This window comes from Pongo abelii, chromosome 6 (genome assembly GCF_028885655.2).
Source record: "Pongo abelii isolate AG06213 chromosome 6, NHGRI_mPonAbe1-v2.0_pri, whole genome shotgun sequence".
Classification (NCBI taxonomy): domain Eukaryota; kingdom Metazoa; phylum Chordata; class Mammalia; order Primates; family Hominidae; genus Pongo; species Pongo abelii.
Window position 1 is genome coordinate 72,965,235 of NC_071991.2, and position 72,089 is coordinate 73,037,323.

At 34.9% G+C, this 72,089-nt stretch overlaps 1 protein-coding gene across 1 annotated transcript; it reads right to left on the reverse strand.

The window, feature by feature from the left end:
* Positions 1-28,465: 28,465 nt before the first annotated feature.
* On the reverse strand, positions 28,466-54,659 carry TMEM106B (transmembrane protein 106B). Its single transcript, XM_002818196.6, has 8 exons — positions 54,391-54,659; positions 50,786-51,004; positions 47,292-47,355; positions 41,352-41,511; positions 35,923-36,063; positions 35,312-35,361; positions 34,634-34,687; positions 28,466-33,915 (listed from the first exon to the last, which is right to left on the reverse strand). The coding sequence occupies exons 2-8, from the start codon at positions 51,000-51,002 to the stop codon at positions 33,777-33,779; spliced, it is 825 nt and encodes a 274-aa protein (XP_002818242.1). The 5' UTR covers positions 51,003-51,004; positions 54,391-54,659; the 3' UTR covers positions 28,466-33,776.
* Between the last annotated feature and the right edge of the window lie 17,430 nt (positions 54,660-72,089).

The following is a 72,089-nucleotide window of genomic DNA, read 5'->3' on the forward strand; positions in this document are numbered from 1 at the left end:
AAATCAAAGATCAGAGTTTAGAATTACATAGAAAACATTACTGACAGAGGTTAAAGACCTAATAAGCAGAGATACAGATGATATCCTGGATAGGAAGAAAATATTTTAACAGGTGAATCTTCCCTAAATTGGTCTATAGATTCAATATCATTTAAAAATTCTTCATTTTTTTAGTGGAAATCAAGATTATTCTAAAATGTGTGTGAAGAGTAAAATGTATGCAGGGGAATAAGAAGAGTCCAGTAATGTTGAAGAAGAACACAGCTGTAAAACTCAACACTAACAGATACAAAGACCTATTATAAAGAGACAGTAATTAAGACTGTAATATTGGTGCAAGGAGAGTGAAATAAACCAATGAAAAGAATACATAGTTCAAGCCCGGTGTGGTGGCTCATGCCTGTAATCCCAGCACTTTGGGAGGCTGAGTTAGGAGTTCGAGACTAGCCTGGCCAACATGGTGAAACCCATCTCTACTAAAAATATAAAAATTAGCCAGGAATGGTGGTGGGCACCTGTAATCTCAGCTACTTGGGAGGCTGAGGCAGGAGAATTGCTTGAACTCGGGCGGTGGAGGTTGCAGTGAGCCAAGATGGTGCCACTGCACTCCAGCCTGGGTGACAAGAGTGAGACTCTGCCTCAAAAAAAAAAAAAGAGTAGGTAGTCCAAAAATAGACCAATATAATAACATGGGCACCTGATTTATTTAGTCCAAAAATAGACCAATATAATAACATGGGCACTCAATTGCAATTCAAGGGAGACATAACCATCTTCTCAGTAATGGTGTTGGGTCATTTGTATTATGCATTTTTTTTTAAAGAACATGGGCCTTTATACCACGTACAAAACTACTTTGAAGATGGGGCAAAGACTTATATTTGAAAGCTAAAATAGTCAAAGTTCTCCAAGAAAATGATAAAACATATCTATATAATAACCATTAAACTATTGACTTTTATTAACATAAGACATTTTGTTCATTAAATTATTCAGACAATGAAAAGTGAGCGCAAACTGAGAGAAAATATTTGCAATACATATGTACCCAATAATGGGTTTATAGAGAACATATAATGAAGTACTTATATTAAATAAATTCATTTAAAAGGGGGTAAAAGATTTAAACACTTTCCAAAAGAAAATAGAAAAATAGCCAATGAATATATAAAAAGATCCTCAGAATATTAGTTATCAGAAAAATGCCAGTTAAAGTCACTCCTTATCCATCGGAATGGCTAAAATGAAAATGACCAAAAGTATTAAGAATGAGTGAGGATGTGGAATAACTAGAACTTTTACTTTTTTTATTAATTTAGAAAAATATTTGATATTCTTTACTAATGCTAAACCTACTTATACACGTCAACCTACCAATTCCTGCATAGCAGTGAGAAAGAACTGATTATTGATACACACAACAACATGCATGAATCTTACAGAGTTAATGTTGAGTGAAATAAGTGAGACACAAAATAGTACCTGATGTAAGACTCTATTTACAGGAGGTTCCGAAAGAAACAAGACTAATATGGTGATATTGTTTGGCTCCATGTCCCCACCCAAATCTCACTTGAATTGTAATCCCCATAAGGGTGGGGCCAGGTGGAGGTAATTGGATCATGGTTGGTAGTTCCCCCCATGCTGTTTTCATGACAGTGAGTCTCACAAGATCTGATGGTTTTGTAAGCATCTGGCATTTCCCCAGCTTGCACTCACTGTCTCTCCTGCCACCCTGTGAAAGGCGCCTTCCAACATAATTGTAAGTTTCCTGAGGCACCCCTAGCCATGCGGAATTGTGAGTCAATTAAACCTCTTTTCTTTATAAATTACCCAGTCTCAGGTATTTCTTCATAGCAGCGTGAGAATGGACCAACACATATGGTGACCAAAGTCAGAATAGTGTGGTGGGGTGGAGAGTATTGTCTGGATAAGGGCACAAGGGAATCTTCAAGGAAGCGGTCTGGAATGCCTTATACCTTGATTTGGGAAGTGGTTACATGAGTAAGTCAACATGTAAAAAATTATCAAGATATATTTTTAAGATTTAAACACTTTATGTAAGTTACATTTGAATTTTTGAAAAGATACCTTTCTCATTCAAATAAAATCAATGTAGGTTTGATTTTCTCTAACATAATCCACTTTTAGTTGTGTTGCACAGACAAAATAGAAACATATCAAAATATAATTTGTATTTATTTAAAATATAATTGTTAATGTAATTTTTATAACCATTTTTTCATTGTTCACATTTTTAAAAACTGAATCAGACTTCTGCCGTGCATATACAAGACCATTTATACTCTAATGTTTTAGTCAAACACTGAGAAGTGGTGTTTTGATTGGTGATCCTGATCACAGATCTAAAACATCCATAATTTTAGGGTTGAATGAAGACTTCTGATGAATATTTCCCTCAAATGAAATGTGTTATTCGGTGGTCCTTTCATTGTTTAGCCAAAGAGTCCTTAAATTAAGAGCTAAGGACAATAACTATTCAGTTAACCATTTATACATAGTTTTCCCTAGGTTTGCAGAATATTGGCTTAGTTAGTCAATTCCAGGTAGGCCATTAAGCAATAATCAAATAGCAAGCAATAATTAGCAATTCTTACATAACAAACCAGGAATGTAGAGAAGTGGGACTGGGGAATGTTTACATTAGTTCAACAGAAATAGTTGGAGAGCCATAGGTATTATTAAGTAGCTTTTTGGGTACTTTGTCTTAATGATGGGTCAATTATTTGTGACAGACTACAGCAAAAACTCCTTAAATTAGAAATCTAGTGCCATGCTAATTAATTATGGGGCCTTGGCTGAGGCTGTGGGTCTCAACTTTCTTACACGTATAAAATGAATGGTTATTTCTAAAATTCTTCCATTCTATTGCCTAAGATAAATTTCTACAATTATTTTTTTAATATACTTTAATATAGGTTTCTACATAATAGCCACTTATCTATTCATACTTTTGATTACAAATTTAATCATTTTTCCATTTTATATATAGATCAGTGGTTTGCTCACAATGGGAAAAAGAATCACGTTAATATATGTTTCTTAAAGTATGATTTCAAGAAAACTTCATAGTCTGCATAATATTCCTCCATCTCTCATTCCCCTTTTGCATGGTAGCATGAAAATAAAAATATACTCATTATAATCAGTAATTTTCTCTCACCCTTATACCAAATCTTATACCCAGGAAAGCCATGAGTGCTTCTTACATAATCAGATCCAGCCTGTCTAAATATAAAAAAGGAATAAAAAAGATAAACTGTTAAATAAAAGTTTCTACATTTATACAAATGAATACAGCTTTATAAGAAAAAAGTTTTTAAAATATGTGTAAAGGAACAGTAACATGAATAGCATAATTTCTGAATTTATTTTCTGCCATAAACAGTGTGGGGGCAAGGCAGCTCAGTCAGGGAAGGGGAGAAATTTCTTGGTGGCTTTGAGGTTTGTCTTTACCTCTCCCAGTCCATGCCTGGAATCCTCTGTCCACTTAGTGACCTCAGGCCCTATGTCCCAGGCTTTTCTTTAAACATCTTAGAAGGAGGCCAAGGCTAGGCTGGAAGGCAAGATTCTCATTTAGAATTTTCAGACCCTTTGGTCTGCAACTGAATGTGGTGGTGGAAGCTGGTCCCCTGCCTCTAGCTGTCTTCACTCCACCATCCACTTTTCTTCTGCTTCTCCTGACCATCCCAGCAGCATCCTGCATTTGAGGGGCTTCCAGTGCCCTCAGGACACCCTCACAACAAAGAACCATGGACATCTCTGCTAATGGCTGTTTCTTTTTTTTTTTTAATTATACTTTAAATTTTAGGGTACATGTGCACAACGTGCAGGTTAGTTACATATGTATACGTGTATATGTGCCATGTTGATGTGCTGCACCCATTAACTCATCATTTAACATTAGGTATATCTCCTAATGCTATCCCTCCCCCCTCCCCCCACAGGATTATAAATCATGCTGCTATAAAGACACATGCACACGTATGTTTATTGCGGCACTATTCACAATAGCAAAGACTTGGAACCAAGCCAAATGTCCAACAATCATAGACTGGATTAAGAAAATGTGGCACACATACCCCATGGAATACTATGCAGCCATAAAAAATGATGAGTTCATGTCCTTTGTAGGGACATGGATGAAGCTGGAAACTGTCATTCTCAGCAAACTATCACAAGGACAAAAAACCAAACACCGCATGTTCTCACTCATAGGTGGGAATTGAACAATGAGAACACACGGCTGTTTCTTGACACCATTGTGGTTCACTCTGGACACACCCTGCCGGCAAGTCAGCAGAAAGAGATACTTCAGGAAAGAGCCCCACAGAGCTGGGAAGTGGGCTTGCGGCTTTTGGAACTGCCATCCAGAGTCCCAGGTACCCATGTCATGGTCTACAAGGTGGAGCACAGGCTCTGAGTGGCCACATGTCCTTGGCCCTGTGGGGAGTATGTGGTGAAAGGCAGCTTTAGCAGCTGCTGAGGCAGAGCCCCTTCTTGTCCAGGTCTGAGTTCTATTGATAACAATGCTACTGGAGGGACAAAATTTAGGGTGTTTGACACATAAAATATAATTAACTGTGCATGAAAGTTCTGGACCTTGACCCAGAATACTGAGAATAATATTCAGTAAATGGAAAATATGATCTTGGTACTGGAGGCATGTGACTCTGCTGCTTATTGCCAATCTCGTCTGCTCCTAGGAAGAATGGGAAGCATGTGGATTTAGTATTGATGTCTTCCCACCTCCCAACATCCCCTGTCCTGTCTCAGGAAGTGAAATCTGCTCAAAACTTGGTACAGAATTGTCACATCCAGAATTACTCTCCTCATGAAGAGATGACTGATTATTTTTTTCTCTCCTCTCACTCTTACAAACTCCCTTTGTCTTGAGGAAAATAATGTCAGCTAGGTAGAAGAAAAAAGGCAAGGGTGAGAAGAGCAGTCTCCTCAGTAGAATTCTCTCAGAGGATTTTCCATTTTAAAGGTTGATATTTTCTGACAAAAATGACTCTTTCATTGATGGAGATCCAGGTATTACACCAAAGTTTGTTGAAGAGATTACTTGTGTCATTGTATCCTATGTTTAGCTACCTCAGTTGAAATTCAGGACAGTATAACAATTACAGTTGTGTGTTTTGGAAAATATGATAAACATATATACGGTTGTGAGGATTTGTTTTTAAACTAGGACATTAAAGTACTATCATAGCACAGAGATGCTATGGAGGAGAGGATAGAAAGGCAGGATGAAAGATACATAAAAATGTATAAAATTTTTATGAAGTTATAACTTAAACAGTGAAAGAATCATTAAAATTTCTTCAGTGTAAAAAATGCATCTAAAAACTTAGATGTCTCTTCCATAGGAAAAAAAGATAGCAAGTGTTTTTTCAAACTCTTTATAGACATTTATATCTTAAGTATCTATTCCAGATTCTCATTTGCCTTCTTTACAATTGAGGAATGACTTTTTAGAGGTGCAATTAATGACCCCATTCTCTTTCACTAATATAAGAGTATAATTATTTCATTGGAAAGCACTACTATATATTATATTTTATTTCTTTCATATCTTTGTTCATGTATTAGTCTCATACAGTGCCTACCTTATAAGATATTGTAAGAAATTATCAAGATAAATTTAATGCAGAAATAACAGTGGTATATAATGTCCCTACTTATTCATTTATGCTTACATAACATTGGAGGTGCTCAAAGGGTTCCATGAGTATTGAGTCATTAAAGCTTAGTACCCCTGTGAAGTATACTTGGTTATTATCATTATAGTTTATTAGACAGATCAAGCTTCCCCTGGAGTCCTGAAAGCTCTTACAGAAAGTGTTGGCTTTTTAATATTCTGCATCTGAGAATTACAACTCAGGTTTATGAAATTAACTCATTTTTCTTAGGATTGTCTCTTTTGAGTTATATGGTTTCACCTTCTTGTAGCATAGCAGAAATAGTGCACACCCAGCTTTTAGAAAACCTATAGTTGAAAGGCTATTTCATCTCCTTCCAGAGATATAAAGAAGAGGCAAAATATTTGAGGGATTGTAAGTAACCAGTGTGTGACATGAAAATTATTGATATATTTGCTAATATTTATTGAAAAATATACAATATGCCAAGATTGTGCTAAATCCATTCCAGAGACCAGAGGCTTTGAAAGTCTGCATATTTTGCAAGTGTACCGCTCCCTAAGTGGAAGAGCTGGTCCAGAACTCTAGCCTTTTGACTTCTAGCCCAATGCCATAGCCTCCATCCCTGAATTTCCCCAAATTTGATATGCTTGCTACCAGTGAGATAGAACTTGATTTTTCTCTGTACACAAGTATACTTTAATAGTTATATATTTCACTGCATTTTAAAATAATATTATTTCCCCACTAAACTGTAGTATGATAGATATCGCTCCCTAGGAGAAAGCTAAATCAGGTAGAATTTGGGTCTAGGAAGTAAGTAGAAATGACAAAAATCACAAAGGTGGAACATTAAACTTTAGAGTCTGGAAGACCTACTGTGTATCATGTCACAGATTGAAGTGTATGAGGTAGTGTGAAGTGAGTGTGGTTTGAATAACAAGAAGAAAGAAATAGGCTTTTAGCTCTAGCTCTAGTTTCTATTTATTTTTGAGGAGATGAAACAGTTGAAAAATGTTTTCTTGCTTTTGCTTCTGGATATGTAAAAACTATTAAGGAAAAAAAAACTTTAAAATAAGCAGCTTATCCATCATAGGACCTTTAGATTCAAACTGATTGGTTCTGAAACCACAGTACATCCACTTACTAGTTGTGTGACCTTAGGAAAGTGAATTAACCTCTCTGAACTTCAGATTCTTTATTTGTGAATGGTGATGAATGGTGTGAATGGTGATGTTATTTGTGAACGAACAAACACAATGTCTACGGAATGCTTAACTTGTATTAGAAGGCATTCAACAAAAGGTATCTACTGTTGTAATTTCTACCACATTATTACCTCTTCTCTTTGAAACTTGCATCTTTGAAAGTATCATCAGTTACATCAGTCACTATAACTTTTAGCCCCTGACTCACTGTCATTCTCTTCTTTATTTCAGGTTTTGATGAGAACATGAATAGTCCTTGTAAAATGTGGGCGCCTCTGTTTCTTGAACTCCTCTCTTCCCCAAAGCTTGTCTTCCACCCTAATTCAACCACTCATTCCCATGGTCACATCCTAGACCTTGACATTGTCAATACCTGGCATCCTCCCCAACTATAATCTCATTATCTAGTCTCCTTATCACAAAAAAGTCGACATCACCATTTTCACGAATCTGTTTTTACTGACCCTTACCTTCTTGTTGTTCCATCTCCTTTGTTACTAGTCAGCTTAAGCTGCCATAACAAAGTGCAGTGGCTTAAATAACAGAAATGTATTTTCTCATGGTCCCAGTGGCTGGGAAGTCCAAGATCAAGAGTGCCAGCCAATTCAGGTTTTGGTGACAGCTCTCTCTTCCTGGGTTGCAGGCAGCTGCCTTCTTGCTGTGTCCTCAAGTGATCTTTCCTCAGTGCAAAGATCTTTTCTGGGTGCACGGAGATTTTTGTTTTTGTTTTTGTTTTGTTTTTTTTGGTTTTTTTTTTTTTTTTTTTGGTAAAGAGAGGAGAGGTCTCTCTGATACTCTATTTATAAGGCCACTAATCTCATCATGAGGGACCCACTTACATGTCCCCATCTAGCTCTAATTATCTCCCTTAGGCCTTACCTCTAGATTCCATTGCACTGGGGGTTAGAGCTTCAACAAATGAATTGGGGCAGGATATATTCACTCTATAACACTTCTCCCTCCTAACCCAGCTTAAATATACCAATTATAACCTCTCCAGTGCACACACCCTTGACTCATATCTCTCTTCCTTCATCATTTTCACTTTACAAAACCAAATTTATGATTAAATCTATTTTCCAACTACTCTGGGCTTAAATGAGGCCAAATGTGGCTGGAACAAAACACACAAATATTCTGATTAGTTTCATTTTTAGTTAACAACAATGAACTCCAGTGCGTAATGCTGTTACGCACTCAGTACTTTCCTGATTCACTCGACTTCCTCATTTCTCATAGAACTTTGCTACTCCATGTGTAGCCCATGGGCCAACACTATTGATATTACCTAGATATTCTGAGAAATACAGATCTCAGATCCCATCCTAGACCTACTGAATACGAACCTGAGTTGTATCAAGATACTAGGAGATTCTTCCGCATAGTGTATTTAAGTTTGAGAAGCATCCCCTTAAAAGACTCTCTTCTCAAATCTCCAAATCTCCTCCATCATCACTCTTAGCCAATGGCCTTGCTTCCTATATTTCTTAAAAACTGTGGCAATACATAAGTGGCATAGTCTTCCACCACGACTTGTACTGACTTACCATCCTCACTCACAAGCTTTGCCTTCCCACTTGGGCCTATAAATGAGCCATCCATGTTCCCATTTGAAGTGATTGCTCCTCTGGGCTCTATATCACATCCCTCCCAGTTGGTCTAGGCTCTGCATTAGCAATATTTCCTTCTCTTCCTTGATCATACCTACGGTCATGCAACAATGCTTTTATTTTTTCTTTTAAAATACCTTCTAATCACATTTCCTCTGCTGCTTTCTCCTTTTATTTATCACTTTTGCAACAAAATTGTTTAAATGACTTGTGTAGATCCTCTTCTCCAAATCCTTTCTTCCCATTCTCTGTTAAACCTACTTCAAATGTGTTTTGGCTCCTTTCATGTCTCCTTTTTTTGTCAATAGTTATTCAAAACTGTTCTTTTCAAAGCAAGCAATGATCTTCACATTACTAGATCCAGTGGTTGGTTCTCAGTATTCATTGTACTTGATACCAGCAACTACATTAGAATAAGTTGATCACTTCCTCCTCTTTGACATGCTGCCAGTATCAGATATATATTGAGCACATGTGTATTTTAAAAATTATTAATCTTCTTTGAAAGAAAATTTAGGATTCTATCAGATTCAGCTGCATATAACAGAAATGTCAAACATAATATTTGCTTAAATGTGATAGAAGTTTCTCTTTCTTAAAAATGTCTGAAGCTAAGAAATCTAAAACCAGTAGAGAGACTTCACTGTGTCACAAAGACTAGGAATTCTATCATGTGCTTCATCACTTTCAGTGTTGTTTCCAAGTTTATAATTACTTCATAGTCTGAAAAACCTATTAGAGATCCTATCATTAAGTCTGGGTTTGAGGCAACAGAAAAGATGATTGACATAAGAGCAGGCCCTTTTTCTTTCATCACTACTCATGAGTCTCATATTATGCTTCTGCCTGCATATTATTGACCTAGATTTAATCATATGCCATATCTAGCCACAAGATGAGCTGCTAAAGGTAATCTTTAACTGATTGGCAATAGGCCCACCTAAAACACAGGGTTCTAAGAAAAGGAGAATAGATGTTGTGAGACAACTAGAAGTTTCCATCCAAGGGAGTCATGACATTACCTTTGTGAGGAAATATGCTATTAGAATTATAAGAGAGTCACAAATAGAGAGATGACTAATACATAAAGAAGCCATCACACAAAGGGCAGCTGATTTGTTAGTCATATAGCTGCTTTGTTCTTTGAGATCACATAAATCCAAACACTATATTTACCTTTAGAGTGTCAGTACAATTCACCTACATTACATTGTTTGTATATAATTCACAAATGATATATTTGTTTGAATGAGCATACTTCATGTAAAGATTAACAAAGCAATATCAACTTGATTTCCATAATCGTCAATCGTCTAGCCAATATATATAAGACTCTTATTCCATAAAAATGATTTACTACTATGGAGAATAAAATATTAAACTGTCTTCATATTAAAAATAGATTTCATAATAGGAATGTTGTATTATTATATTGCATTGAATAAAAGAAAACTGTGGGACCTAACCTTTAAATGACTTATTAAATATCTCTATGCAAAACAAACATACACTGCTTACATGATAAATATAGAAGTGAACATCACCAAGGCCTAAGCTGACACTGGGGTTAAGTTTTGAATTCTGAATATTGAAATTTTGATTTAAACTCAGATGAGATTTTATACCTGAAAAGATTGTTTTTAAAAATGAAAGGGCTTTTCACTTACTGATTTTTCAGTTTTAAAGAATACAACTCTTTGTCACATATGTTGCTAGTATTTTTTTCTTAGTTATTATTGCTGCTTGATGTAATTTCACTTATGATACAGGTGAAATAACACGTGCAAGCAATAGAAACAAAGTGCAAAGCAAAAAGCAAGGATGGGGGTGGTAAGTATAGGCACAGCTGACTTCTGATAAGGCTGAAACCAGAGAAGTGAGCATTACCAGGACTACTTTTCCCCATATAACTCATGCTTGAATGAAGCCTTTCAAGCACGTATATTTTCTCTTAAGGCATAGCACAGTCTTGTACTTAGGAACACTAGAGAGCACTTGAGTATCATGCCTAGGGGTCATTTTTTAAATTATACTTTAAGTTCTGGGATACATGTGCAGAAGGTGCAGATTTGTTACCTAGGTATATATGTGTCATGGTGGTTTGCTGCACTCATCAACCTGTCATCTACATTAGGTATTTCTACTAATGCTATCCCTCCCCTAGCACCCCATTCCCGACAGGCCCCAGTGTGTGATGTTCCCCTCCCTGTGTCCATGTGTTCTCATTGTTCAACTCCCTCTTATGAGTGAGAACATGCACTGTTTGGTTTTCTGTTCCTGTGTTAGTTTGCTGAGAATGATGGTTTCCAGCCTCATCCATGTCCCTGCAAAGGACATGAACTCATCCTTTTTTATGGCTGCATAGTACTCCATAGTGTATATGTGTCACATTTTCTTTATCCAGTCTATCATTGATGGGCATTAGGGTTTGTTCCAAGTCTTTCCTATTGTGAATAGTGCTTCAGTAAACATACGTGTGCATGTATCTTTATAGTAGAATGATTTATAATCCTTTGGGTATACACTCAGTAATGGGATTGCTGAGTCAAATGGTATTTCTCTGGTTCTAGATCCTTGAGGAATCACCACACTGTCTTCCACAATGGTTGAACTAATTTACACTCCCACCAACAGTGTAAAAGCGTTCCTGTTTCTCCACATCCTCTCCAGCATCTGTTGTCTCCTGATTTTTTAGTGATCACCATTCTAACTGGTGTGAGATGGTATCTCTTGTGGTTTTGACTTGCATTTCTCTAATGGCCAGTGATGATGGGATTTTTTTCATATGTTTGTTGGCCGCATAAATGTCTTCTTTTGAGAAGTGTCTGTTCATATCCTTCATCACCTTTTTGATGGTTTTTTTCCTTGTAAATTTGTTTAAGTTCATTATAGATTCTGGATATTAGCCCTTTGTCAGATGGATAGATTGCAAAAGTTTTCTCCCATTCTGCAGGTTGCCTGTTCACTCTGATGATAGTTTCTTTTGCTGTGCAGTAGCTATTTAGTTTAATTAGATCCCATTTGTCAATTTTGGCTTTTGTTGCCATTGCTTTGAGTGTTTTAGTCATGAAGTCTTTGCCCATGCCTATGTCCTGAATGGTATTGCCTAGGTTTTCTTCTAGGATTTTTATGGTTTTAGGTCTTACATTTAAGTCTTTAATCCATCTTGAGTTAATTTTTGTATAAGGTGTAAGGAAGGGGCCCAGTTTCAGTTTTCTGCATGTGGCTAGCCACTTTTCCCAACACCATATATTAAACAGATAATCCTTTCTCCATTGCTTGTTTTTGTCAGGTTTGTCAAAGATCAGATGGTTGTAGATGTGTGGCATTATTTCTGAGGCCTCTGTTCTGTTCCATTGGTCTATATATCTGTTTAGGTACCAGCACCATGCTGTTTTGGTTACTGTAGCTTCGTAGTACAGTTTGAAGTCAGGTAGCATGATGCCTCCAGCTTTGTTCTTTTTGCTAAGCATTGTCTTGGCTATATGGGCTCTTTTTTGGTTCTATATGAAATTTAAATTGGTTTTTTCCAATTCTGTAAAGAAAGTCAATGGTAGTTTAATGGGGATAGCATTGAATCTATAAATTACTTTGGGCAGTATGGCCACTTTCATGATATTGATTCTTCCTATCCATGAGTATGGAATGTTTTTCCATTTGTTTATGTCCTATCTTACTCCCTTGAGTAGCGGTTTGTAGTTCTTCTTGAAGGGGTCCTTCACATCCCTTGTAAGTTGTATTCCTAGGTATTGTATTCTCTTGTAGCAATTGTGAATGGGAGTTCACTCATGATTTGGCTCTCTTTTTGTCTATTATTGGTGTATAGGAACACTTGTGATTTTTGCACATTGATTTTGTATCCTGAGACTTTGCTGAAGTTGCTTATCAGCTTAAGGAGATTTGGGGCTGAGATGATGGGGTTTTCTAAATATACAATCATGTCATCTGCAAACAGAGACAATTTGTCTCCCTCTCTTCCTACTTGAGTACTCTTTCTTTCTTTCTCTTGCCTGATTGCCCTGGCCAGAACTTCCAATACTATTTTGAATAGGAATGGTGAGAGAGGGCATCGTTGTCTTGTGCCAGTTTTCAAAGGGAATGCTTCCAGCATTTGCCCATTCAGTATGATATTGGGTGTGGGTTTGTCATGAATAGGTCTGGTTATTTTGAGATACGTTCCATCAATACCTAGTTTATTGAGAATTTTCAGCATGAAGGGGTGTTTATTTTATCGAAGGCCTTTTCTGCATCTATTGAGATAATCATGTGGTTTTTGTCATTGGTTCTGTTTACGTGATGGGTTACATTTACTGATTTGCATATGTTGAACCAGCCTTGTATCCCAGGGATGAGGCTGACTTGATTGTGGTAGATAAGCTTTTTGATGTGCTGCTGGATTTGGTTTGCCAGAATTTTATTGAGGATTTTCACATCGATGTTCATCAGGGATATTGGCCTAAAATTTTCTTTTTTTGTTGTGTCTCTGCTAGGTTTTGGAATCAGGATGATGCTGACCTCATAAAATGAGTTAGGGAGGAGTCCCTATTTTTCTATTGTTTGGAATACTTTCAGAAGGAATGGTACCAACTCCTCTTTGAATCTCTAGTAGAATTCAGCTGTGAATTTGTCTAGTCCTGGGCTTTTTTTAGTTGGTAGGCTATTAATTACTGCCTCAATGTCAGAACTTGTTATTGGTCTATTCAGACACTCGACTTCTTCCTGGTTTAGTCTTGAGAGGGTGTATGTGTCCAGGAATTTATCCATTTCTTCTAGATTTTCTAGTTTATTTGAGTAGAGGTGTTTATAATATTCTCTGATGGTAGTTTGTATTTCCATGGAATCAGTGGTGATATCCCCTTTATCATTTTTTATTGTGGCTATTTGATTCTTCTCTGTTTTCTTCTTTATTATTCTGGCTAGTGGTCTATCTATTTTGTTAATCTTTTCAAAAAACAGCTTCTTCATTCATTGATTTTTTTGAAGTGTTTTTCGTGTCTCTATATGTTTCAGTTCTGCTCTGATCTTAGTTATTTCTTCTACCAGTTTTTGAATTTGTTTGCTCTTGCTTCTCTGGTTCTTTCAATTGTGATGTTGTGGTGTCAATTTTAGATCTTTCCTGCTTTCTCCTGTGGGCATTTAGTGCTATAAATTTCCCTCTAAACATTGCTTTAGCTGTGTCCCGGAGATTCTGGTATGCTGTGTCTTTGTTCTCATTGGTTTCAAAGAACTTATTTATTTCTGCCTTAAGTTTGTTATTTACCCAGAAGTCATTCAGGAGCAGGTTGTTCAGTTTCCATGTAGTTGTGTGGTTTTGAGTCAGTTTCTTAATCCTGAGTTCTAATTTGATCGCACTGTGGTCTGAGAGACGATTTGTTACAAGTTCTGTTCTTTTGCATTTGCTAAGTAGTGTTTTACTTCCAATTATGTTTAGAATAAGTGCAATGTGGTGCTGAGAAGAATGTATCTTCTGTTGATTTGGGGTGGAGAGTTCTGTAGATGTCTATTAGGTCTGCTTGGTGCAGAGCTGAGTTCAAGTCCTGAATATCCTTGTTAATTTTCTGTCTCGTTGATCTAATATTGACAGTGGGGTGTTAAAGTCTCCCACTATTATTGTGTGGGAGTCTAAGTCAATTTGTAGGTCTCTAAGAACTTACTCTATGAATCTGAGTTCTCCTGTATTGATTGCATATATATTTAGGATATTTAGCTCTTCTTGTTGCATTGATCCCTTTACCATTATGTAATGCCCTTCTTTGTCTTTTTTTGATCTTTGTTGGTTTAAAGTCTGTTTTATCAGAGACTAGGATTGCAAGCCCTGTGGTTTTTTTTTTTTTTTTTTTTTTTTGCTTTCCATTTGCTTGGTAAATATTCCTCCATCCCTTTATTTTGAGCCTATGTGTGTCTTTGCATGTGAGATGGGTCTCCTGAATACAGCACACCAATGAGTCTTGACTCTTTATCCAATCTGCTGGTCTGTGACTTTATTGGGGCATCTAGCCCATTTATATTTAAGGTTAATATTGTTATGTGTGAATTTGATCCTGTCATTATGATGCTAGCTGGTTATTTTGCCCATTAGTTGATGCAGTTTCTTCATAGTATTGATAGTCTTTACTATTTGGTATGTTTTTGCAGTGGTTGGTACTGGGTTTTCCTTTCCATATTTAGTGCTTCCTTCAGGAATCCTTGTAGGGCGGGCCTGGTGGTGACGAAATCTCTCAGCATTTTCTTGTCTGTAAAGGATTTTATTTCTCCTTTGCTTATGAAGCTTAGTTTGGCTAGATATGAAATTCTGAGTTGAAAATTCTTTTCTTTAAAAATGTTAAATATTGGCCCACTTAGGGTCATCTTAAACAGCAAAATCACCCCCCAAAAAGAACAAACGTGATACTAAATAGACTGTGTAAAAAATGACACTTGCTTATGGATGAAGGCTGAAATGAGAAGGAAGAGCATTGCCTTTTTCCACTTTAGTTGGAAACCTGCACATCTATTGGGTGCACATTTTGCAGCCAATTTGGGTGCAAATTGTGTTTCACTGTGCTTATATTCAAAATGACTCAAGAAGCAATGCAAGTCTTGATTTGAGGATAGCAAATAAATATTAGTAAAGAAACTAATTCTCAAATTTTCCCTCCACAAATAATGAGGATAGACTTCGTGTGGATGTGTGTATCACGTATTTTTTTCTTTCCTATGTTGTCTTCTTATCATCTAACAGAAGACGTGTTAATAATTAAATTTGTGTCTCAGGAATTAAGTTATAGAATAGGAGAAGTTGTCTATCATGTCATGTGGAAGTTTAATTTTAATATGATATATATTTAGAGATTAAATATGGTTTAAGGAGGTATAAATGGGTACCAAATTGACAATTTATAGATTGTGATGGTTTCATTGCTGGATCAACTTGACTAGGCTACAGTCCCCGGTTATTTAATTAAACACTAATTTAGGTATTACATGAAGGTGTATGAAAAATGTAACTAAAGCCCCAAATCAGTTGATTTTAAGGAAGAAACATAATACTGGATAATCTTGGTGGGCCTGACTGAATCTGTTAAAAGGTCTTAAAAGCTGGGCCAAGATTTTCTCAGGAGCAGAAACTCCAGCTATAAACAGCAGTTCAATCTGTGCCTGTTGAGTTCAAGTCATTTATGGTTGTCCTTTCCTCATTGTCTCTTTTATGGACCTGCTTATACAATCATGTAAGCCAAGTCCTTGAAATACTTACATACATACACACATAGTCAATCAATCTTACCGGTTCTGTAATACTTTTCTTGATCTCATTCCTCCTTCCTGGGTTTCAAACAAAAACTGCTGTTCATGTTCGGTAATGGGAAGGAAAACTGGAAAAAGAAGAATGGAAAAACTGGATAAAAATGTGGTTGAGGATTTATCCACATTAATGGACATCTATTGCTCATAATCTTCCCTTATAAACCTCCTCCTAGGAAAGACTTGGAAAAAGTGGTTTTTGTTGTTTGTTTGTTTTTAATATTTTCTGATACTCTGGGTCCTTTCAATTTGAGAACCTTCTCCTGCTTAGGAAAAATTCGGGCTATTATTATTTCAGATATTTTATCTGTTCCTTCTCTCTGCCACTGATTTACTCCTAATCTTTTTTCATGTCCTAACTAGTACTTGGATCACATTGTGCCCATCTGACACTTCATTCTGGCATGGACCTGTGGTCTTGTTGTTTCTTCAGCCGTGCACATCGTTGAGCTTGTCAGTGGCTAGCCACTACAATTCTAGCAGTTGGTCCTAAGATTAGCTGTATATGGAGCAGAGTTCTTGGCTCCATTATGTGATTACCTTCCTAGCTTTTTAGGTAGTTTGCTGGAGGTCTTTGACTGAGTTTTTTCCAGTGGAATGTGGGCAGAAATGGTGTGTGCTAGTCTGGAAATGGAACCTAAAAATCCTCCCGCAAGATCCTTCGTGCTCTCAAGCAGAGGAGGTAGGCCAGGACTTCATGGTCTTAAGAAATGGTAAAATCTTGCACCCCTAAGAGACTATGATGCAACAGAACAATCAGCTTAGGGTGAGGACACAAGTGAGAAGTAAACTTTTACTGTGATAAACCACCGATGCCAGGATTACTTGATACAGTAGTTAGCCTACCATAACTAATAACAACTAGTATATTCACAAGTCATAAAAAATTCCTTGTTATTTTCTCTACCCAATTTAAAATGCCGTATGGTAATTATTTAATGCGTACATCAAGTGTCGGACAAGTTTTTTTCTTAAAGTGCCACAGAGTAAATACTTCAGGATTTTCAGTACATATGATCTTCATTGTGTTACAATTCAGCTCTGCTGCTGTTGCATGAAAGGTGAAATAGACAATACATAAACAAATGGGGGTGGTTGTGTTTACTAAAACTTTATTTACAAAAATGGGCAGCCAGCCCATTAGTCAAAGTGTCTGACTCCTAATTTAGATAATTAATCTCTCTGGATTTGTTTTCATTAAAAATGTGAGGCAGCATAAATTTAACTTTTTCTGCCAAATGAATAGTGAATTCTGATACCATTTATTAAATAGTATGTCTTTTTAAAGGTATAGACTGAATATATGCCTCCAAAATTCTTATGGAGGGATTTATGCCAGTTTTAAAGGCCAGTTTTAAAGTAATGAGATGGTTTATAAATCTGTATTCAGTCCCTAAAAACTACTTTTCTATTTCTTGGTCAATAGTGGGCTGTTTTGATTTCTATAGCTTTAAAATATGATCTAGTACCTTGTATTGCAAAACTATAATTTTGGCTTATTTTTCAAAAATTTCTTGGCTAGTCTTGTACTTTATTCTTCAAAGTTTTAGAATCAGCTTGTAAAATTTCCATAAAATTTTTTTGTTAGAATTTTTATTGGGATACCACTGAATGTATAAGTCTGTTTTGGAAAGAGACTTTACTGTATTGAATCTTCTCATTTATAATCCAGGTATATGTCTTAGCTTGGGCTGTGATAATAAAATACCATAAACTGAATGGTTTATAACACAACAAACATTTATTTCTCACAATTCTGGAGGCTGAGAAGTCCCACATCAAAGAACTGGCAGATCTAGTGTCTAGTGAAGACATGCTTCCTGGTTCATAGCCCGCCATCTTCTTGTTGAGTCCTCACATGTTAGAAGGGATGAGGGAGCTCTCTGCAGTCTCTTTTATAAGAGCACTAATCCCATTTCAGAGAGCTCTGACCTTATGATCTAATTACCCGTCAAGGGCCCCACATCCTAATGTATCACTTTAGGGTTAGGGTTTCAACATAGGAATTTTGGAGAGATATATTCAGTCTATACCAGTCTATTTCTCTATTTATTCACATCTTTATATTTCACAGTTGACTGTTATTGATTTCTCTATAAGTTATATACATTTATATGCATTTTTTTTTTCTCGAGATGGAGTCTCGCTCTGTCACCCAGGCTGGAGTGCAGTGGCGTGATGTCAGCTCACTGCAAGCTCTGCCTCCCAGGTTCATGCCATTCTCCTGCCTCAGCCTCCCCAGTAGCTGGGATTACAGGCGCCCACCACCACACCTGGCTAATTTTTTGTATTTTTTTAGTAGAGACGGGGTTTCACTGTGTTAGCCAGGATGGTCTCGATCTCCTGACCTTGTGGTCCACTTGCCTCAGCCTCCCAAAGTGCTGAGATTACAGGCGTGAGCCACCACGCCCGGCCATTTATATGCATTTCTTATTTATTTTGAAATACTTTACTACTGCTACTATAGTGAACTTTTTGGTATTTTATTATAATTGGTTATTAATGTAATATCAGAAAGTTACTTTTGTGTGCTAATATTTAATTCAGATACTTTATGAACTGTTCGAATAGTTTCTCAGTTGTTTCTCTTGAAATACTATATGGGTAAACAAAGGAGGCACCCTTTCTTCCTTCCCATTCTTTATCCTTATAATCCATATCTGTGGCCACCCATTCCCTACCCAGAAATCCTCTCAGATGGGACTGTGGAGAACAATAAAGTGAGACTTTCTCAGAGAGTAGAACTAGAACTGTCAACTTGACTAAATAAAGAACACAATTCACTTCTAGGGTAAGGATTCCATGTAGTTCTGGCCCAGTAAAATACTTGACATGTGCCATGCAGTAGTAATTTTGTGTAATTCCCATCTCTCCCCTGTTACATGGTGCATTATTGCAGCCATCTTTATTTGCTTGTGTTGAGAGAAAATAATTGTTCATTAGCATATAGGTCACAAGAAAATGAGAAGCTAATTCTGGACCTCATGGAAAGGACTCCCTAATCCCTAAACAGCCTACGCTTTAAACTGCATGCTGAAATTGAATGAGGCTTTGGAACTGCCTGGGGTTTATTTAATTTTATTCTCACCTATTCATTCCCCCACCTTCACCATTTTTGTGAAAGTATGAATAATTTATTTTTTGTGTTTGTGGTCTTTTGGCTGTGATACATGACATACTTTCTTTGATATGTAACCTTCTTGGTCATTTGAATGTAAGTGATATACGGTCTTCAAAGGTTTCTCTCTCACCAGCCTAGCTGTATGTGTATATTGAATTCTTTTTCTAGTGTTTTTAGGGTTTCTATGCTGAGAAGATCTTTCTAGATATCTACTCCACCACAATGCTAGAAAAAGAAGTCCTGATTTTTGGAATCAAATTTTAGTAATCTTTGCTTTATTATCATAGGCTTTTCTCTATTGTCAGATTTTGCTGTGGGACAATTTTCTTTTTTGTGGGACAATTTTGTTGCTTTTTAAAATTTTTCTAGTTTTGTGAGTTGAAATATAGATTAGATATTTTCAATCTCTCTCATTTTCTAACTAATGCATTTTAGGCTATATTTTTTCCTGTCTGTCACTTGGCTGTATCTGAAGTTTCTGAAATGTAATGACCTGAATTAGTTCTAAATGAACTATTTTAATGTCTTCTTTGTCTTGAGTTACAAACCTTTTAAATTTTCTAGCTTTATGCAATGTTATTATTATTCCTAGTTGTATTGCATTCAAGTGAGTGGAAGTTACTTATGCAATAGTATACAGTAATATAGTTTATATTGTATATATATTAACATATGTTAGCAAGATATAGTAATATAACAGTATACAGCAATGGTCTGACAAAATTTATGTGTATTTGAAAAGAATGTGCACTCTCTGGTTTGGGTTAAACATCTCCATACATAACTAATGGATCAAAGATCATTAAATTTTTTACCTAAATCTTCAATATTCTGACCTTTTTGTTTCAGAGGAACAAGTAAATCTCCTCTTAACATGGCTTACTTATCATTTTCTGTTTGTAATATCACTTTTTGCTTTCCATATTTTAGAGTTATTTTGTTTGCTATAGCTCCTATTGTTTTGCCCAGAGATGATCCCACTGTGGCATTTCCCATGGGCTCTCTCCTCCTCCCAGCCCCCCCCTTACAGGCCTGTAGCCTCTTGTTTCCATCTTTTAGAATACTGTTGTCCAATGTATTACCTTCTCCCCTTAATATAATCCTGTCTTTTTCTTTTTTCAGTTGCTAGTCAATTGGAAATTCCTCTTGTTGTTTTAGGGTAGAGGTATTCCTTTTTAAAGAAAAATAATTTGAGTAAAGAATATATACTGTAGTATATGTTCAATCTAATATGTTAAAATTTGAAATGCCTACTTATTTATTCAAATATTTCAGATAAAAAATTCCTAATAAAAGAGTTGTTTGGTCGAGGCATGTATATTTGAAATTGAGAGATAATGAAAAATTATTCTCCAGTGAGGGTATAGTCAGCCTTCTACCAAAAGAGTACACAATTGAGACCATTTCCACACATTTGTCATTAGTGATTGATATAAATCTTTTACATATTTTCTAATCTCAAAAAAATTGCATTTTATTTGCATTAATTTTGAGTTCAAGTATAAATTCCTACTTGTACACTTTGATTAAAAGTGATATCTGGTTGGGCACAGTGGCTAATGCCTATAATCCGAGCACTTTAGGAGGCTGAGGCAGGAGGACCACTGGAGCCCTGCAGCTTAAGCTGCGGTGACATAGTGAAACCCCATCTATACAAAAAATTAAAAAAAAAATTAGCTAGGAATGGTGGCATGCACCTGTAGTCCCAGCTACTTGGGAAACTGAAGTGGGAGGACTGCTTGAGTCTGGGAGTTTGAGGTTGCAGTAAGCTGTGATTGTGTCACTGTACTCCAGTCTAGATGACAGAGCAAGATCCTGTCTCAAAAATAAAAGTTTAAAAATTGATCTCTAAAATAAATGGATTTAATTACAAAGGGTGAGTTTGTGTTAGTCTTTTCCTTGAAAAAACTTAATCATAAGATCATAAAGTTATGAGTAAGCTAAAAATCAAGTGGGCCAAATAATCAGATTATATTACCTATGACATGAAATAGAAAATACTGCTCATAAAAAGAATAAACAGAAATGTTTACTGGGCTGCCTTAATGTTTCAACTTTTCAGCCACAAAATAACTTAGACTTTCAAAATAAAGAAAGATATATCTGTTATATTTACACTAGTCTGAGTCCCAGTTAATTCTAGATACAGCCAACCGGACTGGGTAAATGTCTCTTCAACTCAACTGGAATACTCTTAGAATGAACTGTCTAAACATTTAAATTGGTAGTTTGTAAAAAAATTTAAAGTGGCAGGTTGCTGCCAGTATTTTATCTACAGCTTTAGATAAAGTAAATAAAAATGCTTACCACTGACAGCAAGTGTCCTTGAATACTGTACTGCTACAATTGAGAAGTGAAAAGAGGATTTGAACAATGCTTCCAGCACCTAAAATCATGCTTCTTTAAAAATGCACCCTATCTAAAGTCATTTTGGCTTTCCTGTAAATCAGTATGCCTGTATACTCATAACTGGTATATAAGATGGCTGTTCAGGCAAGTCAGTTTTATCTTACTATTGTTTGAATTGAGATAAATGTTTATGTTTTAAAAATTATATACCTTCAATAAGTCATAAAAGGATAAAAGCAGATCTAAGTTAAAATCCGGATTTGACTTGAAAAATTAAGTAAATAATAGTATAGTCCATTCCAATCAAAGCTTGGGAAATATGTCATAAAGTACTTTCTGTCAGAGTTAATAGGATTAACAAAGAGAAATTATTTTATCATCTCCTTAGAGTACAGGGCTTCCCAACATTTGTCCTCATGCCATTCACAGAAAACATTTGCTCAGCCCATTAGGACAAACCAACGAGGAAGCTTCCAGTCTGAGATGACCAGCCACTCCAGGACTCGCGTGGCCACCAGAGGGCTGGCATGCCTGCAACCCATTGTAGTACAATGACTGGAAAGCTTTGCTTAGACACCTCATGATCTTCCTTACCCTGTATCCCGTTCTCCCAGCCCCTCAAAATGCTATAGTTGTACTGTAGCTCTGTTCTCCATTGTAGTACTGAAATAGATAATGAAGAATAGAAGAGGGTAATGTGTAGGGGAGATAAAGGGGATGAAACAGTGTATTTTTGGCCAGTAAACTGTCTTATTTTGAGTTTGAGACTGTATACTTTCATCATTGTATCCCCTACAATCAAACACAATGCCGTGTGTATAGTTGTTGCTTATAGTTGACTGGATTGAAACTTTGGGTACCCATCACCACACCAGTTTGAGTTCTTGCAATTCTAAGTGTCATAATTAGATCTTTAAATGTCCTTGGAAAAAGATGATAATAATTTCATAAAGGGAGATTGTGGTACTACTTACATAATACTTTTGCCTTTAATAAGTCTTATGATGATAAAAGCCAGCCTAAGTTAAAACCTAAGTAGTGTGGATCAAAAATAAAACAATGTACGATTTTCCCAACATTGTTAATGAGTTAGTTTTTAGATTGAAAGAGCAAGTCAAAGTTTAAACCCCAAGTTGAACTAAGCCTCAGTTTTTAAACTGTAAAAAGGAAAATAGCAACAATAGTACAATAGTACATACCTCATAAGGCTGTACATATTACACAAAATAACGACTAAAGAATGCTTGTTACAGTGCCTGACATGAAGAAAGCTCTTAACATTTTATCTATTACTTAGTACATCGACTTTATTCCATTGAACACATTAGCTCCTGAAATAACTTTTCAGTTTGTTATATCTCTTAACAGGTATTAAATAAGTTCAAAGATTATAGAGTACTACAAAGTTTTTAAAAAATATGTCAATGTATGGCTTTGTGTGAGCTGAACAAATTTTCCCTGATATAAATAGCATAACATGCTTTTCAAATTATCTTTTATTTCCAAAAGAATGATACATTTCTTCTTAAAAATTAGTATCAAAATACATACTATTTAAATGAATTAATGTGATCATTCATACAACCTTCTTCATACATTAAAATGTGAGGTTGACTTATAGTAGTCATATATATTAAGCCTGAACTGACTTTTTAATACAACAGTAATGTAATGGCCTCCTCTTCTTGAATCGTGACAATGCCACTTTTGAAATCACTAGTGGTAAAGTAACAATATTTATATAAATAAAAAACCTTGAAAATATTAAAGCTTTTTTAAAGATTCTGTAAAAATCTAATGATGTTATATGAAGTTCTTTTCAAGAACAAATGTTTGAGTGATAAGTAGTTGAGTGCTGCAGGAATTAATAACCAAGATTCCCTGTTCTCATGTTTACTATGTTCTAGTATAGGTACGTAGACAATAAACAAATAAATCAGTAGATATGTATAATATTTTACATAGTGATAGGTCCTATGGAAAAGTTAAAAGTTATGAAAAGAATACAGAATTCTATGGTTCATAAGTATTGAAAATATTCATTTCTTTTTTTTAACCAGATAACAGGCTTACAAAATAGCCAGCTATTAACAGTATTTTAGGAAGGAAAAGAAGATACTCATTGAAGAAGGTTATGTTTTGAAAGTATGTGTGACAAATGACATAAATATTCAAATAAGCATTTTTAGGAAATCCTTTAACTTGAAAAATACACAAGTTATCCAGTAAGGACAAAATTAGATAATATCAGATACATAAAAGTTTATATTTCAGTAAAACACTCTCTGTGAAAAATGTGATTTAACCTTAATCTTAACTTTACATAGATTGTTACAGATATCAGTGTGGTCTCTGTTTAGATTTATTCTAAAATAAAAAAATGTTAACAAGTTATCAACAAGGCAGAAAATTTGAAACTTGATTTTGTTAGTTTGAAAAGGGTATTTTTTTAAATTTAAGAATTAAGTACCTTACACTTCTCAAAAGAAGACATGCAGCCAACAAACATGAAAAAAAACTCATCATCACTGGTCATTAGAGAAATGCAAATCAAAACCACAATGAGAAACCATCTCATGCCAGTTAGAATGGCGATCATTAAGTCAGGAAACAACAGATGCTGGAGAGAATGTAGAGAAATAGGAAGCTTTTACACACTGTTGGTGGGAGCATAAATTAGTTCAACCATTGTGGAAGACAGTGTGGTGATTCCTCAAGGATCTAGAACCAGAAATACCATTTGACCCAGCAATCCCATTACTGGGTGTATACCCAAAAGATTATACATCATTCTACTGTAAAGATACATGCACATGTATGTTTATTGCAGCACTGTTCACAATAGTAAAGACTTGGAACCAACCCAGATGTCCATCAATGATAGACTGGATAAAGAAAATGTGGCACATATACACCATGGAATACTATGCAGCCATAAAAAAGATGAGTTCATGTCCTTTTCAGGGATATGGATGCAGCTGGATACCATCATTCTCAGCAAACGCACACAGGAATAGAAAACCAAACAGCACGTGTTCTCACTCCTAAGTGGGAGTTGAACAATGAGAAAACATGGACACAGGGAGAGGAATATCACACACTGGGGCCTTTCGTAGGGTGGGGGGTTGTAGAAATACCTAATGTAGGTGACCGGTTGATGGGTGCAGCAAACCAACATGGCATGTGTATACCTATGTAACAAACCTGCACGTTCTGCACATGTATCCTAGAACTCAAAGTATAAAAAACTAAAAAAAGAGTTAAGTGTCTGAAATAGATTTGGGATTAAAATTATTTGTATTTCATCTTTTTGGGGCAACTTAAAAAAATGCTATTATCAATATATTCCATTCATGAATCTGAAATTCATGAAATGAAAATAAGAAATCAATGGTTTCCAATATATCTTTTTTAAGGATTCCTTTTGAAGACAAAACATTTAAAATGTATGTTAAAATGGAAAATCATTTCTTAAAAATCAGAAATTACATTTGCCTATCGTAATTTTCAGTGCTATTTAGAAAATATAAATTTAAGCCTACATTTGCCTAGTTATAAATTATGTTTCACCCATAAACCAAAGCAGTTTTGTTGAATCACACTCAGTAAGTTCTCACTGAAGAAGTGACTGTACACTACCCTCTAGGCCAATGTTCAGGGGTCCCTGGAAAGGTGAGCAGTCAGGGGCTGCAGGGCTTCTGCTCTCAAATCAAAGCAGCTGTTTCGTCACATATCAAGGTTCCTCATAAGATGCTATTTACAAATATGTACTTCACAAGCTTTAAAAAATTCTGAAAAACCACTGATCAAGGAAACAGAAATATACCAGAAAAAAAAAAAAAGCCTCACAAACTTATTAATGATTCTTCTCCCTTGAGAAACTGGCTAGGAGGAGCACATTCAGGTAATACATCTTTTCATTTTCGTTTTTCCATATTATTCTACAGAGATAATTTTGGGCACATTCCATCTAATTTCAAATCATACTACCTGATACAAGATTTTAAAAATAGTAATTAAAACACAACCTCTAAGCTGACAAAAATTGTTTGAAAAAAGAAGTTGATGAAAACAAAAGTTTAAAACAAGTTTAAAACAAAAAACTTAAACTTTGTGACTGGGCCAACTCCTTTAAGAGTAAACATTCAGAAAAAACATTCAGAAAAAGTTCACCAAGTGTTTGAGTAAGTTTAGAGGGAGACAAGTAGAGAAGGGTTGGACACGAAGTGGGCATTGAAAAAGACAGAATTGGGGGATAAAAAACATGGGCAAATAATTTTTCTAAGAAAAAAGGAACAGAATGAGCAAAGGGATAAAGGAATGAACTGTTTCCAATGAGAAAGAACTCTATTTGGTCAGGACATAGTTGAAGGGCAATAAGAAATGATTGTGAACTGAGATTGTAGCCAGCTAATGAAAGGTTCTCAACACCAGAGTAAAAACTTGGGCTTTTTTCAGTAAAAAAGAAGGAAGTGCAGATATACCTCCTTTTATTGTGCATCACCTTATTGTGTTTTGCAGATATTGTGGTTTTGATAAATTGGTTTCTTTCAATCCTGTGTCCAGCAAGTCTATGAGCGCCATTTTTTTCAACAGCATGTTCTCATTTCATGTCTCTGTCGCATTTTGGTAATTTTTGCAATATTTCAAATGTTTCCATTATTATTAAACCTATTTTAATGATCTGTAATCAGTGATCTTTGATGTTTTTGTAAGTATTTGGAGGCAGCATGAACCATACCCATGTAAGGCAGTGAACGTAATAAAAGTATGTGTTCGGACTGCTCTACTAACAAGCTGTTCCCACATCCCTCTCTCCTTGAGACAAAATAACATTGAAATTAGGCCAACTAATAATCCTACAATGGCCTCTAACTGTTCAAGTAAAAGGAAGAGTCACATATCTCTCACTTTCAATCAAAAGCTAGAAATAATTATACCTAGTCATCAAGCATTTCTCACCAAGGACAATCTTGGAAAGTCAAGATAGACTGAAAGCTAGGTCTCTTGCACAAGTTGTGAATGCAAAGGAAAAGTTCTTGAAGGAAATTAAAAGTGCTATTTCCTTACTGTAAGTATTGAAAAGTGTTCCAGAAAACATGAATGAAAAGAAAATGAAACAGCCTTATTGCCGATATGGGAATGTTTTAGTGGTCTGGATAGATCAAACTAGCCACAACATTGCCTTAAGCGAAAGCCTAATCCTGAGCAAAGCCCTAACATGCTTCAATTCTATGAAGGCTGAGAGAGATGAGGAAGCTATTGAAGAAAAGTTGCAAGCTACCAAGAGGTTGGTTAATGATGTTTAAGGAGATAGGTTGTTTCCATAATATAAAAGTGCAAGGTGAAGCAGTAAGTGCTGATGGAGAACCTGCAGTAAGTTATCCAGAATATCTAGCTAAGATCATTGATGAAAGTGGTTACACTAAACAACATATTTTCAATGTAGATAAAACAACCTTCTTTTACAAAAAGGTGCCATCTAAAACTTTCATAGTTAAAGAGAAGTCAATGCTTGCCTTTAAAGCTTTAAAGGACAGGCTGACTCTCTGTAGTGGTGAATGTAGCTGATGACTTTAATTTGAAGCCAATGCTCCTTTGCCATCCTGAAAATCCTAGGACCCTTAAAACTTTTACCTACTCTGCCTGTGTTCAATAAATGGAACAGTCTGGATAATAGGACATCTGTTTACAACACAGTTCACTGAATATTTTAAGCCCATTGTTGAGACCTGCTTGGAAAAAAAAATTCCTTTCAAAGTATTACTACTCATTGACAATATACCTGGTCACCCAACAGCTCTGATGATGTACAAATAGATTAATGTTGTTTTCATGCCTCTTAACACAACATGCATTCTGCAGCCATGGATCAGGGAGTAAATTTGACTTTTGAATCTTACTATATAAGAAGTACATTTTGTAAGACCATAGCTGTCATAGGTAGTGATTCCTCTGATGGATCTGGGCAAAGTAAATTGAAACCTTCCAGAAAGGATTTGCCATTCCAGATGCCATTAAGAACATTTGTGATTCAGGGGAAGAGGTCTAAATATGAACATTAACAGGAATTTGAAAGAAGTTGATTTCAACTCTCATGGATAATTTTGAGGGTTTCATGACTTCAGTGAAGGAAGTCACAGCAGATGTGGAAATAGCAAGAGAACTAAAATTTAGCAATGGAGTCTGTAGATGTGACTGAATTGCTACAACTTGACGCCAAAACTTGAACAGATGAGGAATTGTTTCTTATGAATGAGCTAAGAAAGTGGTTTCTTGAGTTGGAATCTACTCCTGGTGAAGATGCTGAGACCATTGCTGAAATGACAATAAAGAATTTAGAAAATTATTTAAACATGGTTGAAAAAGCAGAGGCAGAGACTGAGAGGACTGGCTCCAATTTTGAAAAAAGATCTACCATTGGTAAAATGCTATCAAAACAGCATCACATGCTAGAGAAATCTTTCATGAAAGGACAAGGCAATAGATGTGATAAACTTCATTGTTTTCTCAAGAAATTGCCATAGCCACCCCAACTTTAGTAACCACTACATAGATCTATCAGCAAACAACATCCAGACAAGATCCTCTGTCAGCAAAAGGAGTACAAACTTCTGAACATTCAGATGATTGTTAACATTTTTTAGCAATTGTGTGTGTGTGTGTGTATATGTATGTATGTATGTATTTTATATGGGGTCTCGCCATGTTGACCAATTTGGTCTTGAACTTCTGGGCTCAGGTGATCCTCCCACCTTGGCCTCCGAAAGTGCTGGGATTACAGGTGTGAGCCACTGCACACAGCCTATTTTTTATTAAGGCATGTATATTGTGTTTTTCGACATAATGCTATTGCACACTTAAAAGACTACAGTATGATGTAAACATAACTTTCATATGCACTGGGAAACCAAAAAAAGGTGTGTAACTTGCTTTACTATATCACTTTATCGATATGGTGTGGAACCAAACCTGCAATATATCCAAGGTATGTCTATAATAGCAAGGGAAATTTCACGTACAAGATAAATTCCAGAGACATTACAGAGGTAGAATGGATAAAGCTTGAGTACTGACTGGAAGTTAAGTGAATGAAAAAAAGAAATCAAAGATAATGCTAAAGTAGAGTTCAGGTAAGGACTATAAGGATTAAAAGGATTAAAGGTAAAAGATTTTCAATATCTACACTGATTTGTTTATGTCAAGGAAATTTCAAAAGCATAGCCAAAATACATGAGTGATACAAATTTTATTTTTCATGCTGAAATTTTTTTACAAATTTTATTGCATCATACACAACTACAAGAGTAACAGTTACAACTGAATTAAAAAAATAGCATTTTGGGGGCATTTCTATTTGTTTGCTACTATCACGAGCATGTTTTGTTACATGAACAGCAATAATAATTACAATTACAGAACTGCTCAATTCATAAATGTAGTAAGTGTGTCATGATGGAGGCTACTACATAATATAAACAGTAAATGCCCAAACATATTTTCATATTCTATATTATTTATTATATAACTAGAATCAAGGATTAGAATCTAGGTAATACCATCATTCAAATATCTGACCAAGTGAATCAAGTGAGCAAGCACGTCAAATCATTTTCCAAAATCTGTTATAGTTTAGTTCTAAAGAAAAATATAAGATGAAACATATAAGGCATGGCTTGTTAATAATTTATGCCTAAAACCATTATATAATAAAAATCTGCATATTTTGCAACTTGGCATTTGTTTCATCTGACACAATAATAAAAAAGATGAATAGTACCATCAGCACTTGGAATTACCCAACTACAGCTGATATGGTACCTCCCAGACTTCTAGTTTCTAAAATTCTGGGGGAAGTGGGACAATTTGAACTATAACAGTCTACATGGTAGTAATATTACCTTTTGGCCATTGGCTCAATACTAAACCTTTTTTGTTTTTTAATATACAAAATATGCTGAAATCGTATCTCTTAAAACACATTTCAATTAATGTAATTAAAAACAGAAGGGTAACAGCTTCCTTTTAGAAGACTTAGATTTAGTTATGAAAAATTTGCCATATTAAATTAATGGAACATTTTTAGGGTCAAATATAGATCATACTATATTTTTCAATTTAGAGTCTGTGATAAATACTTGTACAAATAACTAAACACAACCAAATTAGTTTTAAAAATGGAAATTACCATTTTTATCTCTTTAGTAACTTTAATCACTTGATTTTATCCAATTTAAGGACAAACTTCAAAAATCCACTGTGAAATTTGTATTCTGACTAAGCACAAAAAAACACAAATGTTAGTTCTAGTCAGAAATTTAAGCTGACAAGTGAAAATCTCACTTTGAAAGTAGATCTGGGACACAGAAGTTAAATTTTTGATCTAAACACATCATAAATACATTGTTGTAATGTAAAAATAAATTTTTTAAAGAAATGTTTAACAGTCTTTTTACTCCACCATCTCAAACATGTAAAATTCTTCCCTAAAAGAAAATAGTCTAAGATAAACATCTCATCTGAAACCCGATCTTATAAAAAACAGAGAATAAAACTAATTACTCTTATATGTACTTGAGCCAAGTAGTTGCTGCTTCCAGATGTGAGCTAAAAATCATGACCTAATGACATTATGGTAAGCAACCTTTTGCTTATAACCCTAGTAACTTGAAATTCAATTCCTATTGCTTATCAAAGACCCATATGTATTTGTAAATTTAAAAATTTACATATTTTAAAAAGTACCTATTTTCTTAAATAAAATATAATTATTATATAAAGAACTGTTTATTCTAAGAACTTTAAAAGACAAACAAAATGGGGGGCGGGAGAGCTGGGCACATGCCCTCCAAGAAAATATCTAGAATTACATCACAATAATAAGGCTAAGAACCATGAAGGATTTATTAGGTTAAAGTTTCAAGTCTCCTAATATGTTACTTTAATTGTTTTTGATGGTCTCCTACCTATTTGAACATTGCAGTGTCCTTTCCAAACTGTAAATCAGACAATCTGAAGTGTGCTATATTGTCATTTTCTTAGAGAAAATAATTGCTTCACTGGCCTAACAAAAAAGGCACAGAAAAACTGTACACAAATAAAATATAGCCATTTAAATGTTCCATACTTAAGATGGTTATTCAGTAATTTCAAACAATTTATGTGGTATCTAATATTTTCATACTATTATTATTTCAAATCTCAAATACATTAATCTCTATTACTTATAATTTCCTTAGACAATGGATCAGTCTTTACTGGAATGATGAAGGGGTACTAAATTTTAACAGAAAATTAAGCTAAAGATTATGTTCCAAAGCATTTTATAAGTGTTCATTCTCCAGTTAAAATATTTTAGAAAACAATGCTATCAAAATCTTAGTCCAGCAGTATTAGTTTGATTGTCACTACTAACTATTTGAACTTTCCTCTCATTTTTAATCATACCAATCTGAGTCAGCAGGGATTTCCAATACATATTTTAAACGATAGAACACAGATATGGGAGACAGAGAAACTTGGTCTGGCTCCAATTGTACTACTTAGTAAGTATGTGATCTTCAGCCAGTCCCTCAACTTCTTCATGCCTTTCCTTCCTCTTCTGAAAGATAAGGAGCCTATCACTTTCCTTTGTTGGACTCATGGAACTGTGGGAAATCACGTAAGAAAAACATAGGAAAGAACTCTATAAAGGGCCAATGTGCTATACCAACATACAGAGGTTTGTTACAGTACTGAATTTTATTAGAATGACCAGTCTACTAGGGTGTAACTTAAAGTTATTCCAGGAAGTATCAGAAAAATTTCTGTAACATATCTTTACCATGTCCTCTGGATAAGGTTTGAGAGCAGTTTAGAAAAGCGTATTAATACCTATCCTATTCCCATGGAAAAAAGCACATTGGACATTGACCTAAGAAAAGCTAAAAGCCTCATTCACTCCTTCTAGATGTTTTATGGCTATACTTCTGCTTCACCTGAATGTGTGTTTGTAGTTTTATTAGTTTACAGCCTGTTTTATTCCAGGCTTATTCTGACAGTTACTTAACTCTCTCTGAAAGTAGTCACATGCCATCTTTATTTCTCTTCTATCTTTTTACTTGTTTAAATTCTTGTTTTTTTCTGACTCAAACTCCACTAAAACTAGATATAGTTAAAAAAAAAATTAATTCAAAAGATGAAGAAAAAAAGATTCAAAATTAAGTGACTAAAAGCAAATGTTTCTTCTACTTTCCATCCTTTTCAGGAGATACCATGCATGCACTCTAATAGTATATAAGAAGCACAGATCATCAGAAAAATCTGTTTAATTTACACAATGTAATTTTCCAAGGTTAAAAGACATAAGCAAGAAATTTTCCAAGGTTAAAAGACACAAGCAAGAAAACAAGGATTGATTTTTGTATGAGCGTATCTAAAAGATAATTTTGAAGAAATGAATGGTGATAATGAAGTAAATGGGACATGAGGACAAGATGCGAACATAATAGAAAGGATATGATAAAATGTCATTAACTTTTTTTGATTTTACACAGTCACTAAATGTGTAAAATTTACACATTTTAGTAAATGTGTAGTTCACTAGCTAAATGTGAAAGCAGACAGGTGACTGGTCACATACGGAGAAGCAGATTTGGAAGCCCTACTAGAGATATACATGATTTTTGAAGTCACATAATTAAAAATTTTGAGACAAAAGGGGACCTATATCATATATAGACATAGATCATGTCAAATGAGAATATAAAAAATACAAACAGAATCTGTATCAGAGAAGTATGCAGTAGTAGTCAGAAAATACAGCAGAAGAAAAATGAAAATGAAGTTTTTTTAAAATTTTTTTTTTTTTTACTAGAAAGGCCATAATGAACTTAGAGGACTGATTTGGGTTTAATAGTAAGGATGGCTTGAGTTAGCAATGAATTAAGGGAAGACTAGTGTTTTAAAAAAAAAAATAAAAAAGCTTATTCAACGAATTTAAGATACTCAGGAAAACTTGGAGAAAATAATATGAAAATTAAGGGGAAACCTAAGTGTGTTTAAAGGCAGAATTAAATAAAGCTTATGTTTTATGGTTGAGAGAGTCAGACTAATAAACAGGCTGTTTCAGACCTAAGTTAGGCACTTAGGGATGGGGAAAGGGAAACCTGATTTCTGTCACGAGAAAACAGAACGAAATTAATCTCAACCCACCTACATTTTTTGGTATCATAACCACTCCTACACTTAGCACATATTTTAAATGTCCTTAGAACTTGGTAAGTGAAAAGACAAAAAAAAAATCAAATGAAAAATGATACTGAAAATATAAAACAGCAAAGTTGAATAAGTCAATAATCTATATTTGAAAACAATTTTAAATAAAATTAAAACCAAAAGTAGAAAACTATAAAAAAGTAACTACTAGAGGCATCATATTCCAAGTGATGTGCAAAGTGATGAAATTTCTAAATAGGTTTTATTTTAGCCACCATCATTTAATGATAGGATTTCCTGAACAATTTCTATCAAAAAAATAATTTCCTCCTCTAAAACATTGATAAAATTGATAACTGGGTACCTAACAGTTGCAAAACATGTCTACACCATTCTTTAGTATGAAAAGCAACATAAAAAAAATGGAGCATCAAAATATTTTATTTCAAATTTATTTTATGCCAGATCCAACATGTAATTGGAACCTATTCCCAGTCTATGGGTTTCTGAATTTCATTTTCCTATTTATTGTATTTTTATGAGAAACTTGTTGTAATGAATCTGTACCCACTTTATTTGACATTTACTAAAGCTGTATAAAAGCCATGCACATTTTATTTACAGTATTGTACATTAAATGATAATGTCTGAAGATCACACAAAGATTTCACAAAACTATAATACAGAAAGATGTGTGAAAATATTAGGGGCTTTCAAAATTTTAGGTATGGAATTTTGCAAAGATTATTTTGGCTTATAAGTGTTAGGCAATCACTAACCTGAAATAAGTGACAAAAACATGCAGATGATTACCGTTCCAACAAATGAAAAGCTATAAATGTCTAGCTAAAAGCTAAAATATTGTGTAGCTGAAATACTACCATATAACAATGGGAATTTATAAAACAGGAAAAAAGGTTATTCTTTAAAAGTCTTCCATGAATAATAGACTTTCAGTAATTTTCTATAAAAACATTCAGAAATTAAGTTTCTCAAATTATGTTTATCACCAAAATTATGTTTTCAGTAGTGACTGGAGCTATGACTTTTAATAATTATTTATTGTACTATAGGGGAAGTATCAGCTTTTCCCTGTAGGGGAAAGGCTGGAGAAGGAAATCAACCAGTAAATTTAGATTCAAGTAAAAGATCCTAGTACAAATATATCATTAACACAGAGTGGAGAGTTACAAGAACTGCAGGTCCACATACTTTTAACTGTACTCTTAGAAGTGTAAACTTTAGGTTTGTTCAATTTAAGGTCTCCTATTAAGAAATACCTCTTCATTGAGAGTATAGGAAATATCAACAGATATATCTTCTTTAAATCCATCTCTTCCAGTTTTTACTGTTGTGGCTGAAGTACATTTAAATATTCAGACTGCCCCAACTGATAAGTTGTGTTTCTTCCACAGTCGACATACTGATACCTCTCCTGGGATATCTGTTCAGAGTGGCCAAAGTATGTTGTCGTCACAGTAACTCTAAAAATAATGTAAGTGAGGAGAGACATTTAATAGTTATATTAGAAGTTTTTCCATAGTGAGACTACTTTTACACATAAAAATTATCTCCCAGAAGAGAATATTTGATTAATGGTAACTTAATATGGTGCACACAATCCTCTTAAGGAATATCTTCCCAACAGACAACAAAAATGGATAGCTGAGTGAGCCCTGTCGATATAATTACACATAATAAGTGTAATATTTTAAAACAATTATCTTCTGTTAAAAATATAAAAGTTCATTATATGCCTAAAAGTGACTATGGTTCTCTTACCATAGAAAAAATGGTTAATCAAATGGCAGCTAATGGTCAAAACACCAAACCTATAATCAACAATGTTTTATTGGCTTAGATAACACCCAATTTACAAACCAATAATATTCTTATTACTGTTAATGACTATTTGTCAAGGGAGTAAGGAATTGGATGTGGGGCTCAGTTCACTGTATCCTTTGCATTTTCCTGAACTCTTGTGACATCCAGATTCACTATTTAGCAGTCATGTAGTCTTTCACTACTTCTCTGAGCAACCATTTCATAATTTTTAAAGTGGGTGATATTTACTCATAGCACTCTTGTAAGTCTTAAAACCCAACTGAGGTGGCATTTATAAAGATGTTGTGTATATTATAAGCCAATGTTATAAATCTAAAATGTTAAGCAATATCTCTTTCAAAAAAGATTTGTACTTACTGCATCATGAGTACTATGTTATGCACTTTGATGGATAGCAGAGTACAGAAATCACTGTTAAAGAAATTAAAATGTGAAGAAACGCAAGTTACTACATTATAAATTAAAAATTCTCTTTCCTATATTAAAGCTAACAGAGATGCTAAGAATATATAATAAGCATTTATTGGTTGAGAATTTTCTATGCTTCAAACAATGACTGATATATTCATGACTTCTTACTCAAAAAACATGTATGTATTCACACCACTGCAGTTGCAGGGTTGTTTAAATGCAGGCTATAAATTACTTATATATTTTGCTCATCTTCTGAAATTTTGATAACTAGGTTGTTATTTACCCTAAAAGTCTGTATCTACGCTTATTCAAAAGATAATGAAAATTTATAATTATTTTAAGATAGTAACTAAGTTTAACACAGTAACATAGTAATGAAAAATAAAGTGACATGGTATAACCCTAATTCTGAAAAATAAATAAAAAATAAATTTTATGTGTATATATACATTAATATTATATATGTTGAAAAAGAGGAACAGAGAGGACCAGAAGCCAGAATACTACATAATGTACTCTTTTTGACTGATAACGGAAATTAAAAAGTATGTATACTCTTTATACTTTATTTTACACACTTCATTATTTGATAATAAAAAGTTATTATAAATCAGAACTTACTACATATAACTCATTTCCTCTGCTATAACGGTAGGTACTGTGTAATCAATCTGAAAGGCAAAAGGAGAAAATCGATAGAGAATAGGATCAAAACATCAAATATTTCAGATATCCTTCATAACTTCAAAGAATCAGAAATTTTTCTCCCTTTACAAGCTTGAGATTCTCAAAGATTTCATCTTGTATGTGTATAAGACACATTTTTTTTTCTTTTTTGAGACAGGATCTCACTGTGTCACCCAGTTTGGAGTACAGCGGTGTGATCATGGCTTGCGAGCCTCGACCTACTGGGCTCAAGTGATCCTCCCACCTCAGCCTCCCCAGTAGGTGGGATGAGAGGTGCACACTACCACACTCTGCACATTTTTGTATTTTTTGTAGAGATGAGGTTTCCCCATGTTGCCTAGGCTGGTCTCGAATTCCTGGGCTCAAGCAGTTCACCGAGCTCAGCCTCCCAAGGTGCTGGGATCACAGGCATGAGCCACTGTACCCAGCGGAGACACATTTCTAAATCAAGTTTTTGAGGAAATCTCCCACCTCCTTCAAGTGATATGATATACAAAGTTGACATTCATTTAACTCTTACAAAGTATTTCATGATTCAGTCTTACTTGTTTCATATCAAGTGGCCCAATATTGGTTATGTTGTTTAAGCGTGCCTTTCCAATAACTGTTTTTGAAAATTGAACCTGGGCAGTGATGTTTTCAACTTCGACAGAATAATAGTTATTGTTTGTTATATTTAGTGTGTTCTACAAAAAAAGGAGACAGAAAATGTACAAGTTAGCTAAAAATAAACATACAAATATGTATTTAAAATTAAAGTAACTTCAGCTGTGGCTATGCTTCATTTATTAAGAAAAAGAAAGTAACACCAAAATGTCAAAGAAAATTAAACTAATTATTTGGTTTTATGCATGAGTACTATGTATGTAATATGCCAAGAATAAAAACATAATTCAACATTTAAAAAAACAAAATGTATAGCTTCAGAATATGGACATTAGTAAGCTGTTTCCTATTCTATTAAATACAAAGATGATCATTTAAAATGTTCAACAGTACCTAAAATAATCTTTTTTGTTTAAAAGAAATTGCTATTTCAACTTATACATTAGTAGAAATTTACAACAGCTCACTATGAAGAAGAAATGGGCTAGATTCAAGTCTGGTTGGTTGGGGAGAAATGTGGTTGCATCATTCACACGCTTAAGTAACAACTAATAGCTGGGATCACCTTCTACATTTCTAATTTACAACTATCATCTCAAATTACTGTAGAAAACAGTCATTAAAAAATTTAAAAATGTTAAATAAAAAATAACAGATATATAAAAGATCTAAAACAGTCATACCAAAAGGTATCATAAGCAAAATCTGTAGACACTAAATGATAAAAGAAATATTTGTAAGCACCGGTTATAATCTATAACATGCAAAGAGCCCTTACAACTTGAAAAAACTCTAACAGGAAATGAAAAAAGAACAAAGGATATACATAAACAAATCAAAAAGGTACAAAGCTAAATGGCCAAAAATATTTTACAATGCTCAAATTCATTTATAGTTAGGAAAAAGTTAATTTAAGTAAAAATGGAATATTGCTTTAAATTCCTCAACTAGTACAATTTATAGAAAGCACCAAATTCTATTCCTGGCACAGACATGGGAAAAGGGTGTATTTTCATACTGCTAGCAAATATGTGAAGTGTTACAGCCATTTCATCAGTAATTTACTTATATACATTAGAATTATGTATAGACTTTGATCTAGCAATCCTACTTCTGAGCACCTATTCCACAGAAATAAAAACATTAGGATGCTAATGACAGTGTTATCTGGAATGGGAAAAAAATCCTGACAATAAAATGAATTCTGTTCATAAAAAGAATGAATAAATTATATTAAGTCCTTATATGGAATATTATGAAGCCATCAAAAAGAATCAACTGTCAGATAATTAGGAAAGATTTTTACAAGGTATTAACAAATGTGAAAACCAAGATGCACATAAATAAGTACTAAATATTTTTTTAAAATACTGATTTTTATAAAGCTGAATATGTGAGTGTATATATAAATGTTAATAGGAATATGGAGAAAGATATGAAAAGATGCAATATGGGATGAGTTGAAGGAGAGAAAATAGTTTTAGTAAAAAAGGATGAAAGAATATGCTAGAGTCAGCAATTATGAGATTACATTTATGGAGTCATTTACATTGGTAGAGTCACAAATGTAAAGAAATTTCAAAAAAGTTCTCAAACACAGTAAAAATAATCTTTAAATATATAAACATTTTATCTATTTGGCTCTTAATGTTCATGTCAATTTCATTTCTAGACATGATAGGGAAGAGATAGTTAATTTGAGGTCAATGGATCTTCTGATAAGACCAAGGATTGAAATTTAGAGGAATCTTGGAAGTCTCCGTATATGCAAAATTATGCTGGTACATGTCTTTTTCTGTACTGTCCATAAGTTTCATTAGAATATTTAAGGGATCAATGATGTAATACAGGTTGAGAATACAAATGCTTATGAGAATTAAGACAAAGAAAAAATAAGACAGAATAAATAAAAATTTAGTAATAAAGGTTAGACATTTGTTGCTCAGAGTAGTGAGAATCCATTTAATTTAAAAGATGAAAAGAGATCACCATAATTATTAACAAAGATCCTAAACTACCTATGATCTTTAATTGGCAAATGTACTTTCACGAATTTATCCTGAAGAAATAACCTGAAATGGAAACAAAGTTTAAGCACAAAGATGTTTTCTGAATATATGTAATAGTAAAATTAAACATCCATTAAGAAAATGGTTGAATTAATTATAATATGATCATGTAAAAGACTACACAAGACCATTTAACACGGGAAAATGTACTGTGACCTCAGTTGAAATGTGCATTTGTATATTTGTGAATGAATGTGTGTATCCTTTACACATGAGAATGATGACATTTGTAAATGTATATGCATTGTTCGTAAATATGGTAATAGTTCGACCTAGGTAGTAGAAGTAAAAATCTTTATACATTATAGTTTTCAAATGTCTTATAATGACAAATATTTTCATAAGTAGAAAGACAAATGTTACTAAAAAGTAGTACTACTAATATATACTACTCATTTTAAGAAAGCAAAGCAGTTCCATTTTCAAAATACTGATAGATAATGTACAGAAAATTCAGCCTCTTATCTCATTGTCATCTAGTTAAACTTAATGTTCATCCAAATAATCTTATTTTTCATTTAATGTTCAGTCTGTCTCAGTTTAAGTGGCAGTATTCCAAAATGTGAGAATTTCTGCATAATTATTTAAAATAGAGTATGATATTCACATTTAAATATACTTGCTGGTACTTAAAACATCACATGGCTTTTTATTATTTATTAGTACATATTTATGTTATTTGACATGAAAAAAGACTTTGGAGGTAGGCCAAAAAAAGTCTGGCCAATGTTTTAAACAGTGTACAAAAAAGAAAATATGTTCCTTGTTCCAAAGGACTAAGTGAGAAAATACCCAACAATTCCCCAGTTGTATAAAACAATTTACAATTAGCATTGTGTTACAAATGTTTTATTCACATATATATATATTTTCCTATATTGTTGTTTTTAAAGAAAAAGCCCTTAAACCAGCAACTTTTGACAGAAAGCAATAAGGGTAAATGGATCCACAGGATCCATTTTTTCTCTGCAATTAAGTAGTGATTCCACTTTAACATACCATTCCATTTCACTCACTGTCCCGACAAACCTCCCTCTTTCCAACCACCACCACAGACATCTCTACCTCAACCTTAACCATACCATTCACCTCTGCAAGAAAAAACAACTATCATTCTTCCTGGCAGATCACTGTCACTCAGATATATCTCATGGCTGGCCAATAAATATCATCCCTTTTCCTAATTCAATAGTTAGCAAACCGTGCTCTTTTCAAACAAACGTTAACATGTAAGGTTTTTGTTTGTTTTGTTTTCATGAGTGGCAAGGCTACACAGTCCTTTCAAAAACAATGTCCTAAGAAACACACAGTTTGCAAAAAGAACAAAGCTGGAGGCATCACTTCAAACTATACTACAAGGCTACAGTAACCAAAACAGCATGGTACTGGTACCAAAACAGAGATACAGACCAATGGAACAGAACACAGCCCTCAGAAATAATACCACACATCTACAACCATCTGATCTTTGACAAACCTGACAAAAACAAGAAATGGGGAAACGATTCCCTATTTAATAAATGGTCCTGGGAAAACTGGGTTGTCATATGTAGAAAGCTGAAATTGGATCCCTTCCTTACACCTTGTACAAAAATTAACTCAAGATGGATTAAAGACTTAAATGTTAGACCTAATATTTAAAAAACCTAAAACCATAAAAACCCTAGAAGAAAACCTAGGCAATACCATTCAGGATGTAGGCATGGGCAAGGACTTCATGACTAAAACACCAAAAGCAATGGCAACAAAAGCCAAAATTGACAAATGGGATCTAATTAAAGTGAAAAGCTTCTGCACAGCAAAAGAAACTATCATCACAGTGAACAGGCAACCTAAAGAATGGGAGAAAATTTTTGCTATCTACCCATCTGACAAATGGCTAATATCCAGGATCTACAAAGAACTTAAACAAATCAAACAACCCCATCAAAAAGTGGGCGAAGGATATGAACAGACACTTCTCAAAAGAAGACATTTATGCAGCCAACAGACACATGAAAAAATGCTCATCATCACTGGCCATCAGAAAAATGCAAATCAAAACCACAATGAGATATCATCTCACACCAGTTAGAATGGCGATCATTAAAAAGTTCAGGAAACAACAGATGGTGGAGAGGATGTGGAGAAATAGGAACACTTTTACACTGTTGGTGGGACTGTAAACTAGTTCAACCATTGTGGAAGACAGTGTGGTGATTCCTCAAGGATCTAGAACTAGAAATACCATTTGACCCAGCCATCCCATTACTGGGTATATACCCAAAGGATTATAAATCATGCTACTACAAAGACACATGAACACGTTACGTTTATTGCTGCACTATTCACAATAGTAAAGACTTGGAAACAAGCGAAATGTCCATCAATTATAGACTGGATTAAGAAAATGTGGCACATATACACCATGGAATACTATGCAGCCATAAAAAAGGATGAGTTCATGTCCTTTGTATGGATGTGGATGAAGCTGGAAACCATCATTCTAAGCAAACTATCACAAGGACAGAAAACCAAACACCACATGTTCTCACTCATAGGTGGGGATTGAACAATGAGAACACTTGGATACAGGGAAGAGAACATCACACACCGGGGCCTGTCATGAGGTGGAGAAATACCTAATGTAATTAGGTGGAGGAATACCTAATGTAATTAAGTGGAGGAATACCTAATGTCATGAGGTGGAGAAATACCTATTGTAAATGACGAGTTAATGGGTGCAGCACACCAACATGGCACCTGTATACATATGTAACAAACCTGCATGTTGCGCACATGTACTCTAGAACTTAATAATAATTAAAAAAAAAAAACACAGAGGGAATTTTCACATATGCTAATTTACAAAAGAGAAACCAGTCACTTGTATTTCATCTTTAAAGCTGATAAAGGAATGGTCTATTAAAGGTGGCAAAAACTGTATTTCCCAAATACAATGAAATGAAAATGTTACATTTATAAAATCTATCAAATCAACTATGTCAACACTTTGCTAGAAGTTATTCAGTCATATGTTGAAAAGTAAATTGTAATACCTTTTTTCTTTTTTTAATTTTACCCTCCTAAAGACATTTTCAAATGCTAAATGATTCTGTATATACAGAATTGCCAGTATTTACTATTGCTATTTTTAGCAGAACCAGAAATGGTAGAGAAGGTCAATACAGAAAAGACATACAGAAAGCACACTGACCAGTGTCACATTTAACAAACATCTCTTCTCAATGGGGACAAAGGTGCTGCTTAATAGGATAAAAGGATGAAGTTAAACATTTTTCATATAAATTTATACTCACTGTGATATTTAAATAAATTGTACGCTTCTGAACATCATAACTGACATAGGCTGATTTTACACCAATGTATTTCACGTCGATAGAGCGAGGGAAAAGGAAAAACACAGCCAATCCAGAAAGGAGTAGACAGACAAACACAGAAGCCATCACATACAGCTTTCTGAAAAGGAAAAGAGGGTATTTAAGTACATGTGCATCAGAAATTATATAATGCAACATTAGAGAAGGTATGTTCAATTTCCCCCATATATCAGCAGCAACATATATAAGATACTAAATGTTACCAAATTTTCACATCTGAAAGTATTGGGTATGGTTGAGTCTGGTCTATTAAGTGTTAAGATGTTCTCTTTAAAAGATGAAATCGGCGGGATGCAGTGGCTCACACCTGTAATCCCAGCACTTTGAGAGGCTGAGGTGGGCGTATCACGAGGTCAGGAGTTCGAGACCAGCCTGACCAACACGGTGAAACCCCATCTGTACTAAAAACACAAAAATTAGCCAGGTGTGGTGGTGCACGCCTGTAATCCCAGCTACTCAGGAGGCTGAGGCAGGAGAATAGCTTGAAACCGGGAGGCAGAGGTTGGAGTGAACCGAGATCGCACCACCGCACTCCTGCCTGGACGAGAGAGCGAGACTCCGTATCAAAAAAAAAAAGGAATCACATTTTTGGACACTGAGATTTTGGGCTTAAAAACAATAGAACATTTACTTTCGTGACTGCCAGAGCAGTTTTCACATTAGATTCAAGCTGAGGAGCTTCATACAAACACACATTTCAAAACTCCCTCTGAATTCACTGAAGCAGAATTTTCACATGCGAGTTTTGCCATTACATGATCCCCTAAAGTGACTGCTGATCACAACCATCTTAGAAATAATAATGATGGGGAAGGGAAAGCATTAGGAAAAATAGCTAATCATGCTGGGCTTAATACCTAGGGGATGGGTTGATAGGTACAACAAACCACCATGGCACACATTTACCTATGTAACAAACCTGCACATCCTCCATATTTTTAAAATTAAAAAAAAATGACACAACCACATGCCTCATCAATGATTCTTACTATAATTAGTCTTTTTTTGAGTATTCTCAAAGTACTTATATACTCAGTTTTTAAGATATTTTTTACATTGATCAACTCTACTTTGAAGGTGTTGTTACATTTCTTTTTCTAATCAAGAAAAGATATATTATGCAGGTATAAGACAAGGAAAAAACTAAAACTTACATGCCTTTGATATTCTTCTAACTCTCCTGAAATGTATTTCTTCCATTTCTTGCTCTTTCCAATATTTGTAGGTAAAAATTTCCTCTTTTCAAGGTTAACCTCAAAACCAGAGTTTCAAATAACTATTTTCTGTTCTCTCTAATATACAAGTCCTCTATTGGATGCCCACAACATCCTTTTTTGTTTCTGAGTCTTGCATGACAATTACTTATTTTCCTTACATTCTAGTTATACAAAAATTTTCCATTTTGTTTCTTCCACTCTCTCTTCGCCACCATTTCCTTTCTAAATGCTCTGATGGATTTAATCTTTATATGTATTACAAGAGCAATTAAAGTGCCTCCTGCAGATATTTTATAAATATTTCTTAGTGTTTTAAGTTGCCCAAGTTAAGAACAGAGCAAACTGGTTTATTAAAAAACAAAATAATACAAGCAAACACAAATTTGCTAAGTCGCTGCTACTAAGTCCACGCTGTTGTCTTGAGCAAACAAAGCAGTTCCCACTCACTCATTTTGGACTCTCTCAACCTGAGTAGGGTAGTGATCCCCACTGGATTACCTAATAGGAAATTTAAACATGTTTATAGTATCTACAATACACCAAAATACATAAAAAGGCATAAGAAGAGTTTAACATCATCATAATAAAATCTGAACTTTGTTGGATTTTCTACACTTGAGCGTTTTATTTTTAATTACTTATGGGCGGGTGAATCCATCATAATCTATTTAGTCCTTAGGGCTTATAAGTCAGTCCTAGTTGTGAATAAATGAATCATGTTCTGAATCATGTTCTAAATTACTCTGTATACCAAGGTTGTAGCCATAACGAACATTATTGAACCTGGTGGGACAATAAAACAACATTCCATCTAGTATTTCATTCCAAATTGAAAAGTTGGCTAGTTTACTGACAAAATATATGTCTCCATTACAAAATTAATTAGTAATGATTTTTCTTATGGCTCTAGTGATAGCAACCAAATCCTGGGAGTTATAAGGTGCTGATGAAGTTATGAAAGTTGTGTGGTATATCTGCAATCAAGTTAGAATTCCATTTTTGCCATTTCCTACCTGCAGTATTTAATACAATTTACTTTTCTTCTGCTTTAAAATCCATGTTTGAGGATTAAATGACATAGCTAAAGTATACAGACAAAAACAACTGATAAATATAATTTTCTAATAATCTCACAACTCACTCAATTTGTAAAGGAATAAAGACCCAAAGTTGTTCCCAAAATATTATAATTTTATTACAAATTGAGAAACAACAACTGTTCTTGGCCTTGTGTGAGCTCTGAGGACTACTCCCTCTGCTCCTATTGGGTAGTCTTTCCTCAGCCTCAGGTATGTTCCTCACACACATATGTTGATCAGGACACAGCTGCAGGCTTAAGAGCACCCTCTCCAGCTGTCTACCTTCTGGTATTCGGCCCTACTAACTCTAGTCATTTTGGCTTTCTGGACACCCAGTTCCATCTCCTCCATTGAGGAAGACCACTGAGCTCTGCCTGGGTTGGTTCCTTCCCTGTGCTGCAGGCTGGAACCTTTCTCAGACAGTAAGCTGGTACAATCACAGGGCTTGCTGGTGCAATCATAGGGCTTATCTCCTTTGTTTTTGCTTTCTCAGGAATCACTGCCCTGTGCTGGCTGATGTCCAATGTCTGAAAATATTGTTTACTGTATTTGTCCAGTTTTACAGTGATTTCAGGTGCGGTATTTCAGGCATTATTCTATTTGGGTTGAAAGTGGAAAATTCAATTTCTTTGATTTTGTATCTCTTTGGTCTTATTGCTAAAACTCTTGCTCCCTAAGGCATTTACATAATAACTTATTTACTTTAAGTATAAAATTTCCAAACTACACCAAAGGTACTCCTAACAATGCAACTATTAAGTACAGTTTAAAATTTGTTGTGATTCTCTTTGCCATTTGGAACACAACTTACTAGACATTTACAGTCACAGCACAATGTTTTCAAGTCACTTAAAATAATTATTTCAGTTTTGTTAGTGTCACCAACTTCATATACAGTTAGAATAATGTTTCCTTTTGTCTCAATTTTTGGCAGTTACTTTTGATTTCATCTTTTAAGTTATGTAAAAAAATATGTACACAGATATAGACACATACACACACACACTTTACTTGCTTATCCACTCCCTCTTCCAAATTCCTTCCCAAACTCAGAGGTGAACCAATTGTATTAGATTTGGTTTATCATCCCATTGTTTGTCTCTTTGTGTGTATATGTGTGGGTGTGAGTGTGTGGTGTTTTCAAAGAAAAACATATTGTCAATATCGCACTGTAGTAAAATACAATTCTCCTTCCATTTTACCATTGTGTACATGTAGTATCTTATTCCATCAGTCCTCTATTATTGGTATTTACATGGTTTCCAGTTGTTTGCTTCTGCAAACATTGGCACAATGAATAATTTGTGCAAATACCATTTACTATATTTGACAACTATCCTTAGAATAAATTTTTCAAAGTAGGATTCCTGAGCCAAAAAGTAAATGCAGATGTAATTTGGCAAATAATGCCAAATTTTCATTCACTAGTAAGGAATGAATATACTTGTTTTCAGTCACTACTGCCAACAAAGTATGTTGTCAACATTTTGGATTTTTGCCAATGTGATAGAAATGGCATCTAAGTGTAGTTTTAATTTGCATTTCTATTATGAGCAAGATTGGACATCTTTTCAAATGTTTAAAGGTCATTTGCATTTCTTTTTTGTGAACTAGCCGTTCATAGCTTTTATTTTGCTTTGGAGGTTGGCCTTTTTCTTCTCAAATTCTGAAGCTCTTTATAGAGTAAGCATATTGGCCCTCTGTCTGTGATATGATTTGTAAACATTACTACTCAGTTTGCTATTTGTATTTTGACTTCAGTTAAGGTTTTGTCTTCATCCTGTAAAAGTTTATCTGTCAAATTTATCTTTTCTGCATTCAAAATCATAGTTTAAAAAGTTCTCCCACTTTTAGGTTATAAAGGGATTAATCCTAATTTCCTTCATACTCATATCTGTCTATACATTTTGTAATAAAAGGTCAGACTGTTTATAAAATCCTTGGTTAGTTTTATTTTCCTGATTTAAATATGTCACGCCACTGCTTATCCGTTTGAGGCACTGTAGTCAAGAAGCAGTATGTCAATCTGATTTTCTAACATTTATAAATTAATTGATCCTTTTGCCTGGGTATTTAGGAGTTTTGTTATTTTCTTAACCTTAAAGTTCAAGAATTTCACTAACGGGTTGATTTTTTACAGGATTGTGGTGTCTTTTCAATATGTAGGTCTCTGTGTTCTTGATTTAATGTCTTGCATTTGTTCAGTTCTATTCCTTTGGTTTTCTTCTTCAGATGCTCCAATTACATACATGTTTAGTTTTCTTTATTTGACTTTTAGACATTTTCTCTCAAATCCTTTACATCAATTTGTTGTTTATGTTTTCATTCCTCCTGTTTGTTCTATTTCCCTGACTGTATTTCCAATGTATTTGTACTTGTGTTCTTCCAGTTTTGTGGAAATCTTTTTCTTCTAATTCTTTCCAGAGGTTTGTAAATTCTCTTTGCACATACTCTCATTGTTTAGTTATCTCATTTCTGAGCTTCTCAATTTCTGCCTTATGCTGTCCTGTTATAGCTTCTATAGTATTGTTAAAGTGTTCATCTGCTCTTCTCACATGCCTTTATTAAAGTGTCAGTATTTTGCTCAGCTGACTTTCTTCAACTTCTTAAAAAGTATATTTGTATAATGCTTTGTTGCAATCCTTTCCAGGTGCTCACGTTTAAATGAAAAGAGCTTTCGTACTTTTAAGAAAAGGTTCCATTTTTGGTGATGGAATATGCCAGCGTTGCTTTGTTAGCTTCACTGTTCAAGGGCTCCATCCTCTGCTGATATACAAAGTATTTCAAAACATGGCCTCCATGTATATTTATCTCCACAGTTTTGAGATGATCTCCCTAATATCTGAATCTGTTCTCTCCTTCCTTCCTAACTCCTGTCCTGCAAACATTGGATTCTACTCGACAACTTTTTTCTTGAGGATATGTATCTGTATCCTTTTGCAATAATTTTTGTTTCCACATTTCCTAAGGTCTCTGAGGATTTAGGATGGTTCAGTTCCTTCTGATCTTCTCGAAGATACTTAGCAGGTCTCTGTGGTCTTTTTGCACTTTCTCCAAGCTAGAGCATGCAAATCTTGTCATTTTTGCAGATTATTCTTGGAAATACTTGCTGGGTGTCCTCTTCTTTTGGGACAAAGTATTGGCTTTGTGTATCAGGGCTCATATGATCCTTAGTAACTCTTTTTGCTTTCCTTCACAACCTCCACACAGCTGCTAAGGCAGTTGGGGTCCCTGCTGTCATCATGTTTAAATACCAATTTTTATCCTGGGGTTGTGGAGTACACCTTATCATCCAATTTTTAATGAAAATTTTATGTGTGTGTATGTGTTTCCTACTGCTATTCTAGATCTATTTCCATAGATTTGAGAAGATAAAGATACCATACTGCTTTCAAGACCTTACCCCAACCAGAAAATCCTTTCTTGTCTGTTTAAGGATACAAAGCATATGATGACAGCATTTTTCCTTTTAATAGTTTTAACTAGTTATTATACATAATTTGAAAAAATACAAAAAACAAAAATAAAACATAAAACACTGCCATATTCTTAGAATCACTTACGTTCTTCTTGGCCTTAATCTCTGATCACTATATGGAATCAATGCCACCAGTTGGTTTTCTTGCCCTAAATGTGAAAGAAGTAAGTTTGGAAATTACTATGATTAGTTAAAAATATAATGGCTCCCCATCACAATCTGGTTTGGAAAGACCAGAATATCATCTGGCACTCATTTCTTTCCTTTAGTAAATTGCTAAGTCTTCAGAAAGTACCCAGCAGAAGTTCTAGAGAAGACAGCGTGTTTTTTCACACCTAAATGTCTAGCTAAAAAAAAAAAAAAAAAAAAAGTATAACAAATGAGGGCTCCATTACTTTTTCTTCCACTAAAAAAAATCTAAGTCCTAGCTTTCAGAAGAGCTAAATTTACCAGGCCTTCCTTCAGCTTCACTGGTGTCCATTAAGACTCTGATTTGGTTGTCTGGATGATAGAAGAAGAAACATATTGGTATCTCCCTTTCCTGAAACCTCTATCATCTCTATCATTGCAGAGCTTCTGACGTTGTCCCCCTTGAAAACCAAAACCGGCCTTTGAAGTAGAAGTCTCAAGCTTTAAGAGCCCCCTACATAATGAGCCTTCCAGGGCCCTTTCTCACCCCAATCCACATTAAAGTCACTTCAAAATCCATGATTTCTTTCTTGGGTTGAGCTATATCCGTAAGTTTAAAGGATAAATGGACCTTTAAATGTCAATTTTATGATCTTATTAGAAGTTGGCTTATCATATTAACTATTAAGGTACCAGATAGTCAAGTTCTCTTTAAAAGCTTTCTAAAATGCTTCTGTTATTCCCCCCAACACATCTATACTCTTCCTCTCATCTGTGCTCCCCCATCACACCCATATATAATTATACAAATACATATAACATGGATATCTGTATCTTTGTGTGTTTACATATCTCACCTTGTTTAGTGGTATTCATCTGGCTAAAACTATAACCCTGGTTAAAACCAACCCTCTGGCTCCTATGCATATATCAACACAGCTAAACATGGATACAAAAAAACACAGAACTACACTCACTGGTTTCATTTTTGATCACTCATGTCAAGTAGCACTTAATGATCTCAATAATCATACTACATTTCCCAAGTTCATACGCTCAAGCTGACTCTCCAAGACCACAATTTTATAACTTCAACTCTCTTCAAATCTTTAATATCTTCTTCGCTATCCTCATTCATAGTTCATTATGTGATAAACAGAAGAGAATTTCTACAAGCTTCTATTATCAGATCTATCCACCTACCTGCTTCTGTGTCCATACTTTACCTTCTCTTTTATTACCAAGAATAAACTACCTGTGCTTATAACTCACCTTGTATACAAAAAAAGAGCAGCTCTTTGTTCTTGTGCAGTAGATCTGCCCTTTCATCTATTCAAGAACATTGCTCCAATAATTCTCTTATCTCCTGAATTACCAATATTTTCTCTACAGATAATTCTCATCAGTATACAAGTGTCTATTATTCACTCCATCTTACCAAAAAAAAAAAAAAATCCCTCTCCTGACCTCACAGCCCCTTCTAATGACCCCCTCTCTTCTCTCTGCTATGGAGCCAAACTCCTCAGAAAATCTATTTTCTCTCTATGTAACATCTCCTATGCACTCTTGAGCCCACTCTATACATGCTACACATGCCTTTACCAAAACTGCTCTTTTAAACTCTCCTGTGGCCTCCATATAACCAAATCCATGGCCAGTTCTCAGTCTTCACACTACCCAATCTATCAGTTGCATATGACAGTTGGTCACTCTTTGCTCCTTGGTACACTTTCTTCACTTATCTTCCATGATACCAGACACAATGATTTCCTCCTCTCATTCTAACTGTTCTTTCTCAGGGTCCTTTGTTAATTCTTTCACCGACTTTGATATGCTACAGTGTCTCAGGATTCAGTGCTAGGGTCTCATTTTGCTATCTGCACTGACTAGCTTGCTGCTGTCATCCAGCTGAGCTTTAAGTGTCATCTATACATTGGTAACTTGAGGCTGGGCCCCGCAATTGAATTCCTGACCCTTATGATAACTAATTGCCTAATGAACATATCCACTTCCATGTCAAATAGGCATCTCCAAATATCCATGTCTAAACTTGAGCTCCTGAACTCTCCTGTGACATATACACTCAAATAATCTTTTTTTTTCAATTTTAATAAATTGCTACTACATTCTTTCAGTTGCTCAAACAAACCCAAAAAAACAAAAAACTCTGGAGTCATCCTTGATTTCCTACTTTCCATAATATGTATCCAGGCGGCCAAAAAAGTTTACTGGTCATACCTCAAAAATGTAACCAGACTGCTAAGACAGTACTCCCCTACCCCCTAAGCCTGGTGCATTAATCCCTTCAACTACAATAATTATTTTATTCTTAAATAACTACTATCCCTGTGAAAATAAAACCATCATACTCAAAGGCCAACGCAAATGTAAACTTCAATTCCAACCCACAGCATTTTAAGATACATTTTAAGCATCTTAACAATGTATACAAAGTATACTTTATACTTTGTCCTTCTTCCCTCTGGGTGTCTCCAGGGTCACATATCAACTTGCACCAAGAAGATAATGAGAACAGCATACAGTATCTTTATTATTTCTACTTATTGCCACTGTTCCTAAAGTAGCTTACAAGCAGCACATAGGGGATTATTTCCTTCTGACGTCCCCTATATCACAAACAATTTTTTTTTTTCCAATTTGGCTCATTTTCACATACCATACCTCTTCGTAGAGTTTCTTTAACTGATTAGGGCACAACCAGCTTATTATTCTTCTTTAGATAATGAATTAAAAATATTAGGTTGGCCAGGCGTGGTGGCTCACAGCTGTAATTGTATTTGGGAGGCCAAGGCTGGATGATCGCTTGAGCCCAAGAATTCGACATCATCCTGGGAAACATGGGGAAACTCCATCCTTATTATTAAAAATAATAAAATTTTAAAAATAACATGAAAGAATAAGCTTCCTTACACATTAATTCTGGCTGGGCATGGTGGCTTACTGCTATAATCCTAGCACTCTGGGAGGCCAAGATGGGAGGATGGCTTGAGGACAGGAGTTCAAGACCAGCCTGGCCAACAATTGCGAGATCTCATCTCTTAAAAGAAAAAAAAAATAGGTCAACAAATTACTTAAATTGCTTCTAACATCTGATATAGCAAAGTAGCAAGTAACTATGATGTCGTCTCTATAGATGCCAAATAGGACTAAAAGTTCATTTACAAGACAATGAATATCTGCTATAATAGCAGGTGGGAATGAAAAAATACTGGAGGTAGTGAGGTGGTTTTCTTTACTGCTTTAAGAACCTTAATTAATATTTTATTTGTTTCTTTTGCATCTTTTTGACTGAAGGTAACCGATATGATGTTTCAACTTTAATTCTAAGAGTCCTCTAAACAGCTGTTTCCTGAGACCCATAGTTTTTATAATACTTGAGCGAATAGCTAAAATCATTATTTAAAGGGAAAACAATGCAATAACACATACCCCTAGGAATTCTTCCTGTTCCCTGACAAGTAGGGCAGGTGACACTATCTCTTCCTGTAAATTCCACATATGGAAACTGAGAGACATCTCCATTTCTTCCATCTTCATTATGGACTTCACTATTAACCAGTCCATTCCTCATGTTTTCAGATGTGACTCCATCATAAGCATCTTCTTTGCTTGAATGCAAAGGCAAATGAGAAAGAGACTTTCCCATGTCTAAAGAAAAATAAAAATCTTACAGTAAACTTCAGGGAAAAAAGTACATTCAAGAACACTATGAGATATTTACACTAATTAATTTAGAACAGTCAGGGAACAGTCAAACTCTGTAAAATATTTGAAAGGATTTATTCTGAGCCAAAAATGAGTGAACAAGGCCTGAGGCACAGTTTCAACAGGTCCTGAGAAAATGTCCTCAAGGTAGTTGGGTTACAGCTTGATTATACATTTTGGAGACAGAAATTACAGGCAGAGGCATAAATCAATAGATGTAAGTATACATTAATTCAGCCCAGAAAAGCAGGACATTTTGAAGAGGGGTGGAAGGCTGGGGGTGTCCAGGTCATAGATGCATAGGTGGATTTAAAGATTTCCTAATGGCAATTGGTTGAAACGGTTAAACTCTACCTGATTTGTTGAAGTCAGCAGAAAGAAATGTTTGTAGTTAAGACAAGGGAGGAGGTTGTGGAAGCCAAAGTTCTTATTATGTAGATGATGCCTCCAGGTAGCAGGCTTCAGAGAGAATGGTTTGTAAATGTCTCTTATTACTCCTTAAAATATTCCAGGCTCTTGGTTAAATCGCTGCTGAATTAGGGAAAGATCTAGAAAGAAAGGGGATTCTGTACAGAATGTGGATCTTCCCCAACAGAGACAGCTTTGCAAGGCCATTTCAAAGAAATATATTTTGGGGTAAGATATTTCGATTTCTCTCAGGGCCTGCTATCTGTCGAGTGATTCTATATTAGAGTCAGGTTGGGATTTGATATCTTATTGCTACAAAGAGACTCTTGTTATTCTTAAAATCTCTGTTTTAATTAATGCTGGTCAGTTGTGCCTGAATTCCAAAGAGGAAGGTACAACGAGGCACGTTCAATCCCCTCCGCCCACCTTTTCATCATGGCCTGAACTACGTTTTTAGGTTTACTTTGGAATGCCCTTGACAGAGAAGCGGGGTCCACTTAGTTGGGGGGCTCAGAATTTTATTTTTGGTTTACAGAACAAACATTAAGAAAATGTTCAAACTACCTTTTGGATTATACCTTTTGGATCAGGATTATATCCAATCAAAATAAAGTCTGAAACAAAGGAGCCATTTACCAGAGTCCAGAAGTATTTTTTTAAACAAATAATGTGAAATGACGTCCTATCATGCTTATGATGAGAATGGGCTTTCAAACATTAACATTTGACAAAAGTCTACACCTGCAGGTTCTCTGAAAAGAAACATGCAGGTTTCATTTTTCTTAGAATAAAATAAAAATACATTCTACCTTTTAACTAGTTGGCACTAAAGGCAAAAATTGCTTTGGGTAGATAACTAGGTATTTGATGTATATCACCAAGTAACTTCAAAGGTAGTACATTTCAGCCTCTGAAAATTCGCGCACCTTTGTGATAAATACAATCACCACTCTTTTCCATTCTTAAATTTCTTGCTTTAAACATTTAAACACTTGCAACAACAATAAAAAGCCCCCAAATTCCAAAATCATGCAGTTTTTTTTTATTCAACAGTTGAGAGTTAAAATTATGAAGCCAATGTTCCAAAATATTAAATATAATTTACCAATACAAAGCAAAATTTAGAACACTAACTTCAAAAATTTTAGGATAAGAGTATCAAAATAACAATACAAATGTAAAAATCTAAGTAGAAATAAATAATTAGTACTAGTGCCTACACAAAAATAACTTCTGCAGGTAGATAATGAAGTAACTTTATACTTAAGGTCATACCCTTTTAAAGCTGAAAAGAACTTAATAGTCATATAATACACCCTGCTGGTATTTTCCTGCTTATATCCTGAGAAAAAATAAAGTGAAAAAGTAAAACTTAAAAATAACATAATTATACTCCTTCTAAATTTGATATGTCTTTTGTCGGTTCCTAAAAATAGATTACATTCAGACAGAAATACTATTTCTTTCAAAAATTCTTACTTATTTGATTAAACAAAACAGACATTCCAAGTAAGTCAATTCATCCTAGAGTATGAAGAAAATTTTACTTTCTAGAATTGGCATGCCTTATAGGAGGCTGCTTGGTGGGTACAATGTGTTGCTCCAGTGCTGGATGCACTGAGGGCTCTGACTTCACCAGGATGTTGTGTATCAATGTAGCAAATTGCACTTGCACCCCATGAATATATACAAAATAAATACAAAGATAAATAAATAAAATTCGCATGCCATCCACTTGTTGCTGTCACTCAAATAAACAGAATTAAAAAAACTATACAAATGGCATGCAAACAAATTGTAAAATGAGATTTTCACTTTCAAAAAAAAAAATCTATGTATTTATAAAAATCACTGCCCACATCAAAAATACAAATGATTTATGACTTGTAAAAAATCATTGTCTTAATTTGGCTCAATGACACAATACCCCAGTCAAATCAACACCTGCCAGCCACAGGTAGGTTAGGGAAGACTTAACATCACTGTCCCCACACACTGTAACCTTGGGGTCTATGCGGAACACTAGATGAATTGGGATCATTGGGCCTTATCAGCAAGGCCTTAAGGGCACCCTTTCTGGGATCTCAGTCAACACAGCCAGGCTGTAAGCTGCATCTTAACTGGAGCGCGTTGAGAAAAAAGACACAGGCAAACTCAAGTGGCTCTCCGTTTGAGTCTGTTTTCTGTCCTAATCTAATAGCTGCCATGATCGATTCTGCTTTAGGTAGGTGTTCGGACAAGTGCCAGACTTTGTGAGAAACTGGGCATCCCTTGCCTTCTCTACTAGATTTTCCTTAGAGAACTGACAAGTTTAACCACTTTTATTCTTGGAGACTCAATGGTTTAAAAAAGGGGTGCTAGACCCTCTTCTGTAACCTCTCTGGGCTCAATGTTATTATAGTGGTTCCTTACTTTACTGAAAGCCAACATGGATATCAGACTCAGTTTGGAGAGGAAAACATATATCACAGCACTCCAATTTAAATGGCTCCTGATCTTCTGTGTAGACACTGGTTTTAGTTCTAAAAGGGCTTGAGAACTAACGAAACCAGCGTCTTTGAAAAGCTCCGCAAACAACACCTAACACAAAGCCTACTCTGTAAAGCTGAAAAATAAGATCCCGGCACCACGGCAAGAAAATTCACCAACAGCAAAAGCAAGAGGGCCACCTGGCGCTCAAGGTGTGAGGGCCTAGAGGCAACCTAGAGGCCGGGCTTGGGCCGAAGCCGGGTGTTCCCTGGCTGGGCCTCATTAGAGGCGACAGAGCAACTCGATCATGAGCCCTGACCGCCGCCGTACCTGCGGCGGGCCCAGCACCCCAGCGGCCTCCCCTCCTTGTCAGGCCCGGCTCAAGCCGCGGCGCAGCCGCTCAGCCTCGCTCCGGAAGGGGACCTGGGGACTGCACGTCCGGGGTCGCTCACCGGCACGCGGGGCGCTGCGCAGTCCCGGGCTGCTTCGGCGCGGACAGGGCCGAGGACACGGTCGTGGAGTCCACAGTCCCGGGAGCCGGGGGCGTGGAGCGACCGGCCTGGAGCGCGCGGCCGCCGCAGAGCTGGGACGGGGGAGGGGTAGGACAACGACGGCATCAGCAGAGGCCAAGCGCTGCTGTAACCTGCGTCCGCGCCTGCGCAGAGCGCTCCCGGAGGGGCGGGGGTGCCCCTGGCGTGAGCGTGACGCATGCGCCCTTCTTCCTCCTGCTTGAGCCTAGAGGCGTCGATCGTGTGAAATTGTGCGCTCTTCAGGTTTCATTACCTTCGTGTCCCCCAGACTTCAAAGTAGAGTGTCCACTCTAGCCACGAATTACCTAGGAACAGTCGCTCCTCCTTTTCCCATGTCAGACCATTTCCTTTTGCAAAGGGGATAAATGTGCACCATCTGCCTCAGCTTTCAGCTGAGCAGCCTCCTCGCTCACGCAATGCGAGTTGTCGCTGACACTCTGGTCCCTAGGAATGGAATACACTGGTCTGTACACACGCCGCTGACAGCAGCAAAGCTACTTCTATTTTAATTTGGAAACTTGCCAACTAGAAGGAAACAGCAAGCGGCAAGGCTGTAGTTTTTGTTTTTGTTCGGTTTCGTTTTGCTTTGCCCACGCTGCCCCTCCCCACCCCTTAACTCTGGTGCTAGTTACAGGTGTGTGAGATCCCGTCCGGGATTCCAGTACTTAAGCTCTTCGCTGTGGGTTGGGGCTGCCCTCCCCCAACGTCTAGGTCATTTCACTTAGAAGATAAGAACAACGACAAAGAGTCATTTTGAGGGATCAATGAGATGCCGGTAATAATATTAAGGGCACTCTAGTCTCATTGCCTGCGGAGAGTTTAACGTTTAATGAATGGTAGGCATTGTTAGTCACAGGAGCAAGGAAGTGAGAGTCATATATTTCTCTCTTCTAACAGGAATTGGGAAATGAAGCTATGTAAAAGTAGGAAATACAAGTCAGAACAATATACAATTTAATGTTTAAAAGGATTACTGTAGATCCATATGTGAGATAATGAGCTTTCTCATACAATGTTGTCGGAGATAAAACTCCTAAGTTTTCTGGCAGACAGTCAATATGTATCAAGACTATTAAAATGTTCACATCGTTTGGCCCAGCAATTCCACTCTTTCAGAAGTATCCTAAACCTAATGAGAACTCTAAAAAGATTTGGGTATGAGGTGTGTCCATTTGAATAAACTGAATGTCCAACAAGGGACATTGATAAAATCATTATTTTTCAATCCCTTTTATTTAGCCCATATTTTCCACAGGGGAGGGTCAGGGTGTCTTCCATTAACATTGTTAATTTTGAAATTTGAAATTTTGAAATTTTGAAATTTCGAAATTAATAGGTTGGTTAAAACAAATCAGAATCATGGGGGATAATTTTTCTCAAAATTATTGACAGTCCACCTGTGGAGATATGATGTTCCCCTTGGAATTACTGAGTTTTTAAAATTATGGAATAGCCATCTACTGAGTTTTTATAAAGCCAGTAAAAACCATCTTATAAGGATGTTATACGCAGAGTGATATAAAATTAAAATCAGGATGCAAAGTATAGGATATGAGGTATTGTAATAGGATATAAAGTATATTCACATATAGATAACATATAGATATAAATGTATATTACATATCTGCCTTGAAATGGAAAGAAATATACAAAATATAAACAATTGCCTGTAGTTTGAGAGCATGGACATTTTTTCTTTATTATTGTTAAATTGGCAAATGGTTCTATTATGTAACATGTATTATTCTTAAGTGAAAAGGTTACTTTTTTCTTTAATTCTTAAGGGAGTATTTAGTATTTTCTCAACCTTATCATTTAACTTAAAACGTGCTGGCCATATAGCACAGTTTCTTATCCAAATTCCTGGAATTCACATAGGAATAAGTCCTCCTAGGAGAATGTTGCTGTAAGAAGCAGTTTAGTAGCAGGGTTGGGAACACAGCCTTAGGAGCCATATGGCCTGAAAATGAGCCCAGCCTGACAGAGATATACAAAATCTCTGTAAGAGTGGGCAAAATACTTAGCCTTCTTTATACCTAAATTTTATTATCTGCAAAATGAAGATAGTAATAATGTCTATCTCAAAAGGTTATAGATGGAAGCTGATACCTGCAGGGCAATCAGTAAATATTAGATATTATGATTACAAATTTATCATCCATATAACAAGGAAGTACTTTAAAGACAGATATTGAATGTTTGGTGCATGTGTTCCTATGCCCTTATTTTTCATCAAAGCACATTTTGAAAGGAAAATTTTCTGAAAAGCTTCCAATTATTTGATTAACAATGATTTCTTGAGTTCTGAGTTCAGTACTGGTCTAGGTGCTACCAGATATAAAGGCCAGTGATTTTAACAGTCTGGGATAAGTTTGAATAGAAGAACATTCTTTCTTAATGATTTCTGGTTATATTTAGTATGATGCTGAAGCTAAGAGATTTCTCTAGGTTGTACTAAATCTTGAAAACAGCCTTATCTCTCATTTCAATTCTCTTTTATTTCCTTTAATGGTAAATCAGCCAAATCCTAATAGCAGTCAGCCATAACTAAAAATTTTGCAAAAATTACTTTTCTAGAAATTAGCTGTTAAAAATTATAAGCAGATAAGGAACATAATTATTTTGAAGCATATAATTTGTCAAATGTTAATATATAAGTCTCTCTCAGCTCACCCCCTTTCACTGTTATGCTGGTCAGATTATGTTAGAAACCTGATTAGGTTACATTGGAAACCTGGGATTGAAAAGATTGAAGTTTTTCTGGCTGATTTTCAGAGATAGTGCCCCAGATACATAGCAAAACTACCATTAGTAAAACTACCATTTCCCCCTGTGCCACCTGACTTACATTCACAGGCAGTAAACTCCTCACTCTATTGACTCAACTTTGTCATTCCGTTTATTTTAAAAGCAGAGATCTTTATTAAATTCTGCAAATAACTTACTTATCTGAAACTCTTGCTTATGTCTCTGTACTCCTTTTTAGGCAGGATCTTCTATATTTCCTCTTGTCTCATTCATCTTGCTTCACACCTGCATGGAGCTAATCTCTTCCCATGTGTTAAAACTTTCTTTCCCAAATATTCAAATCATCTTTTATAGGGTTTTTGTCATAATTTCTAGTGAGAATAATTTTAGGAGTTCGATAACACTTGGTGAATGAATGAATTTGTTGTGCCAGGCATTGTGTAAAGTAGTTTATATCATCTAATTTTTATAGAAATGCTATAGATTAAGTTCTGTTATTATCCCATATCTTATTTCAAACAATGGAAATAGAGGATCCTAGGTATTATGACTTGCACATGGCCACACAGCTAGCAACTAGAACTCGGATATTTTGACTGCAAAGCCACAACTATTAACCACTGTGGCATGAATATCTGTATTAAATTTGGAAGAGTGAATTCTGTCCTCAACTTTTACTACACAAAGATAAGTGATGACGGTGAGTAAAGTTAACTGGTTGGGGGGGGAAAAGAGGGTATTTTCACTCTTTTTCTAAGTGATCATCACTGCTGCTGAAAAGAGAATTGGGTCCAGAAATCCTTGAGGAGGTGTTCCGAATATAAAATAAGAAAAACACAGAGTCCAATTAGGATTTATGTTATAAAAGACTGTTTCTTTACAACAAACAGAAGCTAGAGAAGGTTTTGTTTTGTTTTTAAAAAAAAAAGGTTTAAAAAAACATCAAAGAAATGAGGATGCAAATTTAAGTAAACTTAAATCCAAAAGATAAGGAGAGCTTCCTAAGAGAGAATAGAATTATAGTTGCTTTAATCACCTACAAAACAGTGGGAGAAGGAGGAATGCACCATAAACAGGGCCGAAGGGAGACCTGCCGAATGACACCCGTGTGTGTGGACCAGGATGATACATTACAATCTCATGTCGTTCCAGTGATAGAATAAGTGTGCACTCACTCTCCAATTCTCTCTCAAAGGTCTTTATTAAGTGCTCAAATGTCATATGTTAAAGGCATGGGGTAGGGCATGATTGCTGAGAGAAATTTCTTTGCAGATTCTAGGCTTTTAACCAGTGTACTGCAGCAGCTCTGTGAAGGCTGGAGGCAGGGTGGCAGGCTGCCCAGAATTCCCCTGAGGCACAGAAAAGACAGGCAAGACTGGAGAGTAAACAGAACAACCTGTGGAGATATTGGAAGCTAGGTGTTTGAGCTAAGAAAGTATTGAACAGTTTGGTGGTATGAGCTAGTAGGTGCACATTAATCTTGAGATTTTGCCAGTGCCAAGAACTCAAGCATATTTGAAAGCAATAGTGAACTGAATCGAAACTTCGACAAAACCCAGAATGTGGGTTTTTGACTCATTGTCGAAAGATTTGATTCAGCCTTCCAAACAATAATTTTGATAGAAAAAATGGCAAGATGTTTTTTGAGGTACATATTATTTACTGTTTTCTTTTATACAATATCTAGTATACAATAAAGATTATGAGACATGAAGGAGCAAGAAAATGTGAGCCATGGTCAAGAGAGAAAATGATTAATAGGGGAAAATACAGAAGTGGCCCAGATTTGGTATTATCTGACAGAGACTTTAAAATCACTTTGATAAATATGTTAAAGCGTCTGTATAAAAAATGGAAAACATGCATGAACAGACAGGGAATTTTAGCAAAAAGATGGGAACTATGTATAAAAAGCAAGTTGAAATATTAGAAATAAACATTAGAAGTAAAAAGTTCACTTTTTAGGATTATCACCAAATTGGACATAACAGAGGGAAAAAACCTGTAAACTTGAGACAGTCAGTAGAAATTATATAAACTGAATATAAAGAGCAAAATCAAGGACAAATGGAAGGGAGCATCTGATATCTATAGGATAATATCAAATCATTTAGCATATATGTACTTGGAATCCAAGGAGCAGAAAGGGGATAGAAGGAATATTGAAAAGATAAAAACTTAGAAATCTCCAAAACTGACTGAATATGTAAATCCATAATTCAAGAAATTCAGTGAATCCTAAAAACAAAACAAAACAAAAAACAAATTTAAAGAACACTAAACCTAGGGAAACAGCAAATAAAAAAAATCCTAAAATTAGTCTTAAGAAAGATGTACATTACATACTGGGAAACAATAATAATATCACTACTAATTTCTATATCAAAAGTGATGGAGGCCATAGAAAATGGAATAGCATATTTGAAGTGTCTAAGAACATAAAATATATCAATTTAAATTCAATGTCTAGCAAAAAAAATTGAAAGCAAAAGAAAGCTATTTTCATACAGACAGAAGCTGAGCAAATTTATTCCAGAACACCTCCAGCAGAATGTCTAGAAACTCTACGCTAATGTGAAATGACAACAGATGGAAGTCCTGATATATAAATAAACATACAGAAATATTTTGTATTGTCTTCATTCTATGTGTATCCCATATATCATATCTCTACATATTTATCTATAGAGATGTATATATTTAAAAGATTATTGACTAAAGTGAATGTAATAACCATATATTTTGGGTTTAGAACATATGTAGAAGTAAAATACGTGCCAATGAAGCCATATTGTGTAGGAGAGAATGTAAATAGAATTATAGTGTTGCAGCGTTCTTACATTTTTAAGTAGTAATTTGTTATTGAAGGCAAACTTTTTTTTTTTTTTCCCTGAGATGGGATGTTACTCTGTCGTCCAGGCTGGAGCACAGTGGCACAATCATGGCTTACTGCACCTTAGATCTCCCTGGGCTCAGGTGATCCTCCCACCTCAGCCTCTCAAGTACCTGGGACTACAGGCACATGTCACTATGCCAAGTTAATTATTTTACTTTTTGTAGAAACAGGATTTCTTTATTTTGCCCAGGCTGACTGAAGGCAAACTTTTTAAAAAAATGCATAAAATAAAAGGATGGGGAAAATATACCATGAAAACAATAAGCATAGGAAAGATATGACCATATTAATATCAGAAAAGTAAGACCTCAAGACACATAGTATTACCAGAGATATTAAGCACATTCATAATGATAAAAGTCTTCATTATTTAAGAATATGTAACAAGTATAAAACACAAAGAAATACTTAACAGACTTAAATGGGGGAAATAGTCAAGTCTATAATAAGTAATTGATAGAATAATAAAAATCAGGTAAATTTAGAAGATTTAATTAACACTATCCACTAACTTGATATAATTGAGTTCATAGAATATGATATCCATCAACTAAAAAGCAGGATTTTTTTTCAACTGCACGAAGAACACCCAACAAGATAAACTAATCAGATGACAGCACACAAAAAAGAAGTCTCAATAAATTTCAAAAGATCAGAATCATAGAGTATGTGATCCATGGCCAAAAATAAAAATCAGTGGCAGAAAATTGTCTAGAAAATACCAAAATATATAGACATTAAGTATTTTGCATCTGAGTAATTCATGAGTCACAGAAATTACAAGTAAAATGAAAAATATTTTGAACTCTATGATAATAAGAAGTCTATCAAAATTTGTTGGATGCACCCAAATTACCAGTAAAATGGAGATTTATAATATTAAATGCCTACGATAAAAAATGAAGGTTTACAGTAAGCTAGTTAAGTGTCTACATTAAGAAACAACAGAGAAGACAAAATCCAACTGGAAGAAATGAAATAAATATAAAAGCAGAAATTAATGAAATAAAAGATAGAGAAATTAAAGTCAAAAGTCAGTTCTTTGAAAAGATTCACAAACCCCTAACAAAGAAATAGTGGAGAAAATACAAATTACTAATATCATTTTAAGAAGAGGAGACATCATTACAAATCTTACAAACATTAAAGACATAACAAGGGGATATTATGAATAACATTACGATAGTAGCTCTCAAATGGGGGTAATTTTTCCCAGGGGGGATATTTGGCAATATCTGGAAATGGTTTGGTTGTCACAAGCCGGGAGGAAAGTTACTACACAACTTGTGGACACAGGCCAAGGAAGCTGCTAAGCATCCTGTAATACACACTATCCTATCATAACAAAGACCTACCTGGCCCCAAATACCAATAATGTTGAGGTAGAGAAGCTCTGTTTTGTGTTAATAAATTCATTAGCTTAGATAAAAATGAATGAATATCTTGAAAAATATAGCTTGCCCAATTGACAAAGGAATAGAAAAATCTGCACAACCCTGTTTTTATTAAGGAGGTAGAACTTGTGATTGTAACTTTCTCACAAAGAAAACTCAATCTCAGATGGCTTTACCAGTGAATTATATCAAACATTAAGTGAAGAAGTATAATAATACCAATCTTAAATAAATGAATAACTCCTTTTAAAAATAGAGGAGGGAACATTTCTTAACTTATTCAATGAAGCAGCATAACCCTGAAATCATAACCTGATAAATATATTATCAGAAAAGAAAATGGAGGTGCAAATATGTTAATAAAATATTAGCAAACTCAATGCATACACACAACTCACAGAAACTGGGAGTAATGAGGGTCTGTCAAAGGGACACAGGAGGCAATGGAAAGAACTCCCAATGGCCAAAACTGGTATACTTTGAGCAATAATATTGATATAAATAAAGTGGTATTGGATGATAACCCAAATTATACACATCCATGAGTTCTTACCGATATGAATAAAAATGACTGAGGAAATGAGTGGGGGGAAATAGACAAATCTCCTATGTAGGAGAATTCCGAATATATAGTTTTTTTTTGAGACAAGATCTCATTCTGTCACCCAGGCTGTAGTGCAGTGGCAAGATCATGGCTTACTGCAGCCTTGACCTCCTGGGCTCATGTAATCCTCTCACCTCAGCCTCTGGAGTAGCTAGGACCACAGGTGTGTGTCACCACACCTGGCTAATTTTTTTAAAAAATTATTTTTGTATGTGTGGAGATGAGGTCTCACTGTGTTGTGCAGGCCAGTCTCAAACTTCTGGTCTCAAGTGATCCTCCCACCTTAGCCTCCCAAATTGCTGGAATTACAGGCATAAGCCACTGCACCTGGCCCCAAATAATTTATGTAAATATAACACCCTCAAGGAGGCAGAACATAACTCCCTACTTCCTAAGTCCGGGCTGCATATGGTGATTTCCTTCCAAAGAGCACAGTATACAAAGCGGGGAAATGGTAAACACAGTTTAGAAATTGACCCATACTACCTCAGCCAGATAATCAAGGTTGACAACAGGGATAAGTCATGTTTATATTATGTACCATAGATATAGTGTGATGAGAATGGCACCTTTTTTTTTTCCTGAGTCTTCCTCCCCAAGACTGGTTAGGATTCTCCCCAAGATTTCTGAGTCTTCCTCCCTAAGATTGGTTAGGATTCTCCAGAGAAATAGACCAATAGAATGTGTGTGTGTCTGTGTCTGTTTGTGTGTCTGTGTCTGTGTATGAAAGATAGAGAGGTTTATATTAAGAAATTGGCACACATGATTATGGAGGCTTGGTGAGTCCAAAATCTGAAGGGGGAGGCTGGTAGGCTGGAGATTCAGGAAAGAGTAGCGTTCCAGTACAAAGGCAGTCAGGATGGAAACTCAGAGCCAGTGTTACAGTTGAAGTCCAAAAGCCATCTGTTAGCAGAATTGCCTCTTGCTGTGGGGTGGTCAGACTTCTGTTCTATTCAGACCTTCTACTGATTGCATGAAGCCCACCCACATTATTGGAGGGCAATCTGCTTTACTCAAAGTCCACTGATTTAAATATAAGCTTCATCCAAGCAAAACCACACAGAAACATCCAGAATAATGTTTGATTACAGGTTTGGGCACCATGACTCACCCAAATTGACATATAAAATTAACCATCACACCCAATCTAGTCATGAGGAAAACATTAGACAAATCCCAAGTGAGGGACATTTTACAGAATACCAAATTATTTTACAAAATAACCAGTACTCTTCAAAACTGTGAGGGTCGTCAAAAAGAGTGGAAGAGTGGAAGTCTGAGAAACTGTCACAGTTTCATGGCTAAGGAGACATGACAATTAAATGTAATAATACTTCTTGGATGGAATCCTGAAACAGGAAGAGTATATTAAGTACAGACTAAGGGAATCAGAATAAAGTATGGCCAATGTATCGGTATTGGTTCATTAATTGTAACAAATGTACCATACTAATGTAAGCTGTTATAGGGAAACTGGGCATGCGGTACATGGAAATTTCACTGATAAACGTGTGGAATAATTTAAAATACTCATGTATTGCTAGTGAGATGTAAAAATGAATTCTTTAGAGAACTGGCAGTTTCTTTTTTTTTTTTCTTTTTTCTTTTTTTTGAGATGGAATTTTGCTCTTATCACCCAGGCTGGAATGCAGTGAAGTGATCTTGGTTCACTGCAACCTCCGCCTCCCGGGTTCAAGCAATTCTCCTGCCTCAGGCTCCTGAGTAGTACCATGCCCGGCTAATTTTTTTGTATTTTTTAGTAGAGATGGGGTTTCACCATGTTGGCCAGGCTGGTCTCTAACTCCTGACCTCAGGTGATCCACCCATCTCGGCCTCCCAAAGTGCTGGGATTATAGGCATGAGCCACTGCACCCAGCTGAGAACTGGCAGTTTCTTATAAACACATGCATTCTAGACCCAGAGATCTACAAGGACATCAAATGTGTCCACAAAAAGATTTGTACATGAGTACTCACAGCAGCCTTATACTTAGCCATAACTTGGAGAAAAAAAAAGACACCAAATATCCATCAACGGGATAAGCAAGGTAACATACATTTGCACATTCGTAATTTATATAATGGAATGCTATTCATAAGTAAAAAGGAGCTACTGGTATAAGCAACACGGACAAATCTCAAGAACATTTTGTTGTGCAAATAAATCTAGATGCCAAAGAATTCATATAATGTGATTCTATTTATATGAATTCCCAGAAAAGGCAAAATAAATACTTGGTTATAGAAAGCAGAAAGTGGTTGCCTCAGGTAGAGGTAGAAATTGACAGGAAAATGAGCATAAGGGAAATTTCTGGGATTGTATAAGTATTCTTCATTTTGTTTTGGGTGACAGTTATAGGATTGCGGGCAATTGCTCAAACTCATTGAATTGATCACTTAAAATACATAGTTTATTATATGTAAGTTACACTTCAATAAACTATTAAAAATTTATTCTTAGAGAAAGTGTTAGAATCTATTTTTTTCCTCTTTATCTTACATTGGCTTTCAGCATAGAGGTTCTGATTTGTCTTGGCTTACATTTATGAGGCTCAAAACTCTTTACTTTCTTTTCCTTGAACAATAAAGTTACAAATCCAATTCATTAGTTCAGGGCCCTATTTGATGTTGGTATCCTATAATTTCCATTAATATTCAGACTTGGGTTCTAAATTTTAATCGTGTACAAGATTTGCCTTTGGTTGGCCTATGTTGCCTAGGTTTTTTACTTTCTTTTCTGATCTCTGTTGCCCAAATGGTTTTCCTGGAATTTGTGCCTATTGCCTCTTCTGACCTTGAGTACCTGGGTAAGTTTTAAAGTCCCTTTTTGTGTCTTTGTGTCTGTATCATTCATTGCCGTATCTTCACAATATCATTTCATAAAATAGAGAAATGATACGTTGGCTTTGAAATACATGTTAACATTACTATAATTTGAAATAAATCACCTCTACGAAAAATAAAATAAAGGGGTGAATAATTAATGGAACTTGACTCTTTGACTCTATATTTGGGTAGCTGTATTTTCTCCTGTATACCTGGCTTGATCTGATCGTAAATAATTTTGATATCACTTTTAAATAGAATACATGTAGTAAATATCATGAAAATGTTGTTATCTGTCTTAAATTCTCTTTCATGTTTACTATTAGTCATTTTCCGATTTATTTTAAGAATAACTGGACAAAGAGACTCAGAAGACAGAAAGTGGGCATGTGTGATATCCAAAATTTTGAAACAGACAGTAGACACAGACTGATTCCTAGGAACCAACAGACAAAGTTGCAGTAGCTTTAAAGAGCTGATATCAGATGATAATAGCAGTTATGACGTACTTGGAAGAAGGAATTTGAGAATGCTGTTAGACACTAGAAAAAAAAAATGAGAATTGTGTCCTGCAGACTTGGTGGATTAATTCCACACAAGTGTACCCTTTTGTTTAGCTGGTCACATTTTGTAGGTTTTACCCCTTCACTGCCTGACCCTAGGCATATGGGCCAGAGTTTTGCCGAAATGGCTATTTAAGTGGGTACTGATGTCTTCTGCAAGAGAATCCAACTGTAAACACTTTGCCAGGATTCTGCAATCCTTGTTCTTCTTCAGACTTTCCTGGCTTGTTCTTCCTGCCTTTGTGGTTCATTCCTGCTCTACGTTTTGCTCGGAATGTGCTCATCATGCAAATTGGTGTTTTGTGTGTTTTTACTGGCTAATCATTTTTCCATAGCTAATGTTAAGTATATCATCAGTGTCTTACTTTTATTATCCTCATTATTAAGAATTAATGATCTACATGGAAGTACATTTTTCCCCACTCGTTTATAGATTTATTTGAACTTTTTCCTTAATATAATCATTCCTGTTACATTTGCAAACCTATTTTTATTGAAATATTTTGAAAAGCTCATAGAATACTTGGCAGTAGTACTTTGAGTCACAAATATAAAAGTAAGTAACATTAGGGGACATTTGAACAGACTTTGGCACCAGCTAGGTAAACCGATCAAAAGACACTCTCTGCTGCTTGAATCTACTAACTGATGACTAATGGAAAATTACAGAGCCTCACTTCTAACCTTGACATTCCTATAAGGCTTTAGTTTCACAAGAGATCAGGCATGCATATGTAATAAGTAGAGCACCCAAACAAAAATAAGCCTTGTTAAAAACAATAGTCTGTGAGAAGTATCTGCTTATTTTGTCTTCCTACTCCTGGCACCAGAATTTGGCTAGAATAATAACACAGGGGTCATCATTGCAAATATGCCTGGGAAGATTATTTTATTAGGAATCTATAAAGAATTATGTTTATGTTTAGTCATTATGGAATGAAAACTATAAATTTTACTTTGCAATCAACTGAACATAATTATGTGTAACAGTGGGTTTCCAGATTCCCTTTTTACTAAGAAATTGCAGTAAAACTTGTTCTGGTATATGTAGGGATGTTGCCTTCTTTTTGACCAATTCTGGGTTTATTTCTTGTGATTTCCAAATGCATTAGCTATTCTGTTGTGTCTCTCAATGTTTGTGTCCTATATTGGTTTTCAAGATTTTTGTAATTCTTAGTCTACATGTTTTTTTTGTAATTCTTCAGTTTGTTTTAAGCATTGTCTTTATTGGATATATTTCTAAAAAGGCTTATGTCTTTCTTATATTCCTTATAAAATATTTAGTGCCAGTTTTATAGTTCCAGGTATAGCTATTTTTTTTTTTTGAGAGAGTGTATTGTACCTATCTCTTTTTCTATTATGGATTCTTTGGTATTCTCTGGGTAGCTGCCATTTGGTCTACTCAAATTAAGGCAATAAGAAGAGTACAGAGTTCTACTAATTTTGGGAAAAAGAATCCAAGTTGAAAAGAGCATAAATGCATTCATCATCTTACTTTTTGCGTAAGACCACAAAATCGCCCCTGGAGTATTAATTATAAACTAACTTATGCTGATATTAAACTAATAATTCTGAACATAGTATTAAGATTATTGAACCAAAACATTGTTAATCACAGTATCTGAAAGCAAGTTGTTTAAAATAGTAAAAATAAACAACCAAAAAGTATTGAAGTGTTTCTTCTTAAGCATTAAGGCCTAGGTGCCAACAGATGAAATGATGTGTAATAATTGTTATAATCTTTGTTTTCATATTATATTATTTTTGCAGTAAAGACAATTTTTTTTCTTCTTGGTACAAATCATTCCAAATTTCCACTGATGTGTTTTTCATATTGGAACCTCAAATAGAAACTAGACGAGAAATTACAATACTTTCAACTACTTCCCCAATTAATATTTTCTTACATAATAATTAGTAGATATAAATCTTGTTTTGAAAAAATGCCTCAGGAAAGAATTTTGATCCCTATGGTGGTTGTAGATCTTTGAAATTGTTAACGTGACATGTAAATAGCCTAGGCATCTCTCAGGTGTGGCAAATGGGCTGAGCAGGTGTTCTTTCAAAGAGAAAATGTAGTCCTGTAGGAATGCTTCTCTGTCTGATTTCCAAAGTAAAACATTTGAATTCAAAGTTTCTTCGTGTATTTTTAAGTTACATGGGTTTTTTTTATTACAACGTTCCATCCACCTTTTATACATTTTTCACAAATTGAACTCACAAGATACTAAGTACAAAAAGCAGAGGAGGCTGGTGGGAGAAGGGCATGAGCAGGGGAGTTCCAGGATGCAGTAAGCTGTGATCACACCATTGCACTCACTAGGCAACAGTATAAGACCCTGTTTCAAAAAAAAAAGCAAAAGAGCTAAAATTCATGTTTATCAGGATGTTTGGAAGTCCTAAAACTCATGTTTATCAGAAAGTTTGAAAAGTAAGTTTATCCGAGATCACAATGCCTGAAATACCATAGGTAATAAATAGTTGTTGAATAAATGCATCTTAAACAGACTAAAACTATTTTACTGTCATTTGAACCATGTATATTTTCTCCAGCCAAATGGTGCTAAAGCCTGAAATAGGGAAAATTAATTAACTCCACTCATCCTGTAGTCATTATTTCATCTTTCATTGTTACTAATTATCTCTATTTGTGTTTGCTCACTTGTCTACTGCCTCCTCACCAACATCAATTCTTTGTTCCTTTCCACACACACACACATTTATTGCATGGAATTCTCATAAGCATTTGAACTTCTCTGTAAAGCTCATGAATCATACTCTAGAAAGGAAGGAAGACTTACTTAAATAATATCTTGCTAATCAAAGCCACTCAGGAGAGCACTCATTAAACTGGACCACAGGGTTTGACAATAGTGATGGGTAACACCTCTACTCTAGAGGCAGAAAAAAGGAGCACTATTTTCTTCTTCTCAATTGGAATGCCCAGTAACTTGTAAACATTTTTCCTCCTGCATTTCTTCCACTTCCTAGTGGAAAAGAGAACGTTTTCTACAGTTTACTGTTTCAAGAACATTGATTTTAAGATTAAAAACTCACGTGATTGTGATTTAACTTTCTTGGTTTTCTACTGCTCTTCTCATCCATGTACTTCCACCTCACCAGTCTCTTCTCTCTAAAGCCTCTTACCTTCTTGTTTTGCTATAGCTCACTGACTATAAATCATCATGCTTATATAGATTGAACTGAAGTGTTCTCTTAAAACATTTTAGTTTACATTAACAAATTACAAATTTATGTTAGCAAACCCACCACCGTTGTGGTACAGTAGAAATGCCTGAAAATGGCCTCCTTGTAATGACTTACCTTAGACATTTGCAAATGCTGTAATCAGTAGTAATGATGGCATAGCAAAATAGTATTTGATTAATCACATTAACATCAAAATAAAATTTTGTGTAAATAAATTTTAGGTAAGTAAAAATTAGACATAGTCAATGCTAAATAATTTTATTAGGAAAAAGTGGTATAATCATGAAATATTAATAGTAATATCATGACATATGTGTTTTAACTTTGAGGAGAGAAATGAGATGCCTGAATAATGGCCAAGCATCAGTCTTTTAATATGACATTGCATGCTTGAAACAGATATACTCTCCATTTGTCACACAATGTAGCTATTGTAATGTGATAGTTATGTAACATTCTGCAGAGAAATTTTAACAGGATCAAAATTCTACAGAGCAGCACTATCTGTATTGTTTTACTGTTTTATCTGAGCTTTCCCCATGGATTCACTCTACCTATCAAATTTGGTTTCTTAATAATTTCCAAAATGGAAGAAAATGTTTTGTTTTACTATAGCTGCTCTATGATACACATATGATGCTTTTATTATATCAAGTTAGTAAGATGCATTGCAGTTTAGTGACTTTTTTTTTTTTTTTGAGGCCACAGGACAGCAATTGAATAAGTAGGTTTAATTCCTGGAATCAGCACTGGTAAATTTGCTGAAAAGACCCACCAAAATTATTTTATCAATTATAGAATTGTACATGATATAATGGAGACCGTAATAGACTTTAGATTTAGAGGATGTTGTAACTTAATTAACAAGCAATATGGTTAAATGTCATTTTCAAATAAACAGTACTATCAATCCAGTGTAAGAAACACATGTACCCATAGCTCTTGATATAAGGATCATTTACCTTAATTCAGTGTGCTCACTCCTCTCTCACACACCTACATACACATGCACATTACACATACAAATCCAAGACACACAATCTTAAGATTTAAGGGTATATTTCTGAGATATGCAAAAGATATGCAAAACTAAATGAAGTGTAAAGGAACCAAAATCTCATTAGTATGCTGCTCTTATCAACTAATTAATTCATCATCTATACTCTAAATACTTTCCTGCATTATTCAAAGGCGTAAAATATTAAATTTCAAAGTCAGAATGATTTTTTTTTGTGTGTGTGATGCAGTCTCACTCTGTCGCCCAGGCAGGAGTGCAGTGGTGCGATCTTGGCTCACTGCTACCTCCGCCTCCTGGGTTCAAGTGATTCTCCTGCCTCAGCCTCCCGAGTAGCTGGGACTACAGGTGCCCACCACCACACCCAGCTAATTTTTGTGTTTTTGGTAGAGATGGAGTTTCACCATATTGACCAGGCTGATCTCCAGCTCCAAAGTCAGAATATTTTTATGTTCTAGATATTATTCATATTGTAATATGGTTATTAAATGGTCTATTTAAAAAATCTGTTGGTCAATAAATTATAATGGTAAATAAATCATAAAACTTGGATTAAAGTACCATGTTTATATGAAATGTCACACAGAAAAAGAATTGCTTTCTAAGTTGTCACAGAACACATTAGTTTATGGGTGTTGTTACTGTAAGTTTACCTCAGAATATTTTGAAGTTTCTTACAATGACATGTTTACACATTGGTACAGAATATTCTGAAGTTTCTTACAATAATTTGCTCATACATGGGTACATACCTTGGTTATTACTATTATTAATTAGGGGATTTTTAAAAGAATCTATTTTTAGAAGAGTTTAAAAACAAAAACAAACACAAAAAGAATGGTTATATTCATGCTTTTATGCCTTCTCATATAAAGAAGAAACAGTATAACTGGAAAGCACAAGGCTGAAAATTCAGATGAGTCTGAATCCAAATTTGTGGATGTATGAATATTTGTGTGTGTATATGTATGCCGGTAATCCGTTTTCCCCTTTATAAGGTTGATGCCACACTTTAAGGATTGCATGCCTATTAGGGGGATGTTATGATAAATTTTTAGTTTCTAACATAAATATACTATTTTACTTACACTAAGTGGCTAACATAGAAATATATTATGATGTGTGACTTTAGATTTAAATAAGATAAAATACAAAGATGATATCTTATACTATCAGTGAAAGATATCATTGACCAAAGGATGGTGAATGATCTATGAGCTTCTCCTCATCAGTCTGGAATGGCTCTAGGAGGCCGGTTTGTTTTAATGTCTTTGAAATGACCTTATTTTAGCATATTTTTAAATATAAATGTTTTAGCATATTTTATTTAACATGAATATTTTAGCATAATTTACTGAATATGAATATTCATGTTGAATTAAGTAGTATTTATTATCTAATCCCTTATTTTTTTCTTTTATTCATTTTTTAATTCTCAGTTGAGACTTAATTTTTATCATGTTAATTTGTCTTATAAATAGTAATTCAGTATGACTTACTAATGACCACACAAACTGGATCAGTATACTGAAGCAATGAGTCACAGAAATCTGGTCAGGAATGTCAATGTCAAAGCATTCCTAGAGGAAAGGATAGCTCATAGATTGCTTCTTTCTGAAAAGATAAATAAGAATCCAGAGACATAGTTTATAAATTTTATCTCTGTATAATGGTGAGTAAAGGTGTGTTTTCTGTTTTGTTTTTTTTACCACGTTTGTGTAATCTTCTTTCAGACTTTTTGTTTATGAAAAAAAGTCTTATAACCAGAAATATATAATAACCAAGAGTTTGAAGCATTCCTAAGAGTATTTTTCAACTTTGTTTTTAAAGTTACAAAATAAAATTTAAATTAAAAAATATGGAAGTAGCTAATTAAATTAGTATTAAGGGAGGATACAGAACTACAAATGCACCAAATAGGCTAAGACTGCAAGAAAATGTTCCAAAATATGAAGGCAGTATGTTGATTTGTCTCCTCTACTTTTTCTTTATATAAGTTGGAACATTGTCTTTATAATGAACTCAACACAGTGAGCACTCTAGGAATATAAAAGTTAAGCCTTGAAAACTACTGTAATGCAATAATACTGACAATACCTTATAAATTGATCATTACAGAATTTGGAAATTTCACAATAAGTGTTATGTGGTTCTAAATAATGAATTACATTGTAGGCTATAACTCTAGTAATATCTTATTTATCTTGTACATTATTATAACTTTGAAATAGAATGCACTTCCTTATCTTCTAAGCCATAGTGCCTGAAATACAAGGATTATTATTTTAGATAGCTAGAAGTCCTGGTATATTTAATGTTCTAGATGCTGGATGGAAATATTCAAATACAAGAGTCATTGATGACCT

Coding starts and splice junctions, on each gene's coding strand:
- TMEM106B (XM_002818196.6), bottom strand. CDS start 51,002: ATGGGAAAGTCTCTTTCTCATTTGCCTTTGCATTCAAGCAAAGAAGAT. Junction 47,356..50,785: donor AACAGGAAGAATTCCTAGGG/GTATGTGTTATT, acceptor TTTCACATTTAG/GGCAAGAAAACCAACTGGTG. Junction 36,064..41,351: donor CAATTTATTTAAATATCACA/GTGAGTATAAAT, acceptor CTTTTTTTGTAG/AACACACTAAATATAACAAA.